This window comes from Lycium barbarum, chromosome 4, assembly GCF_019175385.1.
Source record: "Lycium barbarum isolate Lr01 chromosome 4, ASM1917538v2, whole genome shotgun sequence".
NCBI lineage: Eukaryota > Viridiplantae > Streptophyta > Magnoliopsida > Solanales > Solanaceae > Lycium > Lycium barbarum.
The window spans coordinates 130,115,376-130,167,256 of NC_083340.1; the positions used below are offsets into that span (position 1 = coordinate 130,115,376).

The 51,881-nt window shown below is 34.0% G+C and overlaps 2 protein-coding genes across 2 annotated transcripts; both read left to right on the forward strand.

Moving 5' to 3' along the window:
• The first annotated feature begins 2,241 nt into the window (after positions 1-2,241).
• On the forward strand, positions 2,242-9,530 carry LOC132636465 (PRA1 family protein H). The gene is made up of 5 exons (XM_060353344.1): positions 2,242-2,605; positions 2,730-2,903; positions 4,525-4,661; positions 8,848-8,919; positions 9,013-9,530. Exons 1-5 carry the CDS (start codon positions 2,322-2,324, stop codon positions 9,099-9,101), a joined length of 756 nt encoding a protein of 251 aa, XP_060209327.1. The 5' UTR covers positions 2,242-2,321; the 3' UTR covers positions 9,102-9,530.
• A 37,169-nt stretch (positions 9,531-46,699) lies between these two features.
• Positions 46,700-49,146, forward strand: LOC132636466 (early nodulin-like protein 2). Its single transcript, XM_060353345.1, has 4 exons — positions 46,700-47,112; positions 47,589-47,918; positions 48,227-48,352; positions 48,519-49,146. The coding sequence occupies exons 1-4, from the start codon at positions 46,956-46,958 to the stop codon at positions 48,950-48,952; spliced, it is 1,047 nt and encodes a 348-aa protein (XP_060209328.1). The 5' UTR covers positions 46,700-46,955; the 3' UTR covers positions 48,953-49,146.
• The last annotated feature ends 2,735 nt before the right edge of the window (positions 49,147-51,881 follow it).

The window sequence follows — 51,881 nt, forward strand, 5'->3', positions numbered from 1 at the left end:
TAGAGGGATATTTTTTACCCTTTTCCCATATAAAGAACTTCACTAGACACTAAAAAGTAGTTGAAATTACACTTCAAAAAGCTGCATCAAACTGTAAAGATAAATAAAAACAACAGAAATAGCAAAAATTATACCTCTAAATGTGAGTTCTTGCTAATTTTTTCTATAATTCTCGTCAATAAATATTTAACTGAGACTAAGAATGGTAACTTTTGACAAACTTAAAGAAACCAAACTATTCTGTACATTATTTAAAGGCGGAATAGCTTGGTAGGCCCCTGTACTTGCCCATTTTTGTCATCCCGGTGTTCGTACTTACGAGTTTGCCAACTAAACCCTTCTACTCTTTAAAATTGAGCATTATAAACCCCTCTGACCGTTGACCAAGCATATGTGGCATTAATCGGGCTGAGTTGGACAAAGTGAGTGAGAGTCACGCATATTAAGAGCGTGAATGGTATAATTTTAATTAAAAAGGAAATATTTTAAAAAGGAAAAAAAAAAAAGTACTTAAGAAAAAAAAAATTCCAAACCCCCACCCCATGTCATCTTCCTCATTCACACTTACCCCCCACCCACCCATTAAGATTTCTTGATTCAAATCATGGAAACATCCAAAAACGGTGGAGTTTCTTGGTTCAAATCATGGAACTAGCTAGAAATCAGTTACCCTCTTCCTTCTCTGATGCCAATAGACAAGTTACCCGCTACCCTGTCGCCGAAGCACCACCACCAAACCCACCATCAGGTCAGGCACCGCCTACCATATGCTACACCATCGCCTTCCACCACCTCATAATACCATAACAACAACAACAACAACCTCAACCCTACGCCGCCCCGATCCCCATCTCCACCTCGACCCAGAAATCCTCCAACCTCTAGCCGCGGTGTTTCTGGGCGGCAAACTGGTGGAATTCACCATTTCTGCAAAATATTACTCTTGTAATGGAGATCTGCAATATACCATTTCTGTGATAACTTCTCTCGAGTTTCAATGGTTGTTCCTGGATTTTCCATTAAATTTTGAAAAAGGAAATAGAGGATATATTTTTTTTGGTAGATGGATATAAAAGATGACGTGGCCAATGATTTGGATATGATGTGGCTTTAATTTCTGACGTGGCTATGATGTGTCATCTACGTCAGAACAAGTGAGGAACACGCAGTAACAGAGGGGTTTAAAATACCTGTTTTGAACAGATTCAGGGGTTTAGATGAAAACTTGTGAAGTACAAATACCAGAATGACAAAAATGGACAAGTACGAGGGCCTGCCAAGCTATTCTGCCTTATTTAAAAGACCAGTTTGAATCTATCTTCAAACATAAGGGACCATTTTTGTCATTTCCTCCAAATTTTGACCCTTTTTCCTTTTCAAAATTCACCTTAAAATTGTTGGTTGCTCGTGCAGTTTCCCTCCAAACGTTATAGATAAATACCTGAAAACAAATCCCTTATTAAAGAGGGTTAAAAAATGACATTCTCAGCTAACCCGTTATCCTAAGTGTACCAGAACCAGTATTCGAATCATGGCTTCGAGATATCGCTTATCTCGAAATCCTTGATCTTCGAACCACCGCCACTCCTCCTCTACTGCAACCACTACAACCGCCATGTCATCCTTCGCCACTGTTGTAACTAACTCTGCTGCCAACTTAGCAGTTTCGATTTCGAATGGCGTTTTTGTTTTGACATTTTTGCGTATTGGAACGTTATTGTCGCTATTTACGCTTAATCCGTTTACGAAATTTTAGGTTCTGATGATTTTTCCGGTGATACACCAAAATTTGAAAGAAAATGACATAAATGGTCCCTTATATTTGAGGGTATGTTCAATATAATCTCTTCAGTATACATGAACACTTCTGGTTCTTTAATTTTGCCAAAAGTTAACACTTTTGGTATCTATCATAGATTCACTGAACTTTGTTTTTTTTTTTTTTTTTTTAACGGAACAATGAAACAAAAGATATAATAACCATAAACACCAAGAAAGTCCCATCAAATTCTAAAATATACGAAAATTATAAAAATAAATAAATAGCTGAAATGATACCTAAAAAGGTTGCACCAAACTGTAAAAATAAATAAAAATAGCAGAAATCACAAAAATTATACCTCTAGCCTCGTCAATAAATATTTAACTTAGACTAAAAATGTTAAAGTAAAGAATATTTAAGAGACTAGTTTAAACCTATCCTCAAACATAAGGGACCATTTTTGTCATCCCCTCCAAAATTTTTACCCCTTTCCCTTTTCAAAATTCGTTCTACAGATAAGTATATACAAAAAAATCCCGTATTAAAGAGGGGTTCAAAAATGGCATTCTCAGCCAACCCGTTATCTCTAAGTGTACCCGAACCCGTATTTGAATCATGGCTCCGAGATACAGGTTACCTCGAAATTCTCGACCAACGTACAACCGATCTCCACCGCCACTCCTCCGTCAACGCCACTGCCACGTCATCCTCCGCCGGTGCTGGTGTAACTAACTCTGCTGCCACCTCAGCAGTTTCAATTTCGAATGGAGTATTTGTTTTGATTTTTACGCGTATTGGAACGTTGTTGTCGCTTTTTACGCTTAATCCGTTTGCCAAACTCAGGTACGAATAATTGTTTCGCATTATTGTCGCTTAATCCGTTTGTGAAACTTAGGTCTGATGAGTTTTTTTTGTGTATTGGAACGTTATTGTCGCTATTTATGATTAATCCGTTTGCGAAACTTAGGTCTGATGATTTTTCTGGTGATACTCCATCGTGGACGGGAGGATTGGTCGGGTCATTGGATTCGTATTCGTTTCCTTCGTCGAATTCTCAGGCGAGGCTTAGAGTTCATGAGAATGTGAAACGCTATGCGCGAAATTATGCGTCTCTGTTCGTCCTCTTCTTTGCTTGCTCTCTGTAAGCGCTCTCTCTCTCTCTCTCTCTATATTGTATATGTACACATAGAGAAGCACATTATGTATGTATGTGTGTGTGTCGTACTATGTAAACATGTATACGGACATTGACATTATGTATATATGTATGTGTGTGTTTGTGTGTCTGCGAACTATGTAAACATGTATACGGACATTGACATGTATCTGTATACGTGATTGTAATTTGTACTATTGATAGATGTATGTATGTGTGTGGATCTGCATATTATATTGGCTCAATACATTCACAATCCCTCAAACTTGCCAGCAAATTTCATTCGGACACTCTAACTACGGCTTGTTTAAGTTGAGCACCTGAACACATGATAAAGTGTTACTATTGAGCACTTTCGGTGCGCGTGTTCTCAAACATTCATTACATAGATAAATTAACCACTTAAACTATGTTACCTCCTTTAATTATACAAATTTAGTCTCAACAAGCCGTGAAACCTCAAGCATGTTCCAAGTAAGTCTGATGTGTATAATTAAAGGAGATGATATATTTGAATTTGTTGATTTATCTACATAATGGGTACGCGGAAAAAAATCCAAAATTTGAATCCAAAGTATCTAATAGGAACACTTTATCATTTGTTCAATTGGAAAAAATCGTAGTTTGAGTGTCTAAATGAAATTTGCTGGCAAGTTTGAGTGGTTGTTGGTGTATTAAGCGTACTGTACAAACATGTATATGGACATTGACATGTATCTGTATAGTAGTACATGCCATTGTACTCAGAGAGACTCAGAGGCGAAGCCAGAATTTGGAACTTGTGGGTTCGGGGTTCCAATATTTTATAGTTGCTGGGATCTAAATTAATAATTTGTACATATCTAACAAAAAATTTAATACAAATATATGGTTCGGACCAAAGTTACTGGGTTCGGCCGACCCCAGGGCTAGCTCCACCCCTGATTGTACTTTGTACTATTGATAACGATTAAAATTTGAGCTTGTGCAATAATTTGATTGGTTGGCTGTGTTTTAAGCATGATCTGCCGTGAAATTGTATGAACAGGGCCGGAATGGAGTGGAATGAATATAGAGAATTCATATAACCTACTCCAACTAGTTTAAGATTGAGTTATTATTTGGTTGATTGATTGTTGAGTTTTGTGTGAGAAACTTTGAGGTTTTTAGGCTTTGAGAGCTAAATGAGGCTTGCTGGGAGGACAGTGGATTTGGATAGTACTTAAGTTATAAAACATTCCGTACTTAATTCTCTTCCTTTCACCAGAATATATATATATATATATATATATATATATATATATGTATGTATGTATGTATGTATGTATATATATATTTGTATTTGCATGATATATAGACATTGATATGTAGTATGTGCCAAATGCACTTTGGAAGCTTGGGTTTTGGAAAGGACGATGTTTCAGTTACTGATTGATCTGTTCAAGTTCTTTAGATTTCAGAATACTTGTTAAATCTAAAAGATGCTAAGGGCTTGGAGATTTGAAGACAGTACTGGGTCTGGATTTAGCAATATTATGTAGCTGAAGGATTTCAATTTCAGTTGCTTAATTTTTGTGCGATTTGGTTGCTTTGGTATTGATTGCATTTTGGTAAATTTGGGTAACAGGTACCAAAAGCTGCTTGCCCTTGTAGGGTTGATATCATGTTTGGCACTTTGGGATGTGTTAAAGTTATGTGGAGACCGTTGGGGATTAGAGCAGCGTCCAGTTATCAAACAAAGCTTGATTCGCATTGCTCAGTGTGGTGAGTCAATATTCTTCCCCCCCCCCCCCCCCCCCCAAAAAAAATAAAGAAAATAAACAAACATAAAGTAAAGACACCTGGGGTGCTACTCTCTTAAATGGTTCAGGTCCTCCTATCTGTGTATATTGGTGATGGATAATATGATCATAGCTTTGACTGTTTTATGATTTTGCCATTTGATTTATCCTATGTGTTCATTGTATGAGTGAACACCAGGAAACAGCAATCGACTGATCCTGATCTTTAAGCTTCTCGTCAACCGTTGGAATATTGTCCATATGAGTGTTCCTTCTCAGTTCTCACAAATGGCACTCTGCACTCCTTTAGATTGGAAGCACTTATGCCAACTTTTCGTCGAGGCACAGAGTTTGCGTTCATACCAAATGGAGACACTTAATAGCAGAACACATGGAACTTTTTGTTTTTTGATAATCGTGGTGTCCAGGCCAGCTTGCGCGCACCTCAACTAATTTCATAGTATACCTGCCACCTCCCATCAACAACAAATATCAGATAACTCTGTCCACCAAGGCTAGATGGGAAAAAATCACCTAGTGTTTTTGCCTCTGTTGGGATTTGAACTTGAGACCTCATGGTGCTCAATCCACTTCATTGACTACTAGGCCACACCCTTGGTGCAGGACACATGTAACTTAAGAAGCATTCATATCTATATTACACTTCAGAAGGGATCATTATGTTATAAGATCAAAAGAAACTAAAGGGAACATTTGGGCTGGCGCCTGGCAGTTTCCAAATCCAATTTTACTCCACATCCTCATTTGTTCTAAATATATTTTTTCCGACATTGGGATACATTCATTGTGTCCTAAAAGTCCTGCTCCTCTTTTGCTTTCTTGATTATCTGATCTATTGGATCACTAGCCATCCATCCAGTTTGAGACCAAATGTATCTTCTTTCTTCCTATTGCAAACTAGATATTAGAACATCAAGAAAGGAGTTTCGAACCGCATATCAGTTGCAATGTATGCAGATTCATGTAATGGATTAAAGAAAAACATTGCCAAGCAATTGCTTATAGAACTACATACTCAGGACTATTCAAAACCATCATATGCCAGTCTGTTGAGGTGTTGGATGACCACATGTTTCTAGGTTACTGGTGTTCAGACACATTGGATTTGCAATGGATGCTCTTAAGACGTTTCACCAAGATTACTGAAGATCAGGATTAAGGACAAATGATCTAACCAATAAGCTAAAGTATATAATGAGTTGGTACTACAAAATAGATGCAGCTGTGAGGAATTACCAACAAATTGATCAAGGGGAGCAGGGGTTTATGGTTTGACTATGTTGTTCCCCAATTTATCCTTTTATTTGAATTTTTTGCAAGTACGTTAATTCAAGTTTGGGGTGGGGGTGGGGGGTGGATTCTATTAACAATTAAATAACAACAACATACCCAGTATATTCCCACAAGTGGGGTGCACGCAGACCTTCCCCCCTACCTTTGTGGGGTATAGAAGTTTCCGATAGACCCTCGGCTCAAGAAAATCATTTTTCAGAAAATGGTTTGAAAGAGATGCAAGAGTAAAATGCTAAGATGAAAATATTGAAGAAAGAAAAGTATTGACAGTACAAATATTAAGGATAACCAAAGTAAAAGAGACAACAATAGTAATAAATTGAAGCATAACATAATGCTAGCATAATAGTAATAATACTGGTTAGACAGATGCTCCTGACTAGGACCCTGCTCTACCAATATGAAGAGAAAACACTCTACTACCTACTAACTGTCTACCCTAATTCTCGACCTCTATACATTTCTATCTAGGGTCATGTCCTCGGTGATTTGCAGATGTGTCATGTCCTGTCCAATCACCTCTCCCCAACCAACCTCTCACATCTCCTCACTGGAGCATCTGTGCTCCTCCTCTTCACATACCCGAACCATCTCAGCCTTGCATCTTGCAAGAGTCAATACAGTGAATACATAAAAAAGGCAGCCGGTGCACTAAGCTCCAACTATGCGCGGGGTCCGAGGAAGGGCCGGATCACAAGGGTCTATTGTACGCAGCCTTACCTTGCATATCTGCAAGAGGTTGTCTCCACGGCTTGAACCCTTGACCTCCAAGTCACATGACAACAACTTTACCGGTTACGCCAAGACTCCCTTTCACTACAGTGAATACATATTTTGTTAAATCTGTTTCTTCATCATTAGCAAAGAATATCATGTCACGATCTCAATTTTTTTTGTTGAAACTTCCACAAGTTCTCAAAATGATAGAACTAGTTAGTACAACAAGGCCCCCCAACCCCTCTACACAACAACAAAAAAAAAAAAATTGGAGAAAAACTGAGATTTGGATGGTGTGGGGATGATGAGGAAGGAACTGTGTCTTTTACTCAAAGTATTTTAAATAGGCAAAATATGGTAGAAACAACTTATGCTTTAGTCCACAGATATAGTAGTTTCGATGGGCCTGAAAGGTGGGGAATATAACCAGAAAAGGGGTTAAAAAAAGGAAAATAACCCAAAAAAAAAGAGGGGAGACGTAGAAATGGAAGGCTTATGATCTCTCCATTTCGTCCTTTGTAGTACCTGCACCTTGTCTTTTACTCGATATTGTGAAAAAAGAAAAATATGATGGAAATAGCTTTAAATGGTTTAGCCTCAGCCAGATTAATGTTGATGAACCTAAAAGCGAAAAAAGTGGGAAAATTTTTTATTCTGGGAAGCCTTTTGGTGAGAAATTAATAGAAGAGGGAAAAGTAAAAAGGGAAGGTTTATAAACCTCTCCATATCATCTTTGTAGGAAACTCTAGTACCAGCAAAGGTAACGATATATTGGTATCTCTTCTCCACATCATCTTTACCAGCAAAGTTAACGATATATTGGTATCACTTCTCCATATCATCTTTCGTAGTACCTGAAAAGTTAACGATATATTGATCTCTTACTAAGAACGTGAAGGATGCTTTTGTGATAGAAAAAGTTAATGGGCTGAAGTTTCCTGTCCCTTAGCACGATCTTTTAACCAAACGTAATTTATGAGATCTGTGCTACCTCGTTATTTACCTATCCACCAAAGAACAAAAAGAGGTGAATGCTACATATCTGCCTTCTCGTTCTCAGTATTGCTAGAGGTCATTGTTTCATAACTTAAAGCGATGAGGTGATGTGAAGGTCGGGATTATGACTTCATAGTTGAAATATGCTTCTGATAAGCGTCTACTTCAAATAGTGAAATACAAAGTAATTTGGCGGAAGGTTGTTGATTAAAGAATCTGACTTAAAAGGATGAGAATAAAAAGGGGGGAAAAGTGGGGAAGACACGGTTTCTTTTGGCTGCTGGGATGCTAGGACTACTCTACATGTATGTTTCAGCATTCTTTCTATAGTCATCGCCTTATTCCACTTCTTGAGTTTATAGTACTTATTTTTTAACAGACTTCTTTTGGTTTTTCTTCAAATGATGATCCTCTTTTCTTCTTCTAGTATGTGAGTCCTCCTCCTGTTCTATTTCTTTTGACCATGGGTTTCTTTCGACTTCTCTTCTACTCTCTTATTAGAGTTTCTACAAACTAAATATGAAGCTAAATGCTGTACATTTTTTATTTTTATTTTTTAAAATTATTTTTTATTACATAGGAGGTAGGGGAAGGGAAAATGGGGGAGGAGATTACAATGTGAGGATTTGAACCCTCACCAACAAGGTGAAAATTTAGGTAACCAACTGAACTACTAGATCTCTACGCTAAATGTTGTACATTAATTATGTTTTATGGTTGATTATGTGAAACTGAAAAATGGAATTCTAGGTGTGTTTTTGGGGTTTTGTTGAAGTTAAATTTTAAGATGTTCAATTTGTATATTGTTAGATTAGTATTTCTGATATTAGATGTTGAAATAAGTAATTTCCATTGCAGGTTTTAATTTCATATATGCTAGATCATTTTGTCTTTGGTTATTGTACACTTTATTTCCAAGAATAGGTGCACATTGAGTCTCGATTCACACTTTCTATTTAAAGCCTAATGTCCTTGTTGCTGTTTTTGTGTTTCTAGTTTTTAGAGACGCTTCTCAGTCTTTTCAAATGTATATTGGCCGGTTTTCGTTTCCCTAGATAATTTCAAGCACTCATTTGTTTTGGCAAGCAGAACATTTCTGATACTGTATAAATTTGAGAACTGAGTCAGCCTTTCTTGTACAGCAACTGCAGTTATTCTATTCTGTACCAACGTTCAAATGGCTCTCATCTCAGCTATTGCGGTCAGTTATGCAGGTGGGTTATTTTTCGTGCTCAATTTGTTACTTACTCTTTATCTTTGTTTCATTCCTAATATTTAGAGCTTATGGCTAATCGATGCATTTGCAGTGATGATTCTGCATGCCTCATTTAGGAAGCTGACCCCCTCGAAACAGTCAACTTCAAAAGATGGAAACAGGAGGATTCTTAGAAATTGATGAGTGGTTATATTGTCAAATCATATAATCAGAGACTCACAGTCGTAGCTCGGAGAGAAGGTAAACTATGTTTACTAGCTAGCATAGGAGTCTTGGTTCATGAGCACATTTGAAACTGAGAAAATTCGTCTAGTCACATTGTAAGAAAAGGTTATTTCTTTTAATTCAAATTTAGGTTGTATATGTGTATAAAAATAATACAATGGGGGAAAAAAAAGATTATATAGATGGCCGTAGAACCTAAAGAGAATTAGCATGGACCAAATCTGGCGCACGTTCCTGCGACCCCCTGGACTTGCACCATAATTCGTTGGCTATCCAAGGACAGTGCTTTGGATGACTTCTAAACTTTTACTCACCCAAAAATTGGATGAAATTACTATCCTCTTCTTGTTTATGAAAGATATGGTAATCCAAAGTTTTTGTTTTCTTCTTGGTTCAACTGCAACCTTCTGGAAGAGAGAATTTGTCAAATGAATGTTTCAAGCCACACATTATCATGAAGATTAAAGATTCCTCCCACTTAAAAATTACTATGTTTCCAAACTCGTGCAAGTGTGAAAATTAAAGACTTCCATTCAAAAACCATGCCTCAACTCGTATGGATTGGCCCATATTTTATTTTATTTTTGCCGGATTGCCTCCCATCGTTGGGCGTTACTTGGGCCATTACGGCATGATGACATCATCTCACTTTATTTTGGCTTATCACCGGCACTACTGCTACAACAACATACTCCGTATGATCCCACAAAGTGGGGTCTGGAGAAGATAGAGTGTACACAGTACAACAACATACCCTATATGATCCCACAAAGTAGGGTCTGGAGAGGGTAGAGTGTACATAGACTTTACCCCCGCATTGGGAGGTAGAGAGGTTGTTTCTGATAGACCTTTGGCTTAAGAAAAGCAATCCAAAGCAGTTCAGAAAAGGAAATAACGAAAAATGAAGAGTCCATAGCAAAATACTATATAAACTATAAAGTATGACAAGCGGTCTGAAAAAAGAATAATAACTACAATAAAATAATATGCTAAGTGAATAATAAGAGACAATAGATGGTAACCTAAATCGACGGATAAGGAACTATAGGAGAAATACTACGACTACTAGTAAGAAAGGATAAATAAGACGTCGCTTTACTACCTACTAACTTTCTACCCTAATCTGTGTCCTCTACACTCTCCTAAGGTCATGTCTTCGGTCAGTTGCAACTGCGTTATGTCTTGTCTAATCATCTGTCCCCAAAACCTCTTCGGCCTTACTCTACTTCTCTTAAAGCCATTCATAGCCAATATCTCGCACCTCCGCACTGAGAGTCCAGCATCTCCTCTTCACATGTCCGAATTACCGGCATGGCTATTCATGATTTCAAACTCAACGATAATAATTGATCAACACGAGGGTTGTGCTCGTTGAGAGACTTAACCCACAACCTTACAACACAAATTGATAATAGCCATGCACCATCTGTGCATGTGTCTCCGAAGGCATTCCTCTCTTTCGGAGGATTTACAGCATGAAGCCCTGTTTATAATTAGGTTCTTTACTTTGCATCGCATTAATTCACATGCCAATGTCTTTGAGTTTCATTCTTATTCGATGCAACCAATGAAGTAATTCATATTGTATCAGATCCGTGATACAATCCATCTTTACTTTACTTTTCATTTTTTGGTATGCCCAACTTAGCTAATTGGAGAATAAGCTTCTAGAGCGTATGACGAAAAGAAGTTGGCATTGGGATCAACTCAAACCAATTCATAGTTGGGTACTACTCGCCCTACCCATAAATGCAGGTAGTTCAGACAAACCAAAATATTATGTTATAAACTTGACACCGCTAAATCTTTGTTATTTTACTAAACGAATTAGTTGTAACTCATTTGTTTATCATTGACTGAATGAATGTCTTTCCTTGACATGCCATAATTAATACAAACGTTGTCTTTGCACATAAACAAAATGAGCTAATATGTTATCCCTAACGGGTCCGGAACCATAATAGCCCTATAAAAATCCTTTTGAACCAAAATACCCCAACAAAAAAAAGAGTTACAAAAATACCTATAGCGCAGTATTTTACTGCGCTATAGCAGTAACAGAGACGGAGCCGTTAACCGCTATAGCGCATTAATTTACTGCGCTATAGTGTATTTACACAGGTCATATAGCGCAGTAAATTACTGCGCTATAGTGCGTTTGTTTTTTTCTTTTTTTCCAACTCTTTTAGTTGACCCTTCTTCCATTGTCCTTTTAACATATTTTGACCATAAATTAATCATTCTTCGCGACCCCGAAACATCAATATTTTATATAGAACCCTACTTATTTTTGTGCGATTAATAAGATAGGATCAATACATCAAGGATACGCAAAAGTTCGGATGGGCGTTTTAGTGGCTGAAAAGTGCTCGAACGCCATTTTCGTTTGAAGGTTCGGCGACATTATTTTGAAGTTCTTTGCGAATACTTAAATTTGCTCATTAATAATTAATCATTTCTCAAAATGACACCATCCATACAAAAAAAAAAAAAACTTAATTAATTTGCACCATTCATTCATAACCTTGAGTAGATGAAAATACTTAACATATTAATATTCTTCAAAATAACAACATAATCATACAATCATCAAAGTAAGAAAGAATCTTAAAAAACATTCATCAATTAATGCCCTTGAGTTGATCTTCCCCCACCACCGCTAGACGTGCCATCACCACTAGAGGTACTTCCACCACGAAAGTTTCCTCCACTACGAGAGGTACTTCCACCGCGAGATGTAGTTTGACCACCATGTCGTAAGGGACACTTGCGCTTATCATGACCAACATAATTGCAAAATGAGCATTTTCGAGTGTATCTCCCCGGTGGAACATCCATTTCATTATGAATACGCGAGTATGCATTCTTTCTGAATTTACGGATAAATGCTTTATTTTCGACCATTGAAAATGGATCCGGTGGCCAATAACTCTCACCGCCAAGTGGGTAGAACCTTCCAGCATACGTTCTTGTATAATTTTCAACTGTATATTCCTCAGCCATGTACGAGGAGGCGTTCTTTCCCATTGTGATGAAACACTTAAAGGCATGAGAACATGGCATGTGATATGATTGCCACTTGCCGCATGTGCATGTTCTTGGAATCTCACAAATTGTATGGACGTTACCTCTTTTACCTTGGTGTACACTTGTTGTGAGTTCAAATATGCGCTCTGCAGGGTTGTACTCTATCCGGTCATGTTTCTGAGCCTTATATTTGTGGTGCTCGAACAGTGTTGACGGTTTTGGCAACCATCTTAGACCTTCTGCTGCATATGCTTTGGCCTCTTTTGATCGAGTGACGAACCGCTCCACAACCTGCTTAAATGTCATTCTCACCATTGCGGTGACAGGTAGTCCGCGTGCAGATTTTAACAAACCATTGAATGACTCAGAGCTATTTGTTGTCAGCATACCCCATCGCCTACCTTCATCCTGGTGTAATGTCCATTTGTCTTTATCAATTGCATTCAACCAGTGGAAGGCTTCCTCATTCGCCCGCCTAATAATGTCCATCTGCAGGTTAAACTTCTTCTCCTGATGCTCTGTTGCAGCCGCCCACATCCAATTGCAAAGTGCTGGGATTCGATATGCCTTTTGGAAGTTTGCCTTCAAATGCCTTAAACAATAACGATGGTAGGCAAAGGGTGGCTGCCACCCCTGCAAATTGAACATATTGTGCAATATGCCAGCATTTCTGTCTGATATCACACAGATTCCCATGCGATGCTTAATAACGTGTTGCCTTAAGTAGTCCAAAAACATACCCCACGTACTAATGCTCTCATTAGCTGCAATTGCAAAAGCTAGAGGGAATATAGCTCCATTTGCATCCATTCCAACTGCTATTAGCAGCTTTATGTCATACTTCCCATACACATGTGTTCCATCTATTGATATTACAGGCCGACAATAAGCAAAACCATCAATGCATGGTTTAAATGCCCAAAACACAAAATCAAAAATATTACCGGGCACACCAGGTTTCGATTTGAGTTTCCATTCAACAACAGTACCATGATTGAAATATTGTAGAGCCGCCATGTATCTCGGCAACTTCTTGAAAGAGCCCTCCCAATTGCCGTAGACTATCTCATGTGCACGCCTACGCCCAAGATACGCCTTCCTCCTAGTAACAGTTTTGCTATATACTTTCAGGACGGCTGTAATACAATCTTTAATAGGGTACCTGAAAAAGTTCAAATATCAGCATGTAACAACGACGAACATTATATTAACAACAAAAATCAAATAAACTTAGGCAAAGGGGATACCTTGGGTTTTTTCCAATGTCGGCAACTAATACACGCGCAATCAAATTAGTATCTAGATTGCAATGATCATCTGGGAGGTCACCCATATCACAACTGTGCTTTGTGTAGAACTTTGAAATAGTCCACATCTTTTCAGCAGTTTCCTTACCACGAAGCATCCATTCGCAGCCTTGATATTTTCGCTTACAGACCAATCGCCAAACTTTTCGTGTGGAATCGTCAACTTTAAACTCCCTCATCCCCTGGATGCAATAAATCTTAACAACCCTTTGCAATGATTTTTTTGAGCTGAAAATCATCCCTTTTTCAATATGAATCTTCTGTTTTAAAAGATCCACTGGCTCTTTCCACAAACTTCGCCGAACATGATCATCATCCCTAGTAAAGACAAAGGCATTTGGGCGATCTTGAAGATGATCAAGATAGGGGATCTCATCGGAATGCCACTGAATCGGCGTCGACTCTTGCTGTTGAAATTGGCTTTGCGGCTGAAACGGAGTCGACTCTTGCTGTTCAAATGGTTGCTGTGAATTCAGTTCCTCCACGTGTGCCGGACTGTCCATCATGTCTTGCAACAATTCTAATTGATGTTGAGGATTAATTCCAACCTCAATCTCATCGTCACTTTGCTCATCGTCACTTTCCTCCGCATTAGGTATTTCCTCACTATCGCTGGGTGATGTCACTATATAATTCGGATAATCCGGACCATCCATAGCAGTCCTTTGCCTATAATTTGGTGCAACCACCACATTCTCCCTATATTAGAAATTAGGATGTTTTAACTAATACACATCAAATAGCACTATTGATGTTAAAAAAATAGACGTACCGATAGTAATCAACTGCACCGAAACTTGAGGAAGGTCCATCGCTTTGAGTTGTTGGATAGGCTAAGGATGTTCCAACCTGATTCTTCCATCCCGATTGAGGAGACCGTCTGATATGATCCATATCAGGTGTATAGCCCCTAAATAATATAATCGACATCATTAGCAGTATTCAAGTGCCACTACACAATAATAATAATAATAATAATAATAATAATAATAATAATAATAATAATAATAATAATAATAATAATAATAATAATAATAATAATAATATAATGATGATGATGATGATGATAATAATAATAATAATATAATGATGATGATGATGATGATGATGATGTAAAAAATGAATATTTACCACTGCCCGTCAAATTGCTGACTTAATCTATCCAGAGGCATTTGGCTAGTCAAGATGCTTTCATAGGTACTCATATTAGGGTAATTGTGTTGATAAGTAGGTTCCGCTTGAGTGACTTCGGCCTGAATTATAGACGGGGCTTCCCGACGAGGGCTATTTCGGGCTTCCTGAGGAGCCCTAGCCATGAATTCAAGTCGATTAATGGGCACCTTTTCGATATACATTTCAAGGACGTTTAAAGTTCCTTCAAATAATCAGTCAAAGAATCATCGTCTTGAATGTACCACTGTCCATAACTAGTTACACCTTGCGGCGTAAATGACACTGGATATTTTCCAATTATACTTAGATCAAAATCACTTCTACTAACTTGTAGTCTATTATACAAGGCTTGGAGTAGTTTTGAGAATTTTAAGTCAAGTGGAAACTTAACATGATATTTTGGGGGAGAATCGTAGCACAAATTATTTTCCTCGAATAAAATTTGTCCGTCCCAGAATAAAGAAACTTTAATTCTTGGAACATCTGTCATATTTTGAATAACTGAGGAGGAATACAGAATGATAAAACTAGTTGAAACTGAAAATTTTATGCTTTTTTTGCCTTATACAGAATGATAAAACTAGTTAAAACTCGGTATTAATAGGACTAACGCATGCATGCAATTACAGTGTTTTGCAGTGTTACGTCGAATCAAATAATGGGTGGAGAAACGAATAACGCATTAATTTACTGCGTTATAGTACTATAACGCAGTAAATTAATGCGTTATTGAGGCGTTGTGTCATAATAACGCTGTAAAATCATGCGTTATACTATATAACGCATGATTTAACTGCGCTATGCGGCTGAACAACCATCACCTCACCTGCCAAAATAGTTCGAATCAAACTTTATATAATGTAATTTGACGACTAACTGTTACAAACGCAACATTCCACACAAAATTGAGTTAAGATGTCATTTTTTTTATCAATTTAGAGATATTAATCGTGTTATATCGTTCACTCCAGCAAACATCTTTGAAGCAATTGGTAGGACATGGGAACTAAGTGATGATGATTTTCTTACTCAAATAACCCTAACGACAGATTCAATCGAGAATATAATAATAAAATGAGAGAGGAGTGGGATTGGCGTGTTAGGGAAGCTGAAGCACTGGAGCACAAGTTAGCGTCAGTAGGGCTTAAACGCCCAAAAAAACGTGCTATGTCAATGTCTCGCGAAACTCCAAAAGAGTTTAATTTGGCTCTTAATCGTTTTCGCGAAGAGAACAATCGGATGCAAATACGTTATTATAGGGTAGAATATGGTATACATGGTAGCACAAGATTTAGATCCAAGTAGGATTCGGACTGTAAAATGTCCGATAAAGATTAATATTTTTCTTACAAGAAGGTAAGTAGGTAGGGTCATTAAGACCCCCCCCCCCCCCCCGAGGGTTCTTGGGGGTTTGCAACTATATAAATAAATAGTCCTTTCTTTTCTTAATAGACTACACCATATTATTCAATGTCAAGCAGTAGAAAATCACCTTGGTCTTTACTCCTTCCAAAAGAACCAAATAGCAGTGATGATGAAAGTTCAAATCATAGTAGTTTTTCGAGCGATACCAGTGATTTCAAACTAGATGAGTTAAATCCCCACCTTCTTATAGAGCGTAATGATGATTTATGCAGTGTGAAATATTCAGATCCGCGGGAATATTATTGCGGTTTACGTCGAGAATGGTCACATCGGCTTGCCGAATCAGAACGTCTTGTTCGTGACTTGGAAAATCTCAACGCTCCAATCCCAATAAGGTACTCCTTAACCATGCCTCAAGTAGGTCCAGAAAGTTGCGAGTTTGCCGTGCAAAGAATTAGAAAGGAAAACAACAGAATGCTGGCAAGACGTTGTAGATTCTACATGCTAAAGTTGGCCGAACAACAAGCATCATCAACTGGTAGAGAACTAACTGCTACTGAAAAAAGATGTGTCTTAAGAAATCGCCAATATTTTTCTGAGGACGATATTGAGGACTTGTACTCTGATGATGATTAAGAATGTTGTGATTTTAGTTTTAAGTTTAATTTATGATTATGCTGTTATTTTGAAGAATATTAGTATGTTAAGTATTTTCATCTACTCAAGGTTATGAATGAATGGTGCAATTTAATTAAGTTTTTTTTTTTTTTGTATGGATGCTGTCATTTTGAGAAACTTTTGATTAATTATTGATGAACAAATTTAAGTATTCGCAAAGAACTTCAAGATAATGTCGCCGAACCTTCAAACGAAAATGGCGTTCGAGCACTTTTCAGCCACTAAAACGCCCATCCGAACTTTTGCGTATCCTTGATGTATTGATCCTATCTTATTAATCGCACAAAAATAAGTAGGGTTCTATATAAAATATTGATGTTTCGGGGTCGCGAAACATGATTAATCTATGGTCAAAATATGTTAAAAGGACAATGGAAGAAGGGTTAACTAAAAGAGTTGGAAAAAAGAAAAAAACAAACGCACTATAGTGCAGTAATTTACTGCGCTATATGACCTGTGTAAATACACTATAGCGCAGTAAATTAATGCGCTATAGCGGTTAACGGCTCCGTCTCCGTTACTGCTATAGCGCAGTAAAATACTGCGCTATAGGTAGTTTTGTAACTCTTTTTTTTGTTGGGGTATTTTGGTTCAAAAGGATTTTTATAGGGCTATTATGGTTCCGGACTCTCCCCTAACCACCACCACCACCACCACCCAAAAAAAACCTCCCCCGCCCTTTTTCTAATTAACCATAGTTTACGAATCAACTAATAAGGACTAAGTCATTAATTAGCCGCCCATATTGACTCCCACTCATGGAAATGTCTAGAGATATCGAGTCATTGTAGTGCAGTACAAGTGATATGATTGCGTAAATATTTTATATTTTTTAAAAATCTTAGGGGATATAAATGATGAAAGTTTTTTTTACACTGTATATAATTTGGGCCTGTTTGGCCATGACAATTTTTCAAGTTTTTCCGGAAATTTTTTCACTTTATTTGAAAATTAGTGTTTGGTCATGAAAATTCCAAATACAATTTCATTTGGAATTTGAAAAACACCAAAAAACTTATTTTCACTTTCATTACATTCTAACAACCAAATATTCTTTTCACAAATTATAACCAAACACAACTTCATTTTCAACTCTAACTTCAAAATTTCAAATAAAGTGAATAATTTTTTGTTTTCATGGCCAAACGCCTACTTAATATGTGATTACAAGTTAGTTATATAACTTTTACCAAGTGAATATATTTATTATACATACATTTATTTGCAAATTGCAACTATCGTATTAGTGTGATTTTTCGAGTCCACAACTTAAATGACCCCAAAAGTGAGATTTTGATTCAAAATAACCTAAAAAAAAAAAAGTTACAAAAGTGTCTTTTGCGCACAAAATTAGTGCGCAATAGAAGTTAACTGTGACGGCTACAGTTAAGTCCTATTGCTCACTAATTTTGTGCGCAATAGCGGTTAGTTTTATTTTCCCTACACTTTGTATAATTTCAAAGTTTTAAAATTCACGTTTTTTTTTCATATTTTGACCAAATATTAGTCATGTCTCCCAAACTCCGAAATATCAATATTGTTTTTATAGAATTTGATATATTTTTCTGCGAACAATAATGTAGGCTCAATACATCAAGTATACCTTAACGTTTGGATCGTCGTTTTAGGGGTTGTAGAGTGCCCGAAGTAAGTTTTGTTTGGAAACTTGTTATCGTTAGGTTTAAGTGTTTTATTTTATAAGGTTTTGATTTAAGCGTTTTATTAGTTAGTCAAGGCATTACTTTATTTCGAATATGTCGAGATTTTTTTTCATAATTAATTTAGAACGTCGCACGAGTTATTAATAAACGATAATAAAGACTAAGATAACTAATTATCATTAAGAAAGTAATACCAAAAAAAAAATATTATTAACCGAATATGTACAATTTATTTACATATACACAATCTCTAATGGTCCCATATGTGAGAGCCTTTAGAGTAACCCCAGGCTAAAGGCGATCCCCACCACCCTCACATTCATCTCCATCCCCTTTCTTCCTCTTACTAATAGGATGCTCTATGTCATGATCATCCTTCTTTCACTTCGTTGCGCCCTTGACCATAATATGCTTCTTTTGGGGTTTACGTGCGCTATGTACGGTCGGAATCTCATCAGCATCAAGAGACGGGTCCATAAGCACAGAAGGATGAACCTGAAATAACATATAAATAATTAGTATTAATTTTAATTTAGATTTAATTAACGGAAAAGGGCCAAAATTACCCCTGAACTTTGAAAAATAGTTCATTTATACCCTTCGTTATACTTTAGGGCCAATTATACCCTTACAGTTATACTATGGGGTCAATTATACCCTTATGACTAACGGCTGCCACGTGGCATTATCCCAACCCTTCAAAATTATTTTACCCTCAAATAATTTTTTACCCACTAAAATAACTCAACAATTTTTTTTCCAGCAAAAATAATATGAAATTAATTTTATTTTTTTTCCTGGAAAAAGTATCCGTATTATTTTTGCTCGAAAAACAAATCGGGTCGGGTTGAGTTATTTTAGTGGGTAAAAAATTATTTGAGGGTAAAATAATTTTGAAGGGTTGGGATGATGCCACGTGGCAGCCGTTAGTCATAAGGGTATAATTGACCCCATAGTATAACTGTAAGGGTATAATTGACCCTAAAGTATAACGAAGGGTATAAATGAACTATTTTTCAAAGTTCAGGGGTAATTTTGACCCTTTTCCGTTTAATTAATACATTATCTTTAGGTAAAAAATCAAACCTGTGTGTCAACGGGCTCCTGAGAGGGCTTTTGAGATGGCTGATGAGATGGCTCCTCAGCGGTCTCCCGAGTAGGCTCCTGAGTGGGCTCCGGAGCCGAAGCTATAAATGGTGCCGGAGCTGGAGCTGGATCCTAAGAAATGGTGAATTATATAATAATCAGTATAAATATTTAATTTGTTAAAATAATTATTTTAAACATTTACATCTTGGCCCTGAAACATGTAGAAGTCCATGAATGTGCAGTCATACTCCAACTCCTTGCCACCCTGTAGATCACGAACTGGCCGCTCACTCTGTGGATGACGAATTGCGGCTGCGCTGACACTGATGCCTCTACTGATCCCCAGGCGTATATAAATGTAGCGACGGTCGGTAAGAAGTCGAATGGAACTCTAAAGTCTACGGATGCTGCTGGGCTGAAGCGGGAACAGTAGCATGCTCGTCAGGCACATCTACTAAACGGAGGCCTCCACGGCCAGCCCCTCGTCCACCAGCCCCTCTGGCCCCATCTCTTTTGTCACCAGCCTCTCTGTCCCTATCCCCTCGGCCACAGCCTTTCTGGCCCTACCCCCTCTGACACCCCCCCCCCCCCCCTTCTATCACCACCACCTCTATCACCACCACCTCCACGAGCAAGATCACGACCATTCGCTACCTGATACGGGATCTCTGGAACACGCTTATAGATACATCCAAGCTCTTATGATTGTTACATGCCACTACCGTCTAGCTCAACGATCCGGGCTGCAAATCTCGCTGTCTCGGGGGAATCCATATGGTCTATGCCCACCCAGCGTATTGTCTGTACAATCCTTAGCTGCATTTGTTTGCAAATATTAATGATTGAATAAATTTGTAACGTAATGTATGAGACGATTAATTAAGTTTAAGTGGGGTAAACTTACCAACGCCTCATACTGTCCCGCGAGTGCTGCATATCCTCGGCCATCTGGATGATGCATCTTGGGGTTGCCAATCAAGCTACATGTGATCTGCCGGTACCACTCCATATACTCTAGGATCAGAGTCGTATATCTGACCAGCGCTAGCGTCCCCATCCTATAATCCCAGCGCTGGATCGGCTCCTGCATAAATGCCAGGTATGTAGGAGTGGCGACCGCGCGCTCGTCCCACGTAGGTGGTCGTGCTTCCAAATAACCAACTTAGGTATATCCTGTACATGCCCGAACTGTCGTAAGACGAGTTGGGGCGCGTGATCCTCAACGATATTCATATGTATCAACGGACACTGCGACCTCCACATGGGCTCACCAGCCCTACAAAACGCCTGCAACTGATCCAAAATCTTATCATACGGCCTCCATATAAAAAACTGTAAAAAAAATGAATTAGTAAACAATTAAAAAAAAAAGATAATACTGTAAAATCAAAAGAACTTACCATGTCCGCCGTCATACGATCTAGCTGATCCCTGAACGGAAGAAGTCTGTGGTGCGTATACACATCTCGAATTACGCCTTTTGTTCATCTCTGCCCGTAGAGCATGCCCTCAGCAATGAAGCCAGGCTGAGGCTGCGTAGCTACGGGCTGAAAAGGCCTCATCCTAGACACACCCATATCTGAAAGGGTCATTAAAAAAAATGTTTTGTTAGTCGTCGTTTCAAAAAGCTATATTTAGAATAAAATTACACACACTTAAATATATTACCTGGAGGAGCGCGTGAAATCCAGAGACATCCCCATGGACGCCCATAGACGCTCGACATAATGCTCGATACAGGTAAGCCAGAACAGCAGCGCCCCAGCTATAACATCCCAACTCGCCCAGATCCTTCAGAAATAGCAAATACTTTAAGCTCACATGGGAACCCGATGTGTTCGGAAACAGGATGCCCCCGAATATGATGAGTAAGTACAGACGGGCACGACGATCAACATCTACCTGAGGTGTGCCGTCTGTAATAGGATCCTCGATGTCTAAGAGGCGCAAGTGAATACAGAGGGCAACCATCGACATCCGAGTCTGTCCCCATATCTCACCCTTCTATAATCAGTGAGCCTAGTCAACTCCTCCCGATCCGACGGATGCGGCTGATGCTCCTCAATGTATAACAGGCGTCTATCTACCTGTAGTCCATACATGACCTCAACATCCTGAAGCCCTCACTAGTGCAAAGATGAAATGTGTGGGTCTCCGGTCGCCATCGCTCAACCATGGCCGTCACAAGAGCCCTATCATGTTATACCCGACCAGCAATGACGCAATGGTAGATACCGCCCCGATAAAGTATATTTTTTTGGTTAAATAATTGACGCGAGGATGTGGAGGCCGAGCCCCTAAAAGATTCCACGCATGTTCCACCCTACGGGGACAGAACAACGTATCAGAATCTATCACCTCATCCCATAATAGCTAGGACCTATGAGTAGCCTGTAGATAAAGTACTGATGGATCGAAGAGCCCCGGATGAAGGTTGGGATCCATGGAGGTATCGTATCTATATTAATAATTTTTAATTAATCATTAACATGTAATAATAATTATGTAATCCTTTATCGAAAAATTATACTAACTAACTAATCCTTTAACAGGAAATTATATTAACTATCTAAATTTGCGAATTAATAATTGTTAATTAATTATTATACTAACTACAATTAACTAACTAATTTTATATTAATGATATTTTTAATCCTAAACTAAGGATTAAATATTTCTAATTAATAATTGGTAATTAATTATTATACTAACTACAATTAACTAATATTATATTAATGATAATCCTACACTAAGGATGTTCAATCCTAAACTAAGGATTAACTATTTCTAATTAATAATTTTTAATTAATTATTATATTAACTACAATTAACTAACTAATATTATATTAATGATATTTTTAATCCTAAACTAAGGATGTTCAATTTCTAATTAATAATTGTTAATTAATTATTATACTAACTACAATTAACTAACAAATATAATATTAAGGATTAACTATTTCTAATTAACAATTGATAAGTAATTAGATAAATAATTAGCACATTAAGACATAAAATTAGATAACGAATTTAAAATTAGATAACTAATTAGCAAATAAAATTAGATTAACACATACAATTAGACAACTAATTGTCACATTAATAATTAACATGGATTAAAAAAATTTACAAATAAATAAATTAACAATTAGATAAATAAAAAATAATGATATTATTAGGAGATTAGTATATTCTCCTATAATCAAACAATCAACAAATAATTAATAATTAACTAATCAGATAATTACCAAATAAAAAAAATAAAAAAAGGGGGGGCTGGGCAGTCGCGGACAGCCCTATTGCGCACAAAAAAAATGCGTAATTTTGTTTTCCAAAATCTGTGACTATTAAATATTAATCATGCTGAGGATAATAATATATTTAACAATATAATTAAAAAATTCATAATAAAATATCTAGATTAAAGATTGTTTTTGAAATCTAGCTCTACCACTTTATTTCGAAATTCAAATTTCGAAACTTATTCCTTAACTTAAATATACCGAAAACATTGACTTTCGAGTTAAAAAAAAAATACATGAAAATGACACTTTTGGAACGTGGGATCTTGGAAATTGGGTGTTAATGGCTTTAAAGGTGGGGGGCACCCATCTGGTGCGGAAGAGACAGTTGGCCATTTTATTAAACCCAAACATAAAATTAGTGCTCACTTAACGGTGATTGTAACTTTTAAATTTTATTACGCATTAATTTTGTGCGCAAAAAACACTTTTATAACTTTTTTCTTTTGTGAATTATTTTGGATTAAAATCATCTTTTGAGGTCATTTAAGCTGCGGACTCATCTTGTTGTACAGTGTTTCCTGTCATCAAGCTGACTTTTTGGTGCTAACTTTAACTTTACCTGAGATAATGCATTGAATTGATTGAAAGCAAAAGGACAGAGGAGTTAACAGTGAACTTTGTCTCGTCATGGCGTGCCCCACAACGACTTTTAGGACAATTTTGTTACCGCTTTACTTCAGGCTCGAAATTATTTTGCTTCGTTTGAAAGACTAAATGATTATGTCCATTTCAACCTTTTTCTAGGGTTGATTTTGATTAATTAAATTTTACTTTATTACATTAAAATCATAACATTATTTTTATAATAAAAAAGTTAAATATATTGATAATCTCTTAAATTTGTTAGTAAATTTTATTTAAACACTCAAATTATAACATGTTTCAATTGAATACCTAAACACATGATAGACTCAGATTTCACTTTTGTGCTTGCCAGCCCATGTGCATCTTTTGAGTGGGGAAGGAAATCAATGTAGACTTCCTTTTCAACAGAAGTGGCCAAAAATATGGTCCCATTAGCGATAGTCATGTAATCAAGATTGGCCAATCCTTAAGGTTCAAGGACTCCAGTATTGCCCTATATGTTTTGTCAATAAATTTATCAGTAGTTTGCAACGATACTAAGTAGTGGAGTAGTAACTATTAAGTATCTAAATAAGTTACTTTGTGACAATTCAAATTTGTAATTCTCAAAATAATCTTTCTAAATCTGTATATATAACGTGTTAACAATGGTGGATCTAGATAGGTGTCGGAGGTTCGACAGAGCTCATCGCGTCTAACTCGAGCTAAATGTATATATGCATGTGTATGCTTGTGGGTGAATATTGAAATATATACAAAGAGTAGAATATAATACGCTATGACTAAATACAAGATTAGCCGTTGAATTTGTAGGGTCAATATAATCTGAGGGCGGATTTGGTGTTTATTATACGGAACATAACTCAGTAACAGTAACGTTAGTCCAAATTCCATATGTTTTAAGATATGTACGTATAGTAAGCTGTGAATCAAATAACATAAATGAGTTAGGAGTTAGAGCCCGTTTGGATTAGCTTATAAGTTGCTTATGAGCTGTTTTCAGCTTTTTTGAGTGTTTGACTGGCCAGCTTAAAGTCATTTTGTGCTTAAAATAAACTTAAAAAAATAATTGAGCCCATTTGACTTAGCTTATCTATGGCACCTTATAAGCTGAAAATAACTTATAAGCCAAAAAAATAAGTCAAACAACTTATATACCGAAAACTTAGAATGCCCCACCTCACGTTCTTTTGCTTGTCTAAGAACCTATAGCTAGACATCTTCATTACTGACAGTGATTGAAATAGAATCTCTGAACGAATTATTGCAGCATTGATCTTTAACAAAGAAAAGAAAAAAAAAAAAAATTGAACAGGAAGGATGGCAAAAAGAAAAGCTGCACTAAAGCACATCTTTTTTTATACACAAACATAGTGAACTAATTTAATCTTAGGTCGGATTAGTTTCAAATTTTAGTTTATTGCACTAAAGTTACAGAACTATTTCTTATGGTAAAAATATATTTAACTTTACTTAAATATCACAGAAAGTAATTAAATTATTTTTCGTAACAAAAAAATTACTCTGATCTATTTAAGTATCACCAGAAAGTTAATAAACAATTCTTATGTAATCAAAATGGTCTCTCAATATTACCTAAGTATCACAGTAAGTTGAGTGATTTTTTCATTGCAAACGTCAGTTTAGTTAGCATTCATAAAACTAACTCACGTAGCTAGTGCTACTTCTTTAAGACAGGTAGAAGTGGGGAGGGGAAGAGAGAGAAAGAGAGAGAGAGAGAGAATGAAGTTCTTGTTCCAGTGTCCATGTTGTTCTTGTTTCTGCTTCATGAAGCCCCAAAAAGGCAAACCAAAAGATAAGAAGGTGGAAGAAACAAAGCCTAAAGCCAAAGTGGAAGAAGCCAAACCTAAAGATAAGAAGGTGGAAGGAGCAAAACCAAAAGAGAAGGAAGAAAGCAAGCCAGAATGAAAGCAGAAGCAATATATGGCAAATGCAGCTATATTATTGTTGTACAAGTATTGTTCTTCATTTACTTAATTTACTGGTAGTTAAAATTTTATGTTGTTATCCAACCATATACAATTATATGGTGTGCAATCTATAAATCTTTCGGAAAAAGCCACGACTTTCCTGAATGTATTCTTATAATAATATAAAATAATTTCTCTTTATTCACTCTGAAAATACAAAAGAAGTATAACGGATCTTTCGAAAATATTCGTCGCATCCATGTCAGATTCTAAAAATATACTCTTTCCGTCGCAATTTAAGTGTCTTAGTTTGATTAGGCATAGAGTTTAAAAATTATAGAGAAACTTTTGAATGTTATGATCTTAAATTAAAGATGTGTATAATATACTAAAATGTCCTTTGAATCTTGTAGCTATAACCTTGTCACGAAAGATTATATGATGATTGACTATGGGGGCTATCCTATTCAGAGTGTGTTTTATTGAGAATTCGGCACTTCAAATTCCCCCCCTCCCCCCCTAATTTAGTCAGTACATAGCAGATACACAATGGCATCTGCATTAAACAAACATCTTGAACAAGTAGTATATTGTAGTCTTTTTAAAAAATAGCTGTTAATTAATCAAGATCAGAAAACACATGATCCTTGATCATTTCATGTGGATCTTGGGTTGTATGATATATTTAGTATAAGCTTAATTATAGTATAAGATTTATTTGGTGATGAAGAATCAGAACAATATAATGTCCCTCATCCATAGACACGTATTATGAACAAATAAGGAGAGTGCTGATCAAACCAATTTGTTACCAGCCGCCTGAAGTAGATAATTTTGTAAAAATTTTCATGTAGCGTCTTATTTTTGGTTGCCCATTTTAATAGTGCTCGCTTTGTTTTTTTCCCTTGCACGGATACTCACTTGTTAGATAACTTCAGACAAAAGTGACTGCTTCTTCTTGTTCAGATGCACATTTCTGAAATTTCACCCCATTTTTACATGTAATCATGTATGCATGACTGAAGTGGAAACATACTTGAAAAAAAAAAAAAAAAAAGGGTGTTAAATGAGTTTGTTAGATTTGTTGCATTTTTAGCAAATTGATGATTGGAGTTTGTTCGTTGTGATATACGAAACTTATGTTTCAAATTTGAACTTATTTAGAGTTGATATGGGTGTTGAATCGTATGTTGGATTGTTGAAATTCAAAAACAAGTTGTTATTTTTTGTTGAGACGCACGTGTTTGAAATTTCAGCAATTTTACATGTATTCAGTTATGTATGACTGACACATGGACAGTAAATTATTTTTGACAAAAAAGATCCAGACACATGACTGAAGTTTTAGTGTATTTTTACACGTATTACTGAAGTTCAAGCATGCATGAGAACTTCAGACATACATGACTAGAATTTTAATCAATTTCAATACAGACCTCAGTCAAAAACGTCTGTGTTTTACCTCGGTAAATCATACCAAACATCAATCGAAAACATATGATGTTTGATCTTTAGAAGGCCACACTTGATGCACATGTATGAAGTTGCGAAGCTTCATACGCAAACTGTCTCAATTTGTGTCCGAGCGAATAAACTTGCAAAAAGAATTACAAAACGGGCACAAATTAAATGGCGAACCCATAATCGGGCCTTTGTGCACTTCGGCCGATAATTTTAGCACATGTGACCTCAACGCTCTTAATTAAAGTCTCGAGTCGGAAGAAAAAGAAATTCTGAGTACGGAAAACCTGCCCTTTTAGTGAATCTATTATGTATGATCCAGATTAATTGGGACAGTAAACTTTGTAGACAAAAATTTCAAGTTTAATTAAAGATAAAAAGTAGATAAGTTTTATTTTGGGTTGAGCATTGCCATGAAGACAAGTCTTGTTACAAATTAGTAGCATGAATATTTCTAAATTGAAACGAACAATTAATTTGATTGTTTGATGTGTTTATTTTTGTTGAATAGAATGTCTAAAATGCACATGATTTGCACGCGTCTTAATTAATTTGAAAAAGATCAAATAAAGTGAGAACAAAATAGCAATTAAGATGAAATTACATGCGAATCTAAAAAAAAAAATGTTTATTTTGTCATGACCAAAGAGATAAGTAGTAGGAATAAGAGATTTGTGTCTGCTCGTTATTTCTTGCAAGAGAATCCTCAGGACATTTGATAAATCTACTTCCTTCTTCTATTTCATCAATTCATAAGACTTTGGTTTTGCACATTAGGCTATTACTCAAGTTAGGAATATTGTAAGTTGAGCAGAGCCACACGAGTCAACATGGGCCATGCGCTCGTTTTGTCAACGCTTTTATAGCTTCATTCATCTTAATCGTCTATTGCATTTCCACAAGTAATCTTCATTGTCAATCGGAGATATCAGATGCTCTTGTAGATATAACATTACAGGTTGCTCTTGTAGAGGAGGGACATCTAGTTGACCTGGATGTAATTATTAGCACAACTTTCTTGATTCTATTTCTGAGGATAGAGGTCGAGATTATTGTAATATATATTTAGGCGGCTTTGTTAGAAGAGAATTCCTACGAGTTCTCCCTTATGCGCACATGTATCACGATGATTGCATCAATGGATGGATCTCGACTTGTGCTCAGTGTCCACTGTGTCCATGCGACTATTATTTTTTGGGTATTTAGGATAGACGTTACAAAGCATAAGTTTTTCTCTTATGTTAGTTTGATTTTCATTTATTTTTGTGTAACAAAATTGTTTTTAGATTCAATTGTTTCGAAATTAAAATGTGGGTATCATCATTTTCTTAAATAAATTGTATGATTTTTATAAAATTTTTGTATATTTGGCTAGTGAATGTAATTATTTTTAGCCAATAAGTCAGTTATGTAACTTGACCAATAAAATTTTTTGGCGTCGACCCTAATAATTGAGGATTTCGAAGATTTTTATATTAGAAGTTTTGGTTTCTATTACCGTTAATACGGTTATGACTTAAGGTTCCACAAATTTAAATTAGCTTGCAAATCCTATATTTAAAAAATGCACATAATTTGCACGTGTTTTATTTAATTTGAAAAAATGCACATTATTTGCACATGTCTTAATTAATTTGAAAAAGGTCAAATAAAGTGAGAGAAAAATAGCAATTAGAATGAAACTACATGTGAATTAAACACAAAATTGTTTATTTTGTCATGACCAAAGAGATAAATAGGAAGAAATAAGAAATTTGTGTTTGCTCGTTAATTCTGAAAAGAGAATCCTCAGGGCATTTGATAAATTTGTTATCTTCTTCTATTCCATCAGTTCATAACTACATACTAACCTGAATTACATCACAAGAGAAAGCAATGATAAAAGTGCTTCATTACTCTATAGCATTTCTATTTTTCTCCTTTATTTTGTGTATCTTGCAAAACTTTCACACTTAAATAATACAATGCTTTTCGATATACAAACAGGTATGCTGACTTTGGATTTCGCATATCACACTACTGCTCAAGTTAGAAATTTGGATAGAGCCAAAAGATTCGATATGAACTTTGCGCTACTTTGTCGGCACTTTTATAGTTTCATTCATCTTAATCGTTTGTTGTATTCACCTATGTTATCTTCATGCCGACTGGAGATGCTAGGTGCTTCTGCTGAGATTCAATATGCTCATGTATATATAGAGATGCAGGATGCTCCCGTAGACATAGCATTGCAGGATGCTCTTATAGAGGAAATGCATCTAGTTGACCCGGATGTAATTATTAGCACATTTTCATTGATTCTAATTTTGATAGAGGTTGGGATTATTATAGTACTATGTTTAGGCGACTTTATTGGAGAATCCTTACGAGTTCTCCCTTGTGAGCGCATCTATCACCATGATTGCCTTAGTAGGTGGATCTCAACAGGTGTGCCCCCTATGTGGCCGTGACTATTATAGTTTATGTCTTTAGGATAGATATTGCAATATGCTAGTTTGATTTGCATGTATCTTTTGTGTAACAAAATTTTCTTTAGAATTCAATTGTTTTGAAATTAAAATGTGTGTGTTATTCTTTTTCTTTACCCATTTTTTAGCTCACTTTTAAACCATTAGGGGTCGTTTGGTGCATGGTATAAGCTGGGATATCCCAACACCAATTTTTTGTACCATGTTTGGTAGAAGGTATAAATTTATCTTGGGATAAATTTATACCTTGTACCAAACAAGGTATAAATGCATCCCATCCCAAGAGATGGGATATCCTTTTTTATCTCACTTATACTGAGATTATTTTATTATTTTAGATGGTATAAAATAATCTCAATAGATGGAATAAATTAGTCCCGAGATTATAATTCCGGAATAATTTTGACTACCTATCAAACGAGGACTTTTTCGTCTTTTCAGGCAAAACACTAAAACCCAACTCATCCATTCCCTTCTCTCTTCGTAGCCCCCCCCTGCTGCTTGCTATGATGAAGTAGTCATTTTCCTTCAAATTTTAATTACTTTTTTTCCTTTCTTCCAATATTGACCAACGCATAAATTGAGGTAAGAAATAAGTATGTTAATACCTTCTCATAAAATTTGTAGAACAACCAAATACTTGAAGAAACACCTCAAAAAGATAATCATTTTTCTTTTTCTGTTTTGGCTGAAAAAAATAATTTGAAACTTTTTATTTTGCTTTCAATTCTTTCAAATTAGTGAAACTTGAATGGGAGCTACTGAATTCTAGAAAATGAAGTCGAATGAAATCATTTAGAAAACCGTAGTTTATCTTTTAAGTCTTTTCTTAGTTTGTCAGAAAATTTTGTAATCGTCGGTCAAATTGTTCTCAATATTTAATTGATTTTCACCTAAAGCAGGAGAAAGAAAAATGTTCAGATTTGTCCAATGAAATGTGGAGCTCTTTTTCCATTTTCTTTTTCAGAAATGGTGAACTAATTAAAGGTCCAGATTTATAAAATAAATGTTACTCATTTGCTAACTATCAATAACCAACAAAATGGGATGGAATTATCAAGATATAAAGTTGAATTTAATGCTTTATCAATTGGAATATTTAGATTTAATTTTGCCATGACTATAGAGAAAGGAAGAAAAAAGAGAGAGGATGAGGGAAAAGAAAGACATGAGGACAGCTGGGTTTTACTTTTTAGCATAAAGCCAAAAAAGTCCCTTTCACCATTCTTGTTTAACGTGCTGACAGAGGTAATTTAGGAAATTAAAAAATGGATAGGTTGCTAACCTACATCGTCATGTCGTAGGTTAGCAGGACCTATATATATATATATATATATATATATATATATAAATTCCGTAAGGGGACGAACACAGTAGCCGATGGTTGTACCATGGGCTTTAAAATTTGTACCCGTATTAAATTCTTGTATAATGAGTTATATAATTTGTACACTTTATTCAACTATTTTTATATCCTGACACATGTCATAGTACTTAATATTATTTTCCTTTTCATGTATAGACGTATGCACTTTAAATTTAATTCTCCGACATATTTATTTCCTTCATGCACTTTTACTTGTTCACTTTTGACTTTTCGTGTTCTAACTGAATATTTATTCTCTTCTCATCTATAGACATATGCAGTTCAATTTTAATTCTCCTACATAAATTTATTTCCTCCGTGCACTTTTACTTGTTCATTTTTAACTTTTCATGTTCTAGCTGAATATTTATTCTCTTCTCATGTATAGACATATGTAGTTCAATTTTAATTCTCCTACACAAATTTATTTCCTCCATGCACTTTTACTTGTTCACTTTTGGCTTTTTACATTCTTAACATATTTATTTCCTCCGTGCACTTTTACTTGTTCACTTTTAACTTTTTATGTTCTAGCTGAATATTTATTCTCTTCTCATGTATAGACATATGCAGTTCAATTTTAATTCTCATACACAAATTTATTTCCTCCATGCACTTTTACTTGTTCACTTTTGACTTTTTTACATTTCTATTATATTTCTATTATATATGAGCGTCTTGGGGGGACGAACACGACTCCCCAAGCTTGTACCAACAGATTCACGAATTGTGCCCGTATTAAATTCTTGTACCATGATCTATATAATTTGTACACTCTATTCAACTATTTTTATATTCCCTACTCATGTATAGACGTTTGCACTTTAAATTTAATTCTCCGACACATTTATTTCCCCCGTGCACTTTTACTTGTTCACTTTTGACTTTTCGTGTTCTAACTGAATATTTATTCTCTTCTCGTGTATAGACATATGCAGTTCAATTTTAATTCTCCTACACAAATTTATTTCCTCCATGCACTTTAATTTGTTCACTTTTGACTTTTCACATTCTTTGAGAAGTAATAAATCTCACGTAGATATATACCATAGTGTTGAATATTTATTCTCTTCTCATGTACACATGTGCGCACTTCTATTTTAATTCTCCGACACATATGTATTTCCTCTGTGCACTTTTACTTGTTCATTTTGACTTTTCACGTTATTTAAGAATTAATAAATGAAGTACTCCTTCTGTTCCATATTACTTAGCCATATTACTATACCTGACTTTTCACATTCTTTACGAATTAATAAATAAAATACTTCTTTCGTCCCATGTTACTTGGCCACATTACTATACTTGACTTTTCACGTTCTTTAAAAAATAATAAAAATGAAGTACTCCCTTCGTCCATATTACTTGGCCACATTACTAAAATATATGTCTCTTTTTCTATTCTATATTTATCTTCTTTCCTAGTTCTATTATCCCCGTTTTTGTTCTTTGTCAACACTTTAAATGTGAAGAGAAGACGAATAATAGCAATGCAAATTTGTACCAAAAGTTATTTTAATGCTCCTACACATAACTTGTTCACTTTTGACTTTTCACGTTCTTTGAAAATTAATAAATAAAGTATATATTTTATCATAATATCCATATTTATTGGTATATAGTCTCAATAGCTTCAGAAAATGATTTGAAAATAAATAGTTAATGCGAGAGGTAAAATAAGAAGAAGATTTTTTTTTTTCCGTGATTTTTTTCCTTGATATGTTACCGTCGACAAGTAAAAGTAAAGGAAGAGAGTGACATTTATCCCTGTTTTCCTTCATTGTCAATACTTTACTTATTTACTCTCCTTTGCAGTCTCTGATTATTATTTCTTTACATTTATAAAATGTATTACTTTATATTTTTATTTCAGAATTAAAATTTGGTGATTAATGATATAACATATATCTTTCTAATTTTGATTTCTTTGTAACAATTAATATAAAAAATTATAATATATCTTTTAATTAATTTAATAAAAATATTTTAATCCAATATATATAATAAAATGGTTCTTGTGTTTGGATCTGAACAGTTACTTAATTGAAATGGATATTAACTCGTCGGTATACATATAAAATATTAAAGAATTTAAAAGAAAAAATTTAGAATCAAAATATTAATTTTCCCTCATATTCTTACTAATTTTCTTTTACATCAATGAACAACTTTCATTGTCATGATAATGATAAAAAAGTCCGACTCTTTCTATCTCAAAGACTTTTAATTACAACTAAAGTGATGGTACCTAAAATACATTTTATATATATAACAACAATTGGAATGTTTTTACAAGTTATTTTCAAAATACAAATCTTAAAGATTGGCTAATTAAAGTGAATAGACATGTTCGGCCCGTGCATCGCACGTGGACATATGTCATAGTACTTAATATTTATTCCCACGTGGACATATGTCATAGTACTTAATATTTATTCCATTCTCATGTATAGACGTATCCCACGTGAACATATGTCATAGTACTTAATATGCAACACCTCGTAACTTCGGACAAAAATTTGACTCATAAAATGATAATATAATGGAACCCATATGAGGGTTATAGGAAGTGTTTTGAAAACCAATTAAGTCATAAGAAATGTCTTTGGACAAAGAAAAGTTGGAAGCCACTCTACGGGGCATGTTTGCAAGTGAGTTTATGGAAGGTCTTACTTCCAACGACCATAACCCCTCTATTAATTTGGAATTTGGGAAAACTTCCTTGATGAAAGTTGTAGCCCCTTGAAATAGCTTTCCAACGGTATATTATGGGCCTCAAACGGACATCTGTGTAAAACGTTATGCCCATTATACGACAGACTGTCCGAGCAGAAAATTTTGACGGACCATTTGACGGTCCGTAGAACAGTTTGACGGTCGTAAAACATTTTGACGGTCCGTCAAAATGTCACAGAAACTTAATTTTGCTGAGCAGTTTTACGGACCATTTTGACGGTCCGTCAAACGATTTGACGGTCCGTCAAATTGACTCAGGCCAGCGTAAAATGGTCACAGAAACCCATATTTTGCTGGGTAGTTTTACGGACCATTTTGACGGTCCGTCAAACAGTTTGACAGTCCGTAAAAATGGGCGTAGAATTGCCCGATGGGTCAGATTTTAAGATGTTAATAAGAGACCCAAACTCATTTTTTTCATTCCCATTTCTCCTCCACGACTCAAGGGTTCTCTAGAGCCATCCAAACACTTCATATGCAAGAATCCAAGTGAAACTAAAGATCCACTTCATCAATCCACAAAACTAAGTGTGAGAAACACATCAAATCCATTCAAGTCAAGAAATTTCATGGAAGGTGGAACTAGGGTTTTGTTCAAGTGAAGCATTTCAACTCAAGGCTTATTCCTACAATAACTAAGGTAAGTTTTGTAATGTTTCATGACGATTAAAGTGTTGATAAGTTCTTGGGAGAATAGTAAATGGGTTTGATAAAGAGAATTATATGAACTATGCTAGGGCTTTTGGATTGTTGACTTGGGATTGTTGTATTCATATGGGTGATGAAGAATGATGTTAATTACATCTAATTAAGATTGTAGAATCACCTAGGAGTAATAGAATGTGAATTGGGTGAAGAAATCACCATTAATGGAGACTGTGGAGTTTCATGCCTACTAAGTATTTGATAAAATGCTTAGATGACCAAAGCATGAATATTATTGCTAATATAGAATCCCTTTGACTTGTATTGATATAGATCAAAGTTGAAAGGGTTGACGAACATTGTATTACGCTCAAAGGCTGGAATTAAGGCATGTGAGGCTAACTATCTACGCTAGGGAATATTCATGATTCTCCCTACGCCTCATTCTTCATACTTGTCCGCAATTTGACTCAGAATATAGCTTAGCCCTAATTTCATGATATGATATAGAACTGTTATCTTCTAGGGTTGCAGTTACAGAATTCGTTCATGGTTGTCACTTTGAACATCATGAACTCAGCACGTAATCTTTATAGACTTATGCATTGTTATCACATGAGTCTCAGTCAGTGTATAACCAGTTATTTGCATAAGTCCTATAATCAGAAACAGTTATCATGCTATCAGCTATAGCCAGTCTCAGTCTTGTAAATTGTTAATGTTGAACACATGTATCTGTATTTTTGGGCCCTAGGCCACAGTTTATGCATACGTATTGCTTGGGCCAGAGGCCACAGTTTTTGTGCACATTATTTGGGCCCCAGGCCACAGTTATATTTACAGTTTTACAGGTGATTCTTCATCCAGAACAGGGAGTACTTCAGTTTCTTGCTTTCCTGTTTAGTTCAGTTTCAGTTTCAGTTTCAATTTCAGTTCCAGTATTTCATTGCTTCAGTTGCTTTACATACCAGTACAATTCAAATGCACTGATGTCCCTTTTTATTTCTTGGGGGCTTTCACTTCGCGATGCAGGTAACGATACACAGGTTGACGACTCAGTTAATTAGGAGTGCACGTATCAACTACTGGTGAGCCCCACATTCCTTCGGGGCATTGTCAGCTATCCAGTTATTTCAGTTTATAGACAGCTCTATCATTCAGTACTCTTAGAGGCTTCATAGACACAGTTCAGACAGTCAGATATTTATTATGTTAGCCTTGATGGCAGTTGTTCAGTCGTTTTGGTTTAGCCATGTTGGCTCTTTTAGATATATGTTCAGATTGTCTATGTATTTCCGCATTATGATTTCAGTCAGACCTTTAGTATATCAGCATGTGTTTAGTTATTCCACATTTAGTTATGTTTTGATATCACATGTTGATTCAGTCAGCCAGTTGATTCGCTCGGTCACATGCAGTCAGGCACCGGGTGTCGTGTTACGTCCAGGCCTAGGTTCGGGGCGTGACATAATATTTATTCCATTCTCATGTATAGACGTATGTACTTCAATTTTAATTCTCCGACACATTTATTTCCTCCGTACACGATTACTTGTTCACTTTTGTCTTTTTACGTTCTTGTTGAATATTTATTCTCTTTTCATATATATACATATACAGTTCAATTTTAATTCTCCTACATAAATTTATTTCGTGCGTGCACTTTTACTTGTTCACTTTTGACTTTTCACGTTCTTTAATTAATAAATTTCATGTGGATATATGTCATAGTACTGAATATTTATTCTCTTCTCATGTATACACATGTGCACTTCAATTTTAATTCTTTGACACATATTTATTTCCTCTGTGCACTTTTATTTTTTTACGTTCTTGCTGAATATTTATTTTCTTCTCATGTATACATGTATGCACTTCAATTTTAATTATCCGACACATATTTATTTCCTCCGTGCACTTTTACTTTTTCACTTTTGACTTTTCACATTATTTAAGAATTAGTAAATGAAGTACTCCCTCCGTCCCATATTTCTTGGCCACATTACTTGACTTTTCACATTCTTTAAGAATTAATAAATGAAGTACTCTCTTCGTGCCATATTACTTAGCCATATTACTATACTCGACTTTTCACGTTCTTTAAAAATTAATAAAAATGAACTACTCCCTTCGTCTCATATTACTTGGCCATATTACTAAAAATAAAGTTTTTGGTACAAGTTGCTGAAGCTGTGTTAGTCCTCTTTTGACACTTATATATAATAGAAATTTTATATTTTTCTTCTTCTTATATATAAACGCCCAAGGTGGACAAACACAACAACAATAAGTTGTACAAAAAGCAACTGAAATTGTACTCTAAACAGGGACTAACATGTGTACATTTTAAAAGTTTAACATTAATATTACCTCTTGTTGTTTAATTTTAAGTTCTCACGTGTCCGCAGTGTCTCAATTGTCCTTTCATTTCCTTCATTTGGCATATACTCCATCTGTCTCAATTTAAGTGTCCACGTTTGACCAGATACGGAGTTTAAGAAATAAAGATAGACTATCCAGTGGTCCTAAATTAAAAATCTGTGTAATATAATAAAATATCCTTTGAATCTTATGATTATAAACTTTACATATAGGATATTTGAATTGTCAACTTGCTAAATATAAAAAGAGGCGGACATAACCAAAATAAGATAAATTTTAACAACAATTGAGAAATTAAGGGGAAAAATAAGACGAAAGAAAAAAATATAGAGACTCACTTACTCAGGAGAATCGCAGTATCCTTTGCATATAACGACTAACTAAATTAAGTAAACAAATTAATCATGTTGTGTCTCATGCATCGCACGGGCATAGTTTGCTAGTGTGTATATATATATATATATATATATTTGGTTAGTGAATGTAATTCTTTTTGACGGATAAGTCAAATATGTAACTTGCCCAATAAATTTTTTACTCATGTCGATCCTAACAACTGAGGATTGCGAAGATTTTTAGATTAGAAGCTTTGGTTTCTATTAACATTAATATGGTTCGGACTTAAGGTTTCACAAATTTAAATCAATGTGCAAATCACAGCTTTAAAAATCGCACACAATTTGCACGTGTTTTAATTAATTTGATTTACACCTCTTAACTAATTTGAAAATGACCACATAAAGTGAGAAATGTTTTATTTCAGGTTGATCATTGCAATGAAGACAAGTCTTATTACTACTATACTATATATTACTATATAATATAAGAGGGAATCTGAGGACTTTTGTAGTCCTCACGAGAGTTTTCCAAATTTTTAAAAAAAATTTAAGTAATTACTTTTATGTCCTAATTATATTTATTTAAGTAAATTTTTTTATTTTTTATTTTTAAGGTCTACTTTTCAAAAGCTATCGAACCTGAGGACTTTTGTAGTCCTCATAATAATTTCTAATTCTTTAAAAAAAAATTAATTAATTACTTTTAGGTCCTAATCTTATTTATTTAAGTCAAATTTTTTATTTTTTATTTTTAAGGTCTACTTTCAAAAGCTATCGAACCTTCTGCCTCATTTTTCATGTTCTTTGATTTTCTGGTTCGTGCTCGATATCCGCATTTGAGCCCAATTAATCTAGATAATTAGCACTGTATCGCGCCTATTCGGAGGGAACGCTTCCTCCAAAGATTTTTTTCATATCCATGTTCGAACCCCTAATCCCTATTAAGAGAGGAGCAGCTCCATCCGCTGCACAAGTTAAATTATGTATTTGTCTTAAAAGTTCATTAACTATGTATAGATTATTTATTTAGAACTAAATAACTTCAGAAAATTAGGATACATAAGTTATAAATGTCAAATTCTGGCTCCGCATTTGATTTGATGTAAATAATTTTATCAAAATGGAAGTTAAAATATTAAAGGAGTGGAATGAAAATTTTGCTTTTATATAACTACCCACTTGTGGGACTACAATGGGTATATGGTTGTTGTTGTTGTTGTTGTACACTTGTACTAACACAGATTATATTTTTTTAGTTAAAATATCTACTTTTATATCTTGAGTTTGGGCCCGGGCTTAGCACGGGCCTCACATAACTAGTATATAATATAAGAGGGAATGTGAGGACTTTTGTAGTCCTCACAAGAGTTTTCCAAATTTTTAAAAACTTTTTAATTAATTACTTTTATGTCCTAATTTTATTTATTTAAGTAAATTTTTTGATTTTTTATTTTTAAGGTCTACTTTTCAAAAGCTATCGAACCTGGGGACTTTTGTAGTCCTCACAATAATTTCTAATTCTTTTAAAAAAAATAATTAATTACTTTTAGGTCCTAATCTTATTTATTTAAGTCAATTTTTTTATTTTTTATTTTTAAGGTCTACTTTTCAAAAGTTATCGAACCTTCTACCTCATTTTTCATGTTCTTTGATTTTCTGGTTCGTGCTCGATATCCGCATTTAAGCCCAATTAATCTAGATAATTAGCACTGTATCGCGCCTATTCGGAGGGAACGCTTCCTCCAAAGATTTTTTCCATATCCATGTTCGAACCCCTAATCCCTAATTAAGAGAGGAGCAGCTCCATCCGCTGCACAAGTTAAATTATGTATTTGTCTTAAAAGTTCATTAACTATGTATAGATTATTTATTTAGAACTAAATAACTTCAGAAACTTAGGATACATAAGTTAAAAATGTCAAATTCTGGCTCCGCATTTGATTTGAAGTAAATAATTTTATCAAAATGGAAGTTAAAATATTAAAGCAGTGGAATGAAAATTTTGCTTTTATATAATTACCCACTTGTGGGACTACAATGGGTATATGGTTGTTGTTATTGTTGTTGTTGTTGTACACTTGTACTAACACAGATTATATTTTTTTAGTTAAAATATCTACTTTTATATCTTGAGTTTGGGCCCGGGCTTAGCACGGGCCTCACATAACTAGTATATATATAAGGGAGAATACCAATTTTTTGTTGTCCTCACATGAATTATTTTGTCTCTTTTTACCCCTAATTGATGTTTTTATGACTTTATGAATACTTACACATTTTGATAAAATTTGAGAAGTTTAAGGACTTCTTTAATGTCACTTAAAATGATGATGTCCTGACAAAATTAAAGTGGCACCCACAAAGCATACTCATACATATTTGAGTCTTTTATGAGGAAATATTATTAAATTTATTTTAATTTATATTTTTCCTTGAGATTTATTATAGACACGTAAAGAATTATCTCATCATTCAAATTTTATCTTAATATAGGCTTAATTATTGAACTAAAATATTACTCTTATAGTACTATTTATTATTTTGTTGATGTTATTTACCGACTATTATTTGTTATTTTCAATTCTTATTCGTTCGGTTAACTGTAAAGTTTATGTTTATTTTCTACTGTAATTTTGCATCGCACGTGCCTACAAAAATAAGTAATTAATAAACATTTCACTTAAGGTAGGATTAAGTTTTAAATTTAGAATAAATACGAATAAACTTATATCATTGTTAAATAGTTTGAAATTGCATCACAAATGTTATTATTGTCCTTTCGTCTCAATCGAAAAATGAACTCCGAAGTAAGGTAGTTAATTAATCGAATTTTACGTGCGCACAATTTTAACATAAAATTTATCTAATAATTCTTATATCATTGTGAAATACTTTTAAAATGCATCACAAATGTTATTATAGTCCTTTCGTCTCAATCGAAAAATGAACCCCGAAGTAAGGTAGTTAATAAATCAAATTTTGTGTGTGCACACTTTTAACATGAAATTAATCGAATAAATTACTTTATTAAAAGAGGAACTATAAAATATTATTTTTATAGATATTCTGAAAATTTTTGGAAAAATATTATAGTTAAAGAAAATGCAATTTTATCTCCAAACAATAACAATACCAGATAATTGCAAAAATTATATTTTTTACTTTTTGTAATAATATAATATTTTACAAAATACCGGATAAACAATTATTTTTATATAATATATGACAATATATTTAAGTTCAACATGAAAAAGTTATTACTTTGTAGATTTCATAAAATGGCTGACTAAATTAAGAAAAAGGAAAAAAATATTGTCTTTTAACGTGCATTCTTTGGAAGGAAAAACAAAGCTTAAAGTAAGAACAATTTAATTTTTATTGACTTTTCATTACTTTTTTATGTGATTTAATTTGAAAGAGCATCTGCAAAAATATCTTGTAATACAAGGCTTTTAATTCTTTATATGTATTTATAAGTTAACTTTATTGATTTCGTCATACAACAACATTTTCACATTAAATATTTTTGGCGTTAAATGAATGATGTATCTATTGGTTACTAATATGTTAGCCAATATGGGTTCAATTCAAAGAAACAACAAATGAGATTAATTTAAAATATGAACAGCTCATTGGATCACCGAGGACTATAATCTCAAAGAATTTCAGTAGAATAGAAATTAGAAAAGCTTTCAATTGTTTGTGTTTATTAAAAAAATAAAAATAAAAAATCTAATAGTATATAAACTCAAAAAAATGTTTTCCTTTAATTTTCATATACGTTTTTGTACTTTAATATTTTAGAATTCTTTGGAAAGTGTCAAATCGATGTTACAAAAACAAAGAAGCAAGAGTAGAAAAAAATTTAAATATATCTGCAAATTGAAATTTTAACGTCGGGTTGGGCTCAGACTTAACACTGGCCAAATGACACTAGTGACGAATTAGAAGCGTCAGTATTTCTAAATTGAAAAGAACAAACAATTTAATTGCTTCGTGTGTTTATATTTGTTGAAAATTTTAAATTATGAACCACTTCAAATCTTCAGTAATCCTCGAGAGTCCAGACTAATCCAATCATTTGCAGGTGCAAGCTTCATCGTTTTGGTAATTAGTACTTGCTATTTTTGAAGAAAAGAAGAAAAATAGGAGGATGATCTCTTCCATTGTTGTGACCTGCTTCAAATGCCAACAACCATGTGGGCTGTGATCAACAAACCACTGTGAGAAATCCCAAGCCCAATTTATGGCGGGCTTTCTGAAATAAATTTGACTTCACAGCCAAGCCCAAAACAAGTGGTCTTTAAAGTGGCTTAGTTTCTCAAAGTTCAAACCTTAAGGGGTCGTTTGGTATACGGACTAAGTTATCCCAGTATTATAGTTTTGGAATTATAATTCTTGGACTAATTTATCCCACTTGAGAGATGGGATAAAATAGTACCAAGCTAGATGGGATAAGATGGGTTATCCTAAACTAAGTTTGAGATAAGTTTTATACCTTGTTTGGTTAAAAGGTATAGATGTATCCCGGCATAAATTTATACCTTCAACCAAACAAGGTACAAATTTTATTCGGAGATATCCCAGCTTATCCCGTGTATCAAACGACCCCTAAAAGACAGAAGAAAAAAGTGAGTAAATAGCCACTTTTAATGTTAGCTATTAAATATTGACCATTAATATTTAACCATTCTTTTGATATAGAATCTTTTTTGGATAAAATATCCCCAATTAAAATACATAATTCCAGCAAACAGTGTTGGAATTTAAAAGATTGACAAGTGGAACCCAAAAAATGATTCATGGGAGTTCAAATATTTGTCGGAGTTTCAAACCCTCTGAGCGATTCATGGGGTTCAAACCTTTGGCCAATTTCTGACGTTCACCAGGATAGAAATTTTCATCCCAAAAATTCTGAAAGGGGAAAATGAATTCCAACATTGATGTTGATTACTTAAATTATCTTAATATAGGAAGTTCATTATGTTGGCAAAGTCGAAAAAGGAAACAAAAATTTGAAAAGTTTCAACAAAACAAATTTTACAAAATTCTCAAATTATCCAAGTTCGACTTCAAAATCTAAAATTTGTTAGTTGTTTTTTAGTGGTGTAGTTGTTATTCATTATAAATACATGGACGATGCTACATATAACATTTGAGAAAGATAAGGGTTGATTTGGACTGATATCGAGTCAAATTTTTTCACTTGACATCCAGTTGAATTTTTTGTTTTTGTTTTTGCGACAAGTGTATCTCTCATGATCTTCCTGTCTATTTATGTATATCACACACAAGTATTCGTGGATATACACAGATATACAGAGGATACACAAAATACACACAAATATACATGGCAAACACTTCATTTTTCTTCCTTCGTGCCAAGCTCAGATTTCAACTCAAACCAGCTAAAATCTCAACCAAATCGTCCCAAAAATCAGATTCAAACTCCTTAATGTTAGGATATACTATTTGATTATAGTATTATTCTTTTATTTCTTTTGGAACAATTGTTTATTTATTTATTCAATTCAATAAAGTCTTAATTTAAATAGATCATTTGTTCATATGTGTGCCCTTTACTTATATAGTAGACGATTTAGTGCATGGAGTTTTAGCTCATACGCGGAAGATTAAATTGTCGGTTCTTATAAGTTATAAAGTTAATGTTCACAATCAAAGATGAAATTGGGCATAGTATCTTGATGATTGTAGCATAAGAGTAAAATATAATCTATCTTGATTATGGGGATGGTTATGTTCCAACTTCTTATGCTAGTACATTTTTGTGTGTATTGGACGGACCAAGTAGAGATAAGTGTTTTTGTGCTGAATATATAAAACTACCTCTCTAGCTCGTTAAATGTTCTCATACTCTTAATCTTGATATGATTGTTATGATCAGTGTGCTTCGTTTATTATTTTGATTCATTAAAAGGTACGACTCAACTGCGAGTTAATGTATTCCTAGTAAATTGGATAATGGTGAAGTGCATTTGTGAAATGACAATTAGTTGATGGAATCTGTGTCTCGACCTTGAGATTGATGATACCCCTTTATGGATGCTTATAAGTTTTCATGTGAAAACCCTGCAGGTGGATTTTGTATCCGTCACGTGAAATAAGTTAAGCAAAAGTATAAAGGATTAAATTAGTCGATGAGTTAAATTGTCAGCAATTTAATTTATTTGATTGGTGTCTGTAATCTTAACACGGGGAGTTAAATGTTTTTTTTTAATGAATGATTTTGAAATTAAACAGAGGAGTGCAATTACAGTTTTCTAGTGGAATAAATTGTAATTTATTGTGGTAGGATTAATTCATTCATATTCCGAATTAATACCACAATAGGAAGCCTCGTTATTAAATCTGTGGTCTCTGTTGTGCCTGAATATTCTAGAACAAGGAAAATAAAAGGAAAAAATAATATCCTTGGTGGGTTAGGAAAGGGCTATACGTTTTTTGCTAGGGTTTACCCTAAAAACGTGTGTATATAAAGAAAGTCATTCAACCCTAAGGATATTATTGTTCTCTAGCCGAATACTTGCCACTTAAGTATTACGTTCATAAAAGTTCAGGATACACAGTAGAAGATCGTAGACCTGGAGAGCACGGACGCCATTGAAGACTTGTGCAACAGCTTCAAAAGGTTCGTGTTACAATCTCGAATTTGATTATGTTTGTCTAGTTTACATGTAAGAATATGATCTTGGATGTTTGCTTCCGCTGCGTGTATATGCATATTTCCAACACTTAAGATGTTTCTAACATAATTAAATAACATCCTATCGAAACAAATCTTAATATTGAAAACCCGAATGCTCGAACTCAAGGTCCAAGTTTCTTTCATGGCTTTCAATTAAGTTTTAGCTCATCTTCATCTCTTCCAAGCAACCGTGTTCTATTCGTGAACTAACTTCCAAAGATGCTGGAATTCGTTTGTGTTATCTTAAATTGTTGGAATCTCAAATCTATAGTAAATTGAAGATTGTTTGAGGTCGTTTTGATAAAATAAAAATTCCAAAGTTGCATTTTTGAAGTTAGACGAGTTGCGTCACGCTAATATTTGGTTGTTTGATCAAATTGCTAATTGGGGTATGAAATTTGGTATTCGTGCTGCAAATTAAATTTCCAAACTGGTTGGGACGAGCTTAAAGTTGAACTTTCAAGCCTTCATTGTTGAGTCACTAATTCACTATAAGGAATTTGTATCACACACAACTGATACTAACTGTCTAAGACCTCTTTTTATCTCACAAGTTGGTGTATTCAAATTTTACATTTTCGAGTACATAAACTTTGGATTCAACCTTTTGGTTCCGCCTAATATAGGTACTCCCATCTCTCAATATATGTGGAACCATTGTACTAAATACGAAGTTTAAGAAATAAATAAATACTTACTTTTGAAATTTGTGGTCCAAAACAAGTTTTAACTATTTATATAATGGTAAATCGTCTTGTTAAGGGTAAATAGACAATTTAAAGTTAAATTATTTTTAAGTATGAAATTGATATTTTTTTAGGATAGATTAAAAAGAAAAGTGTGTCACGTATATTTGGAGTAGAGGGAGTACTTATCTTGTCATTTGGCCATATATGTAATTTTCTCTATCAAGATTCCCAAGATATGGAGCCCTACAACACATCAATCAGTGTCGGCAACGTAGTACAATCTAGTTTACGTAGTCTAGCAATCAAACATAAAGTCCGCATTAGTTAAAATCTGCTATTAACTTTGACATAATCACATTACCTGAAAGTTACTATTTTAAGATAAATAAATCATTATAATCTGCTTAAACTAATAAAATTATTCTATTCCGTATTAGTTAAAATTTTACACTGGTTGATTGTTGATCTAATTAATACTCGTACCACTATATGATATGTGGATATTTAAGTGAACCCATTTAGGTGACTTAATACTTTTAACAACTACTAGTTAAATTCACATAAAATAGCAGCAAAACTGGTGGTATGAATGAGCCAATACCGATGCGTTGTAGATACTTTAAATAATTAAAAAGATTTTAATAACAGATATAAATAATTGAAAGACACATGCAAGATTTGTCCATCCGAAAAAAACTTGTGAAGAATTTAACAAGAGTAGAATGAAGTCGGTATCAAATTTAGCACATATATCAAAACTTTTGAACAGTAACATCACACACAAGAAATGCCGATTTATAAAATTGTAAATTGACAAGATAGATATAATAATAATAATAATAATAATAATAATAATAATAATAATAATACTAAGTTGTGGCCCTTCACCGAACTTGCACAATTTAAGTAGGCGTTTGGCCATGAAAATCAAATGTTTTTCACTTTATTTGGAATTTTGAAGTTTAGAGTTGAAGATGGAACTGTGTTTGGTTATAATTTTTACAAAGAATATTTGGTTATTTGAATGAATTGAAAGTGAATAAAGTGAAAAAAAAAAGTTATGTATTTTTCAAATTCCAAATACAACTTCAAGTTGTATTGAGAATTTTCATTGCCTAACGTTTATTTCTAAATAAAATGAAATAATTTTTCAAAAAAAAAAAATAAAAAATTCTCATGGCCAAACGGGTCCAATCTACATCCAAAGATTTACTCATTCGACAATACTTGCAAGCAACTTAACAAGAAAGGTAAAGTAAAGACAGTACCAATTTATAGTTATCCGACAGCGACTTGTAAAATAATTAAATAAGCGTAATTTTTCATTTTTCCATTATCACGCTAAGGCTATTTTTATAAAACTTTAGGAATATAAATCATCCAATTTGTGCAAATCTTCCAAAAAGACATTCGACCTGTTGGGATATCAAGAAACCCAAGATATTTGAGCCTTACAGCAACATATCAATTGGCGTCGGCGATGTAGTACAAACTAGTTTATGTAGCAATAGCAATCATAACATAAAAAGTCCGCATAACGGCTTTATTTTTATTTATTATAATGGAATAACACTTGACATAATCACATTACTTGAAAGTTAATTAAGATAGCTATTTTTTTTTTCAAGAGGAGTATATATAATCTGCCAAAAGTAAAAGTAATAAATAAACTATACTATCCTGTATACTAATTACATTTTTTTTTTTTTTTTTTAACACTGGTTGATAGTTGATATAAACAAATTCCTAATTAGATACTCATACCACTAAATTAATATGTGGATACGTTTTCTCCACGTGGATATCCTATCCACGACATTCCAAACATAGCCTTCCATTTTACTCGAACATTGCAATTATTCTGCCTCGCCTTAATGGTTCTCAACATTTTCGTGAAAATTTTATGACTATAAAAGTATTATAAATAATTATAAAATATAATTAATACTCCTATTCTTTTTTTATTAATAAAAAATAATGTCACATAAAATAAAATGGACATAGTAAGTTTTTTTGCACTCCTTAAAAGACTGCACTCCCATATATGTTATATAATTTCAATCGACACGAAATTTAAGCAAGAAATGAAGATATTTGAAACTTGTTGTTTAAAAAAGTCATATCATTTGTATGGTTATGTCATTAAGATTCAAATTAAGAAGCCTAAAGTCAATAGTTTTCAAATGTAGAAATGTTTTTTTTTTAGAACTGATAAAAAAGAAATGCATCACATAAACTGGAAATAACAAAGTAGGTACTTTCTAAAATATTTTTAACACAATCTTTTCTTCTGAATTTAATTACTCCCCCTGTCCCAATTTATATGTTATTTTTCACTTCTCGAGATTCAATTTAACTAATATGTGGAGTTAAATAGAATTAGATCGACTCAGTCTTTTAAAATTAAAATTAAAATATTTAAAAATTATACAATAAATATTATAAGCTGCAATTCTTCTTATGTCAATATAATAAAAAAATATATTATAATATTGATCAACGTTCGCATAATTTGAATCTCGAAAAGTAAAAAATTCGTATAGCCCGAAAAAATAGTATTTAGGAGCGGATATTTTTCCTCATTGCAACGGTAACCTTTACTTAATACAATCCCAACCCCTAGGTCCTCTCAAGTCTTAACTCCCCTTAAGTAGTGCATAGTCTATATAAACTTTGTTATCTCCCTTTAATTTTTCCAAAATTTCAGTTCCTTAGCTTTGTCCATTTCATTATTTCTACCTTTTCGTTCTTCTAGACTTCTCGTGAAAAAGCTTCTCTCTTCTTGCTTTCTCGTGTGCATTTTTTGTGTACTTACACATACTTTTATCAGCACAAAAAGTCTTATCTCTTACTCCTTTATTATACTGAACTCCATTGAAACAGAGAGGAAAATTGCTATGGCTCTACAGACACATGTTGTTGTGTTACTTTTATTTTCTTGTTTGTTTAGGTCTTCATATTCTTATCAATTTGTGGTTAATTGGGTCCCTAATCCTTCTGAAAATTACAACAGTTTGTCTCAACGTTTGAGATTCCAAATCAATGACTCTGTTTGTAAGTCTTCTCCTCCCTCTTAATTTATGTACAAAAACACAAACTCAAATACACACACAAAAAGTTTAACCTCTATATACCGGCAGATAAAACACAATTACAAATAAAAGTTCATAAAAAGAGAGATTAGTTATATGTGGTGCACAAAGCATTTCCGTTCGCAAGTTTCGGCGAAAGGGCCACCCTTGGGGTCTGACGTGAATGCATTATTGGGCGACATATAGGGTTGTTCCAAAGCTCTACTTTAAAAAAAAAAAAAAAAAAAAAAACTAAAATTAGTTACGAACTTTGTCGGTGAATTGATTGTAGCTAATAATAATTTTTTTTAATAATCTGTGACCAATCATTTACTAAATAAAATTAGTGACGGGTTTTACTGTTTAGCTACAAAATTTGTCTATCGCTAATTTCTGTTTTTCAGTAATGACATTGGATACAATTTGTTAATTTTCTTGTTTGGTTTGTGTGATCAATAGTGTTCAAGTATAAGCAAGGAGGAGATTCAGTGTTGGAGGTGAGCAAGGATGATTATGACAAGTGCAACACAAACAGTCCAATCAAGAAGATGGAGGATGGAAACTCCATGTTCACATTTGATCGTTCTGGTCCTTTTTATTTCATAAGTGGCAACAAAGATAGTTGTAATAAAGGACAAAAGATACAAATTGTTGTAATATCTGTTAGGAAAACAACCCCACCAGCACCCAAAACTCCGGCACCGGCGGCCACCCCTCCAGCAACCGCTCCGCCTAGCAACGGATCATCCACACCATCACCCATGGTGTCACCACCATCTCCCTCTGCAGGTAAATATTTCGTGTCAAATTGCCTGTAACTAACAGAATTTTTTAATAATATCTCTCGGTATTCCGTCGCTAAATAGGATTAACGACAAACTTTACTGCTAGTTTTATTAGTAGCGTATTCAGAATCTAAATTTGATGAGCTATGTTTTTTAATTTTTACTGTTGAACTCGTTACGCTCTTGAAATTATGAATTTTAAATTTAACATTAGTCAAAATTTTAGTGGTTTTTTGGGGTCATACATGTTCGAATCGAAAATTACTGGATTCAGTTGAACTAATTAATTATATCTACATAATGTCTACGTAGGTTCTACTACTCCACCACCCAAAACATCAGCCCCTTCCGCCAGCTCTCCGGTGGCTGCTCCGCCTAAAGGATCGTCCACACCTACTATACCATCACCAAATGGGGCACCAACTTCTACACCTACAGGTAAATATTGATTGATGGATGAGTTCAAACTTTTAGGTTCTTTTCGATTAATTAATTCATTATATTTTTGAAATTTGTTGAAATTTTTAGTAATTGTTTAGCTACGATGTTAAAAATACTGGATTTAGTTGAACCTATTAATCATATACTATATCCGCATGTTTAGGCAAAACACCGACCTCATCACCTACACCTGCCGGTTCAAATGTATCTCCTCCGTCTCCTGCGACCGGAGGAACTCCAACAATATCTCCGGCAGCAAATGCACCGTCAACCAATAGTCCAAGTTCTTCATCACCGGCAGCAGGCGGTCCATCTGGAAGTATTATTGCACCGACAGCAGGGGGACCATCTGCAGGAGGACCGTCTGCAGGCGGACCCTCTGCAGGTTCATTAGCACCTGCAGGAGGGCCATCCGCCGGTGCATTAGCACCGGCAGGATCCCCGGGCAATGCACCGGCAGGATTCCCGGGAAGTCCAGCGGACATTAATTCTCCAAATTCATTTGCAGTACAGGCATTTACTCCATCAGTTGTCCTTGTGTCAGCCGTTTCACTGGTGTTGACCATGGCTTTGGGAGACTTTATTATTTCACCTTAGGGTAAAATAATAAGTAAAGTTTGTGTTTATTTATAGTTTCTATCTCCTTTTTTTGTTTTTGTTTTTTTAATTTCTTGAATAATTCGGAGATTGGAGTGTTTTGGTATACAAGAGATGTATTTAATTGTTTCTTTTTAATTTTTGTGGGTGACTTTGAATTTGAATTTATGTGAGTATGTATCTGATTAATTCTAGTTTTTTTTTTTTTTTTGATATTGTTTCTCTGAGAACATTTATAGAGAATTTATTTTTTTATGTCCCTCAAAACAAGCATAAGTCATGAGTTATTTTTGTTGCTTGACAAGTAAAATTGTGAAATACACCTGTTTGCTGGGAATAAAAATAAGAGAGATAATGCAAAACTCTACTATTAGTAGTACTTTCCATATTCCGTATTCCATATTAAGATACTAAATTAATTAAGAATAAAAAAAGCAAGGCACGTGGGTTGGAATTTTGGAAGGAATGGAATATAGATAAGCAAGCACAAATATCTTATTTGTGTACTCTAATTTTCAAAGAGATAAGTGTTTTGTCATTCTTAATTATTTGTGTTTGAGCTTTGGTATGAAGTCATTTTTTGTTGGAAGCGTTTTACTGCGTGATATGTTTCAGCGCAAATATGAATTAATTGAACTTCAAAACAGATTTCAATAATGGATAGAAAATCAAATAAAAAATTGGAATCACAGGAGGCAGCAAAACCATGATGGAAGTTTCTTGACGGCATAATACCTCGTGAGTCTCATAATGACGTCGTTTATTTGATACAAACAATAACAATAACAACATACACCAGCTGGAAAGAGTAAAATGTGCGCAGACTTTACTCTTACGTCGTTTATTTGATGCATACTGAATTTATTTTTTATTGTAGTCATCCTTTTGAATAGTGTTTTCAGAGGCATTTTCGGGGCGTAAATGAAAGGCGTAGATCCATAGGGCGTACGCCTTAGAATTTGAGGCGTAAGTCTCGGGCGCAAAAGCGTAAGCCCCAGGCGTAAAGGCGTACGCCCGGGCATTAAATTTGATTTTTATTGTTTTAAAAGTATTTTTACTGTAAATTATGATTTTTATTATTGGTATAATGATATTTATACAGCTTTATGTTATCATGTTGTACTAATTTTTCCTAAAATATATAAATAAAAAAGCAACTCGCATAGAAAATAACCCTGTTATAAATAGTTTTTTTTAGATGATTATGCTTGAAATGGCTATGATAGAGATTTCATAGTACTATATTCCTGAAGCAATATTATCCATTTGTTGTCATTGCTCTCACACTTTTTGCCCTTTTCCTTCTTTGGATATATAAATAAAAGTCAGTGCAAATATTAGTTGAGGTCAGAAAGGACTAATAGATCTGGAAATTGATGATGAAGTGAATGAAGATTTCATTTTAAAGATTTTCTAGGTTATTATCATTTTTTGTATTGTTACTTTTCTCAAATAAATATTTATAATAATTCTTTTTAAATTATTAGTGGTTTATTTGAATTTATTTGTAGAATTTTAATTAAAAATTTACTTTTGCATATTTTTTAGTAATAAAATTATAAAATTGAAGATACATGACACATACGCCACGTAGATCCATGGGACTTACGCCCCGTGTCACGAGGCCTACGCTTCATCCCGTGCTGCATAAAACGCCTCGTTTCGCGCCCCCACCTCTTAAAACACTACTTTTGAATTTGGTGGTTTGATAGATTTCACTTCCTAAAAAAAGAAAAAGGCTTAATGCATATGCAGCCCCCTAAACTTGACTTCTTTTTTTTTTTCTTAATTTTGGCACCTCAATCAAGTGTTGTTCCTATTGAAACTCTGAACTCGTCCTGAAGTATGTCTTTCAAACCCCCTAAATTTGATTTTATTAAAAGCATAAATTAAATTACGGAAATGAAGATGAAGTAATATTTTAGACATGTGGGAAGCTATTCTTTATGTCATGGATGTGTCGGTTTCTGATGGTTCTGTTTTTCCACTGCCAGCTTAATTAAGAACTACTTTCCCCCCTCTCAATTGCTGCTAATCTAAGCTAAAAGATGACATAATTAAATTAGAATATATATTCGCATGTTGCTACATTGATGATGGAATACTATGTAAGTCAGATTGTGTTTGATAGACACACTTGAGGACGAGTTCGGGAGTTCAATAATAACAACACTTAGTTGAGGTGCTAAAATGAAAAAAAAAAAAAAAAAAAAAACAAGTTTAGGAAGCCGTATATGCATTAAGCCAAAAAAAAATCAAAATATATACTGCACTTAACGAAGTTTAGCTTGTATCTAAGAAGCGAAATATGCTCATTCTTGACTCAAACCAAGTGATACGTCTTATGTTTGGAACACAAAATGAAATTTGCAAAAATAAACGATAAATTTATATCTTTGTGCATTTTATATTATTTCCTCCTGTCCATTTTACTTGTTATGTTTGCGTCTCTTAAAAAAATATTAACCAAATAGATAATTTAACTTTGATCTCAATTAATACTATTCTTTTTTTCACGGCACCCTATTAATAATCTCTCTCAGTCGTAAGGATAAAGGTAAAAATCATTAATTATTTTTTGGTTTTCTAAACAAATATTTTGAAAAAAATCAGTCCCTCCATCTCAAATTATAGATCATATTTTTTCTTTTACATGTTCCTTAAGAAAACATTTTTTAACTATTTTACCCTTATTTATGTCTTAAGATACAATATCTCTTCATCCAATATTGTATCTTTAAAAATCAGTTGGATGGACGGCTATTTAACTTATTTTTCTTAAATGTTTATTTGATTATGTGTCATCTCCTCATAATTGAGGTGTTTGTAGTCTTATAAAAGGGTAAAATGAAAAATAATTATTTTATCTTGAATTTCTAAAATAACAAATAATTTGAAACGAATGGAATATTTATAATAATTATAACAT

Bases quoted from the DNA above. Each gene is read 5' to 3' on its own strand.
- LOC132636466 (XM_060353345.1), top strand. From the start codon at position 46,956: ATGGCTCTACAGACACATGTTGTTGTGTTACTTTTATTTTCTTGTTTG. The intron at 47,113-47,588 runs GTAAGTCTTCTC...TGTGATCAATAG, and splicing joins CCAAATCAATGACTCTGTTT to TGTTCAAGTATAAGCAAGGA. The intron at 47,919-48,226 runs GTAAATATTTCG...ATGTCTACGTAG, and splicing joins ACCACCATCTCCCTCTGCAG to GTTCTACTACTCCACCACCC.
- LOC132636465 (XM_060353344.1), top strand. From the start codon at position 2,322: ATGGCATTCTCAGCCAACCCGTTATCTCTAAGTGTACCCGAACCCGTA. The intron at 2,606-2,729 runs GTACGAATAATT...TGCGAAACTTAG, and splicing joins AATCCGTTTGCCAAACTCAG to GTCTGATGATTTTTCTGGTG. The intron at 4,662-8,847 runs GTGAGTCAATAT...TTTCTTGTACAG, and splicing joins GATTCGCATTGCTCAGTGTG to CAACTGCAGTTATTCTATTC.